Source organism: Actinia tenebrosa, unplaced genomic scaffold, assembly GCF_029948245.1.
Source record: "Actinia tenebrosa isolate PJP-AT-01 unplaced genomic scaffold, QUT_ActTen_1.0 PGA_scaffold12__29_contigs__length_12842862, whole genome shotgun sequence".
NCBI classification, from domain to species: Eukaryota; Metazoa; Cnidaria; class Anthozoa; order Actiniaria; family Actiniidae; genus Actinia; species Actinia tenebrosa.
The window spans coordinates 1,863,063-1,935,151 of record NW_028292572.1 but is presented as its reverse complement, the minus strand read 5'-3'; the positions used below and the strand labels follow the sequence as shown (position 1 = coordinate 1,935,151).

Sequence of the window (72,089 nt, the reverse complement as noted above, 5' to 3'; positions counted from 1 at the left end):
TAACTCTCTTGGAGAAATGCTTGCATCCCATCAATTGTCATAGCTTAATAGAACTGGCCGATGGTCGTTCAAAATAGAGGCGTAGAATACTTGCTCTAAATCAGATCTAACCAAGTCTGACAGCATTCGAAATATCATCATCACTATTTGATTAAGAAAATCAGCGGTTAAAAAGATTGAATTTCGTTTATCCCTATTGATTAGATCACATTGGTAACCTTGGAAACGCCGTGTATGAAATTGGAGGTGGAAATGCATTATGGGTTGGAAATTAAACTTGACTCGCTGTTGGGACTGAATGTTATTATAACGCCACGTGGTGGAAAACAATTTAGTTATTAGTATAGGAAATCGCACGATCTCGAGTACGATTCGGAATTTATAGGTACGAGTGATGTTTTGAAAGTTTCCAAAATTGGACTAGCCTTTAGGCGAACTTTCAAAACACCACGAGTATCTCAAAATTCAGAATTGTACGTGAAGTTTGTGCGCTTTGGGTAATGAGACCTCTTCGGCTTGGGGTAATGTTTTTCCCATTTCATACCACGTATCATTCCCTTGAGAATAAGATTCTTTGTTTGAGCTGTATCCATATTCATGTGTCTTCTCGTGTGCAACCGACCGCAAACCTCAAACAAAGAAATGATACTCTAGGGAATGACACGTGGTCTGAAATGGGAAAACATTACGTCAGAGTCGAAGAGGTCTATTGGGACTCTACAGAGTACAATTTGGGATTTAATTGTACTCCTCTTGTCCAATCAGAATCGAGTATTTTTGTTGAGTGTATTATAATCTTGAAAATATTCGCATTGGTTCATAGAAAATCTCTGTAGAAAAAGCTGCTTTAGAAAGGCACCGCCCGATACAAAATAGCTTAATTCAGTTCCCTCGAGCTCTTATTTTTCTTCTCTTTTTTGAAATATTTTAAAATATACATGAAACGTATACAGATTTTAAGAGCAATTTTTCCTGAGCCAAAATGCCAGACTGAGTCTCTTATTTTAGCCAGGAAGTTTATTGCTATCTGGAAATGAGGAGAGAAGGTTTAACAGCCGATCGACTATTAATGATAAGTGTTTGCTAGATTAAGGTCCAGACGGCTGGCCTGGAAGGATAAGTGCTTATCTTCAAAAAACGTGATCTTGACATACAATACTAAAATATGACTGAATTAGTCCTTAGCTTTATTACGAAATATAAGACAAGCTGAATATACTGAATAAACTCTTATTTTCGTATTTCAGACTCTGAAAAATATTTTGTGCAACTGATATTGATTGATTTTGCAACCACACCCTTTTAATGCAGTGAATTATTCCAATTATAATGGAATTAAGGCGAGTATGAAGTAAGAATGCATTCAACCGGGTTAGTATTCTAAAGAGCGCGTACTTGTTTGATTTTCACGGCCTCAGTGTCGGTAATAGAAGACTCAGTGACGAATATAATCTCGCTGTGGGAAATACAGCAACCCTTTAGCCCTATGCCAAAATACCACAACCGAACAACTAATTTTTAGTTCTCATTTAGAGGAAATGGGATAGCAGTTATTTCTTTCCTTTTTCCCTCTATTACTTATAAAGAAATAAAATGAGGATTAAAAAAGACAGGAAATAAGTGGATAAAAAGACGGAACAGATTAAGAGGGAAAAAGGGAAAGAGGGGAAGAGAAGAGAAGAGAAGAGAAGAGAAGAGAAGAGAAGAGAAGAGAAGAGAAGAGAAGAGAAGAGAAGAGAAGAGAAGAGCAGAGCAGAGCAGAGCAGAGCAGAGCAGAGCAGAGCAGAGCAGAGCAGAGCAGAGCAGAGCAGAGCAGAGCAGAGCAGAGCAGAGCAGAGAAGCCTAAAAGGTAAAATTAAAGTTGATTAAAAAAAATAAAATTTCATTCTAAACCTGTACAAAATACTCATCATTAATTGGATTCAATAATTTGATTTAATCAATACTCTACGTAAATAGAATTTATTACTGTCCTCATATGAAACTAATTTAATATAAAAGTTTATAAATATCCTGAGTAAAGAGTGGGTGTAGTTTTAAAAGTAATAATCACGACGTACAATATTAATCGTTAATAATCGTTGAATAAATAGACATAATAACACTTGGAAATTGCACGTGTCAGTCTTACTCCAGCAGTTATTAATTTATCATTAAAAGCTAATACGATAGATAATTATTATCTAACATAAGACTTTTCCTTGTTAGTAATAATACTTAACATCAGTAACTGCTTTGGAAGGACTTAAGACAGATTTTTTAAAGATTTTTTTTAGTTGCATATTCATATTTATGAATATATATTTTTAATCATCACGTGATAGTTTCTTTCATATTTATTAAGGCATAATTATCTTACTGTTGTCGACAAAGATGAAATTTTTACATCATTATTATCAAGATTGTTCGCTCGATTTTAAATTTTTGTTAAATCTACCAGTGCGCCTGCGTCGTAGCTACAATTTTCATTAAGGTAATGCCATGTTGTTGTTGTTGTTGTTGTTGTTGTTGTTGTTTTTTGTTTTTTTGTTGTTGTTTTTGTTTTTTTGTGGAAATAAAACAAGCGAGAACAAGAGCAAAATCAAAAAACAATATCATTAGAATGTTTAAACCAGGAAAGAAAAAAAAAAAGAGGAAAATTTTGACGTTTAAACAAATATTTAATCGATTATTACGGCAAACATCTGTAACAATGGCACGTTTAAAGGTTTTCAAGTCAATAATTTTATTTTTTTACGATGCTGGTTTCCTTTGCTCTTTCTTTTTTTTATTTTATTTTATTTTTTTATTTTTTGAGGGGGGGAGGGGGTGGCTTATACAAATCATCTATCAACAAGGAAAAAAACAAGTTGGTACTTTAGTATACTATATAAAAAGTGGGTACTCCATACACCTTACTGCTCGAAAAACACAGTCTCATTTTTGTTACTGTCCAAGTTGAAGCTTAACAGTAATGGAAAAAAAGAATCCATCAGAAGATCTGTCTGATTCGACATCCTTTTTTGTTTCCTTTGTATAATTTTAATCTAGTCAATTCAGACTATGGCGGCAAGATCAAAGTCTCCTTACTTCAACGTAAAGGTTCTATTTATATAGACTTATCAAAGGAACTAATATTGTTTAAATATTGAATCTGTCGTAAGTGGATTAGTTGAGGACAACAAAGAGGTTTTAGTACTTCTGGGTGCTCAAGTCAAGGTGGTTTAATAGTGAAACTTTAAGATGTCGACCAGCATCCAGCGTTTTGGGAAGGAACGCTCTGTAAATCACTTTGTGACGTCGGTAGCCTCGATATATATAAGATTATTATTATTATTAGCATCCAGCTACCAGAATATACTTGCATAAATGAACATTGTTGCAGAACTGACTTATCTGCAAATATATACAATACTCGATAGGAATATTTTCAAGTATTTAGACAAAAAGCATATATGAAATTTATCTAATTTTTAAGTCAATAATGATGTAATTTTCATGCCAGACTAATCGACCCTACATGTGCTATTTTCGAAGCAGCTAAAGGAAAGTACTTATTTAGAACTTTAAAGCACGTTTGAACTACTTGCAGATTTTTTAAGGTTTGTGAGCCGGCTTGTCTGTGAAACTAAAATGTGAGATATAAATAAAGGTTAAAACGCTAGGGCGTTTCTTGACATTGAAATTCAAGACCGAGCGTCGCAGGCTTAAGAACCAACCACGCCCTATTTCTTTTGTTTGATGTAGATAGAGTCGAAAACGCCAAATATTTGTATTTTTCTTATTATTAAAAAAGAAAAGAAAATAGGATTGAGCATTTTGATGGTGTTGGATTCATGAACAAAAATGAAGCCTTGCAGTAGCGAAACATTGGTCGAAAGAAAAAATAATATACAGTATACCTGGTATACAAAAAGTGGTCGCTGGTCGCTATACAAGAAGGTAGAACTAAACGACCAAATATACAAAAAGTGGTCGAAAGAATCGCTGGTCGGTGTACAAGAGGTTAGAAGTTAGATGTGGTTTACTGCTGTGATTGCTGTAAAACTAACATATGTTAGAGTCATTACTTGCGCTTAATTAATTCTGTTCTAAATGCAATCGTGAATTGTTTTTGCGAATTGACTCAGTAACGAACATGGCGTCTTACTGTCATTGGCGGATCTTTGGGATATAATATGATAGTTGAGCCACCGCCGATAAATATCTACAACAAAGAAACGACTATGTCGGCAGATAGACATTCTTTAATAAACAGGAAAATTGTTGTCAGCCTTCTAGTTTGGAAATGACTTTTAGTGACACTGATTTGAGAAAGGAAACGTGCTGCATATTTCGATGAAGACTTCATCAATCGAGTTGCCATTTTTTTGTGTTTTTGGAATTAATCTACTGGTACAAAAAAAAAAGATGCTCTAAAACGAAGATGAATTGATGCAACGACAACTGTTTATATCCTTTTATTGTATATTGTCAAAAATATGGTTTTAAGTAAATAATATACCACTTCATTGTATGATAATGTGCGATAGACACACAGTAGTATAAGAAGTACAAGTAACCCCCAGTACGATGGCTAATTTGTTATTCTAATTAGACGATACGAGGAGGATACAGCTGTTACGATACTGAGGAGCGGCAGTAATGAATATCACATTTATATTTACCAAACTTCGCACACGAGACATGCAAACGCCATTTAAAAAAATCTATATATATATATATAGTTAATTTACGAAGAGTACAATTCTTCTCGACATTCGTGGTACGATGCAATACTGTTTGACTTCCTTGTCCAATATTTAGGTAAGTAACCATAGATAATTTTAGATGCAGAACCATTTTTTTTCTCTTATTATTGCTCTCCAAAACATTCAATATTTTATCAAAACATTCCTTTTTATATATATATATTCTTTGAAATGAATTTCAACTGATAGATCGATTCAACTATAATGATGTTACTGAACTTAATGGTCCACTACGAGCTGATTATCAACCTTACATGAAGTACTTACTGTTAAAAATGGGCGATCAGAAAATCGCTTAAGATCAATATTAAAGGCCCTTTTATCCATTCTAAAATTTGCCCCATTTTTAAACTTTTGATATTTCATTTTCCTTTTCGTAAAATAAGAAATTATGGATTTCGTCCCATTCTAATTCGTTTACATGTAGTTAAGCTCGTCTTGTAAGTATAGGCCAGTTCCCAATTCCCAGGGCCGCTCAACTCAGATGACAAAAGTTCAGTCCAGTCCTCATGCGAGTAAGATTCTATTGTTTTGTCCTCTGAATTGGGCTACATTGGCAATATCCTGCAACGGGTCTATAGCCATCTATGGCCCTCGTTCCATGATCGGAGAATTTAGAAGTTGAGTTTTGCAGAGTAATAAATAAGTAAAGATTTTGATTTTGCGAAAATGAGAGAGAGAGAGAGAGAGAGAGTAACAAGGAATAAATTTTCTATTATATTTGCCTTGAGAAGTTACAGATTAAAAATCTTTGTTGTCATAGGAAACAACCATATCTGGTTCATTTATAAGGAAGCTTCTAGAAAAAGATATTAAATCAATTAAGAAAGGAAATTAATCTAATAGAGAATTCGCACCATCTCGTTATAGCGGCCATGACATGAGGCAGGAACCTGGTCTAATCTGATTTGGACAAGAAAGAATTCAGTTTCCCAGGGGAAAAAGAATATTTTTCCATCCATCCACCCACCCACCCACCCATCCATCCATCCATCCATCCATCCATCCATCCATCCATCCATCCATCCATCCATCCATCCACCCACCCACCCATCCATCCATCCATCCATCCATCCATCCATCCATCCATCCATCCCATCATTCATTCATCCATCCATTCATTCATTCATTCATTCATTCGTCCATTCTTACTTCCTCTATTCGTCCATTCGTTCGTTCGTTCGTTCGTTCGTTCGTTCGTTCGTTCGTTCGTTCGTTCGTTCGTTTATTTATTTCTTTAGGTATATTTATCATCCAGACAAAATTTTCAGTTAACATATCTATGAACTGGGTGTAATCTTAATTACATCTTTGAACTATGCATGAAAAATTTTAGATCTTTATATAACTTTTTTATAACATTTTATAATTAATCACTTATTGCTTATCGCTTAATGCTTCTCGTATCTAAAAAAATTTGTTCTATAATTTCTACTATTTCTCATTTCTTTCCATAATCTTTTTTCCCATCTAGTCTATACATACACGCTGTCGTCGTCTAGATCTTTGTATGATTTATGTCCATTTATCGTCTTACAATCTAAAAAAAGAAACTTGAACTTGGCATGCTTTGGCAGATGATATCGACGATTGGATATCTTAACTTATTTGATCGATTTTTTTAATTTACAAATGCGAAATTGATTCTTAAGCCATTAAAATTAAAATAAAAAATACGTATTTTGCAAAGAAACGGTTCCCCCCATAAATGTGTTTTTGTTGTTTTTTGTTATTATTGTTGCTCTTGCTGCTATTTTTGTTGTTGCTATTGTTGATGCTGCTGTTGTTGTTGTTGTTGTTGTTGTTGTCGTGGTTGCTGTTGTACGTTGTTGTGGTTGTTATTGCTACTGCTGCTATTGCTATTCGTTCTGTTGTGGCTGTTGCTGCTGCTACTTACTGTTGCTGTATTTGATGTTGCAGCTTTTGATCATTATAACTAACTGCGATTTTGAGCCAACAATAAAGGTTTATATTGACGGCTATTGGCGGCGAAGCGGCGAAGGCAAATACACAATATATTTTCTTTCAACGCCGCCAATATAAACCCGTATTGTCGGCTCAAAATAGCAATAAGTTTTGTATCGCGATCCTCCTATTCTTAAATCTTGAAATGAAGAAAAAAGCGATAAACAAGCCTGATTCGTTTGAAATTCTCACTACCTAACAGTGGTCACCCTAGCAACGGTTTCTTGAAAATTGCCGAGGACATTTTCGAGTTTTCACACACACAAAAAATTCGTAAGTTTTACCTGTTTTGATTGTAATACTTTCGACACTAGAATTAATTTTATTACTCTACTTGTAAAACAAATAGTTAATAAGAGAATTTATCATATGATCCATATCTGCCCGGGCGCGCGCTCATAAAAAGCCTTCGGGAAAATGGCGTGAGCAGGGCCGTACATATTATCTGATTTTACAACTATTTTTGTCATGGAATAACTTCTAAAAGTCGAGTTTTCTTCGAAAGTTTAGTTTGATTAATGAAAACAAATATTTGGCGTTGTTTTTCACTCACCTGTAGCAGAAAGCGAAGGACACAGCATATCATGTTCTTATCCTTGTGTATCACAAGTCAGGAAATAAGTTATGAAGATTAAAGCTGTAAAAAAAGGATGTAAAACATGAAAAAAATTAATTTTCTGCCATCGATGTTGAGATTAGTTCCAATGTGAACTGTTGCATTCAGAAACCAGACTGAGATACCAAAAAAGTGCGGTTTTCGCCGTCAATCAAATCTCATGAGCCAATCACGCGCGGTAATTCTGAGCCGACAATACGGGTTTATATTGGCGGCTCTCTTTTGAGCAAACTTATAAGAGGATCGCGATACTTACTGATATCGTAGTGAATATGTTAGTGTTGTTGGTACTTGTGCTGTTGTCTTCACGTCAAGCCAGTTCCTGAATCCGCACCTTCATTTTGCTTTACTGTTTTTGTGGCTAACACCTCTGCGGGTGCAATTTTCTACAATCAAATTAGAACTATGATTATCAAAACTCATTGTATATATTATAGATTTATCTCGCTTTGTTTCAATATTTAGTACAACTCAACAGCACTCCATTTCAAAGCAACTCAGTAATTACTTTGATAATTTCAACTAAATCTTTCCTTCTTCCACTAATTACACTGCAAACTGTCGATTCAAAAAACAACAACAACAACAAAAAAAAAAAAACAGTGCTAACATCACGTTTATCGTTTTTTAATGGAAGTAACAGGTAATTGTAGATTTGAATGAAGACATTATAACTAGTACACTTAACCCACCTATCGATGATCAAGAGCGTGCAGCAGATATATGATCAATGTATTATGGGTTTTACCGGGTTCATAATTGCTTTCCTTCCGCGCCAATTTTATCCTCCCTTATCTATTATTTTACTTCTATTAAGATAAATAAATAGATAGTAATTGTAAAAGGAGTCCGCATACATTTTAGTTAGCACAGATCAAAGACCATTCAGTAAGGCAAAGTAATCAATAGAAGTCAAGGTAAATAAATAGATAGTGATTGTAAAAGGAGGCCGAATACATTTTAGTTATCACAGATCAAAGACCATTCAGCAAGGCAAAGTAATCAATAGAAGTCAAAGTATTTATCAGACACCACCTCCAAGCAAATAAGGTTTGAATCAAATACTAACTATACCTTATCTCTTAAGATCGGATCTTATTTGAAACAGGATTAGTTTTGGCGGCCTCAGTTTGTTATTGAATGTTAACTGCTTTCAAATGATATAAATAGTGATTAAAGCAACAGAGAGTAATATATATATTGGTTAGAAAATGAAGTTTTGTTAGCCGAAATATGACGAATTTATTTTGTTGACCTGCTAGCTTCACCGAGACTGGCGTTTCGGTAGTCTTCTGGGGTCTCGGATTTGATTCCTTGACATGACATCACATGTGAGTAGAGTTGAGGACTCTTCCTTGATTGGAGGGTTTTTTCGGATTCTCCGCTTTTCTCCCTCGGCAAAGCCCTGACTTTGATCAGCCCAGAGGTTGTTTCAGGGTTTGATCTGTGAGTTAGCCATGCCCTGACTTAGATCAGACCATGGGTTGTTTCAGGGTTTGATCTGTGAGTTAGCCATGCCCTGACTTAGATCAGACCATGGGTTGTTTCAGGGTTTGATCTGTGAGTTAGTCATGACAGTCTAAACGCTGTTTCAGTGTGTCGATAAAATTTGTGGGTATTTGACACGATGTATTTGAAGGCTTTAAAGTGAAACTTTACTTAAAGGGGTTGTTGATTTAGTCTACTATATAACTCGCCTAAACCAAGGAAACTTGATAGTTTTGATCATGCGTATCTCTTGCTATGTACGTGTTACGGAAAGTAGAGCTTGAAGAAAAATACATGAAAATATAACAAGCGTCACCGCGACGTATACTATACCAAGTACTATTATAAAAGTGTTTAACTATGTATTTACTAACAAATAATCACAGTTTTCGTTTTCAAATTGTTGTATTGATTGTCCAGGCGACAATCTTTAGACAAAAATATTTAATATTTAATCGATAAAAAAACGCAAACCAAAAATACCAGATCTAGAATGATCGGGCACGACTTCTTTCGCGTCAAATTTCCAGCTAACAAAACAAAAAAAACACAGATAAGCTAATCTATCTAAGTTGCTTTCATTCACGACCACGACTAGCAGACTTTACGAGTGTTTCATGCAACCCCGTCCTTCATCGCTAAAAAAAATTGATTTTAATCTGAAACAATGTCGAAATGTGCTGACAAGCAATCGTTCAAAGGTAAAGTAGATTCGTCATTCTACTATAGCTTGTCGACACGTATCTGTTTTATTGATATAGAACTAGTGATTTAAATATCCGTCCCAATTATATCGGTCAAGAACTGTAGGTTTGTAAATATAGCATGTTTGATTTGATTTAGTCCTTTGCTGTCAGCGGTAGCTTGCTGAAAATACTCTATTGAAGTGAATAAGGTAGTGATTTCGTTTTAAAAAAATGCTTTATTTCAATCTTAGTATCCATAGCCATAGCTATTTAAGCAGTAGATATATGTGAGAAGTTGGAGGGATCAGAGCTGCGTATATATCTCGCGCAATAGTAAAGGAAGTTCAGAAGTCTTTCTTTTTCTTTTTCTTTTTTTTTTTTTTTTTTTTTTTTTCATTGTTCTTGAACTGTCTAAGAATTCTCTCTATTACATGATCATTTTTCACCAAATAAGTTTATAGTTATGAAATATACCTTAAATGACACATTTTCAGTCAATAAGCTCCAAATTGAAGGGTTTTTTTATCATATCAAAAAAAGAAAAGAAAAAAAGAAGAAAAAGAAAATAATTGAATCTTCTCAGCTTTTTAAGGACATAAAGTTCGATTAATTTTGCCTTGTATTACGTCATTAATCGTGTGAAGATCGTATTAGAATAGCGCTAGCTGCAATTGGAAAATAATAAGATTGACGACAGTAGTGCCTAAAGATATGTGTACCCATGAATACACGACAGTCCCTTCTTGTTCCAATTCATGTATATCTCATTTATATGTCACTATATTTTCACTTCTAAAAGTTTGATCATTGTGAATCACAACAACCATGCACCACCATCGTCACCGTCATTATCGTTATCATCGTCATCATCACCATCACCATCATCATCACCGTCATCACCGTTATCATCGTCATCATCGCCATCACCATCATCATCACCGTCATCACCGTTATCATCGTCATCATCGCCATCACCATCATCATCACCGTCATCACCGTTATCATCGTCATCATCGCCATTACCATCATCATCACCGTTATCATCGTCATCATCGCCATCACCATCATCATCACCGTTATCATCGTCATCATCGCCATCACCATCATCATCACCGTTATCATCGTCATCATCGCCATCACCATCATCATCACCGTCTTCACCGTTATCATCGTCATCATCGCCATCACCATCACCATCATTATGATCGTCATGATCATTATCATCAATGTCATCATCATCATCATGTATTTATCAAACACTCATGCTCAACGGTGAACGTTGTGTTAAATGATTGGCGACTTACAATAAATTATATGCACCTAGCTATAACTCATCAGTATCGTCTTACTATAGCATGAATAATTAATAAGAAAGAAAGAAAGGAAGGAAGGAAGGAAGGAAGAAAAAAACAAACAAACAAACAAACAAACAAAGGAAGGAAGGAAGAAAGAAAGAAACAAACAAACAAACAAACAAACAAACAAATAAACAAACAAAGGAAGGAAGGAAGAAACAAACAAACAAATAAACAAACAAAGGAAGGAAGAAACAAACAAACAAACAAATAAATAAACAAACAAAGGAAGGAAGAAACAAACAAACAAACAAACAAAGGAAGGAAGGAAGAAACAAACAAACAAATAAACAAACAAAGGAAGGAAGGAAGAAACAAATAAACAAACAAAGGAAGGAAGGAAGAAACAAACAAACAAATAAACAAACAAAGGAAGGAACAAACAAACAAGCAAGCAAACAAACAAATAATCGAACGAAGGAAGGAAGGAAGAAACAAGCAAACAAACAAATAAACAAACAAAGGAAGGAAGGAAGAAACAAGCAAACAAACAAATAAACAAACAAAGGAAGGAAGGAAGAAACAAACAAACAAACAAACAAAGGAAGGAAGGAAGGAAGGAAGAAGAAAGAAAGAAGCAAGCAAGCAAGCAAACAAACAAACAAACAAACAAACAAACAAAGGAAGGAAGGAAGGAAGGAAAGAAGAAAAATTGGAAAACTACATCGTTTTTTAGAATTATCATTTATCAGTCATCAAAAGTTATTTATTGTTAGAAAAGTAGTCGTTATTTCAGTATTCCATTTGGAATGCACACGTCAGCTAGCAGATTTTATACTTGAACCGCATCTATACTTGGCTTGCTTTATAATGTTATCTTTATCATCAATAGTTGCCTTAAGCTATAACTTGCTAGAAGGAATAGATTAGCAATTTAAAAACCTATTAAAGTTAGAGAAAAAGATGTACATTACCGATTAGATAAAAACTAGAAAACTCGACTAACTGAAACCACTTAAACAAACCTGTTTGATCCTACGAGAAAAAGACTCTGAGGAAATAAGTATTATTTAAAGAAGTAGTGTTAGCACAGATATTAACAGTGTAAACCAATTTTGAAAAGGTAATTAGCATTAAAAAAGCAATTTGATAAATTAGTAATGCAGAAGAAATAGGAAATTCGCGCGCGTGCTGTGTGCAGTTATAAAGTACACGGGGTTTGGTGGAACACGAGAGAAGTCATAGGAAAAGGACGACGCGTGGCGGAGTGCTTGTCGACACTTCTCGAGTGTTCTACCAATCCCCAAGTGCTGTGCACACAGCACAGCAATCAAGGTTTTCTTATAAAATAAAAGTTACAATAACCGTTATTTTAGATAGGAATGACGCAACTGAAAGTGTGCGCGCGTGTTGTGTGCTCTCATTAAGCACGCGCTCCCTACCAACCAACCAGAACACGATATTTATAACAGATATTTCATAATTATTAATAGAGATAGATAGACCGTCGCTTATTAGAATTAAGGTCGATAAAAATTCGGATACGAAATGTTCTCCGTCCACACTAATACGGTTACCCGACGTTTTCAAATTGTTCCACTCTGGAGACCGTATTCGAAAAAAAAATCGTTTTCGGTGAAGAATTGTTCCGGATTCGCCCGGACTAGTGTGGACGGTAGGCCTAACCGAATAAATAAAAATTCGGATTCAAATTTATCCGGTATAGTGTGGACGGGGTCTTAATTGATACGATCAATCAAACCAAAGTAGGCTTTGATAATTCCAACACGCTATAGATCGAGCTCTTTCAAATGCTTAAAAGGCATGAACAACATCATTTAATACAAGCGAATTTGAAAGCCTACCATTAAGGTGTTATATAAAGAAATGACGTCATCTACTATTATTCAATGATAATGGAAAACTGTAAGAACATCTGTATCCCCGGGGTATCTTATCCCTCTTAGCGATTAATCAGACCGACTGGAGTTTGATTAGGAAAAAGATGTAGAAGCTTCTAGTCATCACGGGCACCAGAGACTGACAAAACAATCCAAACCAGTCTCTCGGGCTTCTTTTTTTTTTTACTAGAATCATCAATCAACGAATCATTAATTTAACCATGACGTTTTCTTAGTGATCGTTCGAGGTATAGTCATTATGTCCGCAGTCAACACGCTGCCAAGACACGTAGCGATATATTTGCAAACCACATTTCCGTTCAAACCAGTTCAAGTCAAACTGGCAATCTTCAAAGTCTGTGACAAAGCCGACATTTACTACTCGCCCTCCCCTCCCTGCCTAAAAGTGTCAATGCTATAAGTCACTCTTGGTACAATATGATTAAGACCCATGAAAACCCTGCAACGAGCAGCTGGTACACGACATTAGCGTTTGATTAGCTGGCCTTAAGAACTAAACACTATATTATAAAAAAAAAAGGTTTGCCTTTAGATATATGCACTTTGAGTTAGTCAACTGACTAACTGCGAGGCTCGTCAAACTTGAAAGCCGGAATGTTCATCATTTAAACTCCCTAAAAGGTTAGTATTTAAAAAACATCATTACTTTAAGTTTCACATTTAGACTTTTGTTCATATTGATTTTTAAGATTCCTGTAGCAATAATGCGATTAATTGGAAAACATAAAATCGTCTGTATATTGTTACTTATTTTTTCAAACAATTAATATCTTAATTTATGTTTTAAGTCTAAGAAGGTGAGATTCTGCTGCTAAGAACAGCAACGAATATTAAGCCATTAAACTTTTACTGGATCACGTTATCAAGCAAAATCTTGTTTGTAGTTTAAATCATTTCTCCGCCCTGGTTCGAACTGATCAAAGATCAGTTGGCAAAAGTAAGTAATCGAAACGTGGTTGGAACTAGAAAAAAAAGAAGATAAAGAAAGAATGTATCTTGGGTTTTTTTGTTTTTTTTTTTTTTTTTTTGATTTTATTTATTTGTTTATTTATTCTTATTCGGATTTCAAATTTTATCTTGATCGAGCTGAAAAGACTGACGTCGAAAGTTGTTAAGAATGAATTTTTCATTATGAACTTGATTTTGGTATCGCGTTGGCGAGGCCTAAATATAGCTTGGCCGCGGAAAAGATTGTGGTGTTCATATGCTCATCCGTTGGGAAGCGGCCGTGATAAAGTTGGATTTTTTTATTGTGCCTTCGTATCTAATCTTGTTTCGGGATGATTTAGAATGATGGTTCAATAACCTAATAGCAGATCTTTAATTTTTATGAGAAACAAATACGAAAATATCGGCCTCTTTCGTTTCTGTAATCAATATGAAAAATTATAAATCGAGAATTAATGACAACTAGCTTGAAGATAATAACTCATGAATAATGCATCGAAACGATTTCATGATAAGGCTGTGGTTGCTATAACTAGTTCAGAGTTTGTTAGCTATATTCATAATTACAAGTATGGATGAGAGCTTGATATTTGGTTGGTGTTTTGATCACGGAGTTTCTCACTTGGCGAATCCGATTAGGGGAGACCACATGTTTGCCACATTTATCTCATTTACCACATGTGACCTAACACGGATCTCTCGTCTGCTAAAACTGATTTTTACGAAATCCTCTTCCTATATTAGTATTCGTATTTTCACTATATTAACATCCAAGCCTGTCTTGCAATAGCCTTGTTTTTCTATGTATCATTGTTTGTCATCTTTTTGCGCAATTATTAAGATCAAAGTCAAAAGATAAGACACTTCACGAGGATATGAGCACTCAGCTTATATATTTGAAATTAAAGGGTTTGATATCGAGCATGTTATTGTATGTCAGTACTGACAGGATGACTGGTCATCTATGATCGCAATATTATAAAAGAAAACAGATTGATCGATATGAAGATGAATTATTTGATCTTTAAAACGATACAATAATCTTGTTTTATCGTTTGTGCGATTGGCACCGTCGCTGGTTTGTGTTTGTGTCAATGTCAAAATCACCTTCAAAGTCGCTGTAACGCATGCGCAATACATGAAAGTCGCCATAGTGGACATATAGTTAAAACCGATTAAAAAAACACGATAGGAGGTCAGTGAAAACATGATTGGCGTGAATAAATATGACAAAAGGGCAAAAAGAAAAAAAAAAAGGAGAAAAAAAGTCAATAATCAAGGTGCGACTAAGACTTGATTTTATAATATGGCGAATAACAAGATACAAAATTTCTATTTTTACTCTATTTTATAAATTGTTTTATTTCAAAGCGTTCAGCACAGAATTAATGAAAAGCGTTATATACGTCAACTGCATAATAATTTGACATTCACATTAATTGATATATTAAGGGATTTCTAAACACAATTAGAGAATAACGTAGTTAAAATGTTTACGGTCTTCGGCAGACTTACGCAATTGTGTAGGTATTGTGCGAAGGAAAGTTCATATCTTAATCCGTTGCCTTTCGAGAATGATGCGTCAATCCCATTTTTTATGCAACGCCAAAAAAACCGTATCGGTAAGTGTCTCATGAGATGAAGAGGAAATTTTTTAAAAACATAGAAAAGGAAAATGTGTATAAAGAAAATAAAACAAAAAGGAGAGAAGAGAAGAGGAGAGAAGAGGAAATGGAATGGAATGGAATAGAATGGAAAGGAAAGGAATGGTGAGGAGAGGAGAGGAATGGAATGGATTGGAAAGGAAAGGAATGGTGAGGAGAGGAGAGGAATGGAATGGATTGGAATGGAATAGAATGGAAAGGAATGGAGAGGAGAGGAGAGGAAGGGAAGGGAATGGAATGGAAAGGAAGGGAAGGGAAGGGAAAGGAATGGAATGGAGTGGAGTGGAGTGGAGTGGAGTGGAAACGGAACGAAACGAAGCGAAGCGAAACGAAAGCAAACGAAACCTAAAGTAAGGAATTAAAAAATGGGAAATAAATGGGAAAAATGGAAGGAAAAGGAAACGGACAAGAAACCTGAGAGAATCTGATGAAATTTGTCGGTGAAATCTTTGTCTTTTTATCTAATACAATTTGTCTAATTATCTGAGTATATCGCAACATTACGGGGCATTCCTTTTGATTCCATTGTTTACTGGCAATCTGGTTATTGTGGTTCAAGGCCCTCCACAAATCTATATTTATGGTTATCATTCTAATCGCTTTTTCTTTTCTTTTTTTTAAATCTTGGGATTAACAAAGAAAGGGGAAATATTTTGAAGCGATAATGACCAGGGAATGACCATAAAGCGAATTGTCTAATTGACAACAGAATTAGTAATTTAAAGAGCAATGGTTGCTTTGCCTAATGAATAATGCTTTGAGCATTTTATCACTGCCAGTCTTCTTCTTTAGCTTTATACAGCGAATTGTCTAATCGACAACAGAATTAGTAATTTAAAGAGCAATGGTTGCTTTGCCTAATGAATAATGCTTTGAGCATTTTATCACTGCCAGTCTTCTTCTTTAGCTTATACTTGATACTATCAAATGGAAATGATATTTTGAGTGCTTTTTAAAACTCGTTGCCAAAAGGGGTTGTTTTTTAAATCTATTTTTGAATATGTTTTAGTCACGATCGTTTCAAAGAGGTGTATTTTGTCCGAATTCTTATTATGTCTGATAAGGATGAGTAATAAATGATTCAAACCATTTCCATCAAATACCTGCCGAGCTCACCTAAGTACTTTCGGCTCATCCTCTTTCATAATCGGGATTATTCTGTACGAAATTCAATAAGGGTCTGTTTTGATAAATATCTGATCTCACAGATCGTAATTGAAAACTAAAAGACGTTTTTAATCAAGTCCTTGAGTCCATAAAGCGAAAGCATGTCAGGAGAAAGAAGAAAAGGCCAACGGCTAATCTTTTTAGCGGATCCTTTGTGCGTTCTCCTTGTAATGTTTGTCTTCGAATTCGTTAATTTTTTCTTCTTCAGTTTCCTTTGTTCGTTCTGTGTTGTGTAGGAACAACAGTGTTAATTATTTTGGTAGGATTTCCTTCAAGTGTGGCCACCTTGGAATATTATATTTATATAGCAGCAGCAGCAGCATATTTCATCTCTTCTACCAAGGACTTAAGACCAACTGGGCAGAATTGAGGTAAAAGAAAAAGGCTTTTTTTTTTTTAATTTTTTTTTATAACACAAATCCTAAATATTTTGAAGCATGTTCTATTTAGTCTAGTCCACTAACCTGATTTCGTTCTTATTATGAAAATATAACATCATATCTTTTCAATCAGCATATGCAAAAAGAAAATTGCAAACAGCTTTGGATCAAAAAATTATGGGTAGTCAGTTGTTCTTTCAATTTCACCGTAGTATACCTTAAAATTTCTTAAATAAATAATATAGGTTTCCTCAATATTCTTAAATATCTCCGAGATTCTTTTGTGAGAAAAAATTCAATCAAGGGTCTCTCATCAAAGCACTTTACGAATGTCAAATAAATTCATTGCAATGCAAGCTACTTTATGTTTGATATCATGTATATATTTTGTTGATAATATTTATAAATATTAAGTAATTACTAATTTGTAGCTCTCTGGTAAACTTATAGGAAAGATAATGGGCTGCCGACTGCGGGGAACTAGAATTTTTTTCGGAGCTCATCGTTTCCTTCGCTTTTTGTTTTGGCATGAAAAATACTTTATGATGTTTTTCAAATTAGTTATCTAGAGGTTAGTAACATATTTAGAAGGTCAACCTCTTTACCGAGGCAGCCTAGCGTTAGACACGTGACCCTCCTTACAGCTTTTTTTCATAAGAAGGTTTATTTGATACCCTACACATGAACACATAGCAGCAGTAATATGATTGAATACTACTTTACATGGACTACAACTCTTTTTCTTAGAAGGTTTATTTGATACCCTACACATGAACACATAGCAGCAGTAATATGATTGAATACTACTTTACATGGACTACAACTCTTTTTCTTAAGAAGGTTTATTTGATACCCTACACATGAACACATAGCAGCAGTAATATGATTGAATACTACTTTACATGGACTACAACTCTTTTTCTTAGAAGGTTTATTTGATACCCTACACATGAACACATAGCAGCAGTAATATGATTGAATACTACTTTGCATGGACTACAACTCTTTTTCTTAAGAAGGTTTATTTGATACCCTACACATGAACACATAGCAGCAGTAATATGATTGAATACTACTTTACATGGACTACAACTCTTTTTCTTAAGAAGGTTTATTTGATACCCTACACATGAACACATAGCAGCAGTAATATGATTGAATACTACTTTACATGGACTTATATATTAATGAGGATATTTCAGCATCGTTGTCATGGCATTGTAGAGAATATTTCCTTATAAAGGTGAACAAACGAATAAAGGGAAATTAAATAAAAAATGGATGATGGAGCTTATAAAGGTTATTTATTTTTGCACTTCCAATTCGTGACTTTTCGATACTTAATTTGTTCAAGATAAAATTCCGATAAGGCGGCATTTTGTTAATGGATATAACTTACTTTATCAGTCGGTTTTTCTTCAATTCTGTGACACACCCAGCATTAATTGCATTAGAAATCCTCATTTTTCTTCCTGCGTCTCTTAAAATACAAAAATTAAGTCTAATTCAATGTGTGATTAAAGGCATTTGTTTGTGCTGATCATTAATTGTCCTTTACTGAGGATAACATGACATATAGTGTATTGTTCGTGGACAAGTTCGAGGAATTTTCCGTTTCTTTCAACAATAACCATCAGCAATAAGAATAACCATCTAATCCCAGAATAAACGCATGAATCATAAATAAGAAAAGTAAGGGAATATCGGATGGAGCCAAAGGTATGTCGAGATGGCTGAGACGACCTGCCTGATCTGAATGAATGTTCATTACCTAACATTTCCAATAAAATCTCCAATGGAGAAGCTGTAGAAGGACTAAAGTAATCACTTTAGAGTCAGGCCATAAGATATTTCCATAATACAGTGCAAAACATCCGCTGTTTTGATTACTTAGGCTGTTTTTAGCTCAAAACAACGACCTCCCAAGGCGAAGTTATATTGCAAATCGTTTCCACACTTTTTCAGTCTCTTTATTCAGAACAAAGTAACTTTATCCAAAAAATCTTTGGTTTCAAATTTCATAGAAACTTTCTCAACGGGAGTACGAGACGTCTTTGTTTAATATAATGCTCATGTTTTTTTAAAAAATTTAAAGTTTCTACAATGGTCTAGGAAATTATCAATACTTCCGATGTCAAGAGAAAGTCCATCTCCTGCATATCCGTCCTTGAAAATTGACTTTCATTGTTGAGGTTTGTTGACCTTGTAATCCGTTTTAAGTAATTTCAATAGAACTCATAAGTTCATCGTAACACTTCTTGATCATCTTCCCAAAAGCGGAAGGTTAATTCTTTATATTTTACTCCAGCGTGAACACTTCGCGTGTTCACCGTAGGTCGTCTCGAAGGTGGTCTCATTAATTACTGTTGTTCGTGTTTTTTCTCGTATGATCAAATTATCTTGATCCAGAACTATTATATCAGCTTTAAGAAATAATGTGAAATAACTGCACACCGAGTTATAGGATTATTAACTATTTCCTCGTAATTGCTACTAAAAGGAGTCAGGTTAATCTCGTTGTAGTGCGCATGTGCTGTGGGATTGTAAGAGATAGAGGAGAAGAAGTAAGGTCACTCCATGGAATAACTTCTAGTAAGTATCATAACGGAAATTCTTAAATGTGCCTCAAATCTTATGCTTCTAGTCGTATATTTCGAATATACTACAAATTCGTACCGATTCAGTCGGTTTATCGAATCAATCTACAGATTCATAGCGATTTTTTTTTAATCATTCTACGAATTCACGGCCATATTTTCATTCTAAAAAATAGTTTTCCCTTATATTCGTTCCTTACTTTTTGTTTTCCTTTCTCAATTTTTACACTTAGGTTTAGATTTAGGTTTAGGTTTCAAGAATTCAGTGCAATGCTAATTCCTCTTTTATCTATCGCTTGTTCTTTGTCTATATAAGCGCTCTTGAATATTTTATAGTACGAGCGCTATATGAATTTTAGCAATTATTGTTATTATTATTTATTCCTAGTGGCTTTGCCATTAAAATGTGCATTTTAGAAGGGCATTGAAAACACGGAGTTTGTGAGTGAGAGACATAGAGACAGAGAGTGAAAGAGAAAGAGAGAAAGAGAGAGTTGTAAGGTAATCATATAGCAAAGAATAATTGACAAATAATCTATACGAAAATAATAATGACAACACTATCAACAACGATAACTAGAACATTGTTGTTGGCGGAACAAGAACAAAAGTAGGAAATGTTCCCGGAGAAAAGATTTTGATTAGATAAAACTGATTACGAGAGAAGAAAAAAAAAAAAAAATAGAATTCTGGGGGGAAATTGGTATTTTTAGTTCCCAACATGTAACGTAAGTTGGAAACTGCTAGAAATCTTACATAGATGAAAGACTCGCATTGAAAAAGATATATAATAAAAGTTTTGATAATGATACATGCCCGTGGGGGGGGGGGGACTCCCTTTGTTCAGGTGGTAAAGGTGATCGGCAGTCGATTTTTAAAATGCCCCTGAAAGGTACGCATAAATGAAAAAGGCTCTTAAAACCAACCTGATTTCAAACCCTAAAAGGTACAGCTTTATTTCAGTAATTTACTATTAACCCCGGCTATCAACGCCGGTTTAACGAATGACAGGACAGCGTATAATAAGATTTCAGCGATGATCATATTAAAGAAATATTTAGTGCATCATTGTAAAGTAAACAGCGGCATAGCTTGGATAACGCCCATAATAAATGACCCCAAAAGGTACGGAGTTATGTTACGTAATTGACTTTTGAGCCGGAACCCCTAAAAGGTCCACACAGGGAACATTTTCAACCCTAAAAGGAGCACCGATCACCCCTACAACCTGAACAAAGGGAGTACCCCCCCCCCCCCCCCCCCCCCCCCATATAATGGCGAGAAAATGTATTCGAGACGTCGTAACTAATTCTATTTTTAAATTTAGCCTCATAAGATCTAGAAGTTATATATTAATATTGGATATTATTTTCAGTAAATGGGAAATCAGTTTCTCCCTTTTACTATCCGTCACTATTGCAATTGGTTTTTGTCTTTAGACCTTTTTCGAATTCGTAAGACACCACTTGTCTAAATATTCTATTCTATTCTAGTGTTCAAGTTCAAGTTCAAGTTCAAATTCAAGTTTATTTTTACAAAAGAATGTCTATATTTACACAATTTATCACCCTCTCGCAAATAGCACTAAGCTAATCTAGGTGGGAGGCGATATATTACATTATATTACAGTGTATTCGTATAAATCATTTTGTTAAACTTAAACCTAAGTTCTCACAGCTGCTCCAATGGTTTTGAGTTGTTTTGAGTTTTGGCGGCGATGATGAAGATGATAACGATGACGATGGATTTTGTTTGATGATTTTTACAATAACTTACAAATTTCTCGCGCGCTGATTGGTTATTTTTTATCATTAATAAGAGGACAGACAGATAAAACTGACGTTAACGAGCGCGCGCTCTTTCCGTTGGTTGTTTTGATCACTAAGAATGAGAAGTTTTTATCGTTTTTGTTATTGTGAAAAACAAATAGACATCAGTTTTTTATGTGTCTGTCCTCTTATTGACAATAAAAACGGATGTCTATTTGTTAAGTTAACTATGTTGATGATGACTGTGCTAGTCAGTGCAGAACAATAACTATTCCAATTGGTCGCCATGTTTTTATTCGGCGTAAAGTCGAGACAGTTTTCCTCCATGGTCAGGGCCACACACTCAGGCTACGCCCTCGTGGCTGACGTTATATCTAATGCATTGATCCTCAAATACGCTTAATTACATGCTCTAACACTTAGGTATTTCTTACACTCATTAGACCCGGAGGAAACTAAGACTTCTAGCGTCAGAAAGACAAACCACAAAATCTAGGTCTATTTTCGTTGCGTTTCAAATACATTCAAGTCTAGTATCGACGGGTTTTGTCAAGTGCTTTCGTGATGGCATACCAAAACGCAGTCAGTGAAAATGAAAGCTTTCTGAATAAGACTAATTGTGTGCTTGCCACATAAACCGTAATACTGGTTGTGGTTGTCATACTTATTCAACCACTATCCAAGAACCGGCTATATATAGACAAGAGCGGATCCAGAGAAGATCCCTGGAGTCCAACGAGTTGTTTTCTTCTTTCAATTACTATATATTACATAGAATCTTAAATCTGATATCGTAAACCTTCTTTATTGAAAGTCATGACTCTAATGTAGGTTTATGGCTGGGATGTTAATGTGTTACGACTGGAACAGTGTATGTATGACGTCAAACATGACGTCACTTATTGAGTATAGGCTTTAAAAAAAACCTGGATCCGCCCTTAATAGATCCGCCCTTAGAATATGAACTAAGAGAAGAAATCCTACCTATATAGCCTTGTAAGTATCCTGTGCACAGTTTGATGCTATTTTTAGTTTGGAGATATTTTGAGCGAAGAACCTGATTGGTTGATTTCTTGAGGGTAGACGGCTTCCAGTCTTGCAGCAAACAAAGCCTGTGTTTTTGTCGTGGACGTAGCGAAATATGGCGCTTTTCGTGTCCTAAAACGAGGTATTAAAGGGAAGCATGATTATCGCGCGGGTATGGTAACGAGTTAAAAATAGCATCAAAGTGTGCACATGATGGGGCACGGGGATTCCTTCTCTTAGTTCATTTTCTCTTGAACCAAGTCTATGCTTTATCAATAGTCGTCGTTTGAACTAACTTATTCTGTTTGTTTGTTACTTTACAGCTGGATCATTATTGAGTATTATATATCTAACTACTTTGGTAAACCATCTTGCAAGACATAAATGATAACAGATAACTGCTAAACCAGCTTGGACTACACTAAAAAAAAAACAACAAATAAATGCAGAAAGACTGAAGTAATTTATCCCAAAGACAACCAAAGAAATAAAGTCAAAAAATATACTGCAAGCCACAAGGCCATCAAGCTCAACATTCCCAAGCAAATAATTGACATCGAAAAAAATTCATAGAATTGACTATGTTGAAGAGCAACCAATCAATGTCTAATAGCAGCCGAGCTTCTAACATATCAAACAATACTACAAACTCCAAAGACTCCGAATACAATCGATACATTGGAGTGATGTCATTCACCTTTCTCATTCTAATTCTCATTATATCTCTAGTGGGGAACATGCTGGTTATTTTGTCATTCAGAGCAGTTCAAAAACTTCGAACAGTGACAAACTTCTTCGTGGTTTCCCTGGCTGTAGCTGATCTTCTTATAGCGGTATTTTCCATGCCCATATGGGCCGCTCACCTCTTAACGGGACCAGATTGGAAATACAGTATCATGCTAATGAAGTTGTGGACCTGCGTCGATATTATGTGTGGCGTTGCCTCGATAATAAACCTAACAGCAATCAGCATTGAACGGTATATTTGTATTACATATCCATTGAGTTATCATCAGACAATGACACCTCACAAGGCCATGGCAATCATCATTGGTGTGTGGGGGTTTGCTTTTGCTATGGCGTCTGTAAAATTCATATTATGGAAGTATCCTCCACCATTGTACGAACTCATCATCGTCATCAGTTGTTTTATTTTACCATTTTTTATCATGTGTATTAGCTACAAAATGATCTTCCAGACAGCACGGTACCAAGCAAGGCAAATAGCACTTATGGTTAATGGCGGTGTCAAGAAGTTTTTCTTGTCTTCTGAGGTTCGCGCAGCGAAGACACTCGCAGTCGTGATGGGAGCATTCATCATCAGTTGGGGACCATTCTTTATCATGAATCTTATCTATGGATTTTGTAACCATTGTCTTTCCGCTGAAGCAGTTATGGTCGCCAAGTGGATGCATTATAGCAATTCAGTCTTTAACCCGTTTGTCTATGCATGCATGAATAAGGATTTTCGGGCCTCCTTCATCTCCATTCTGCTCAGCTGGAAAGTTTTCTTTCGTAAGAAGAAAAAAAGGCTTTCATTTCCACCGACCACAGACCCTTCAGAGCTCAGTCTCAACAACTCAGCCTAACACTATTCACTGCTTGCTGCATCATGGTGTGATACAAAAGACATGCCAACCATGTTGGCTAACATAACCATAACCATATCTAAAGCAAACTAATTAAGATGGCGGGTCTGGCGTCACATCACACACAACTTTGAAGGAATTCAAATGAAAGTCTATATTCCTTCAAAACTCTGTTTAAAACAAACTGATAATTTTAGATATTTTTAAAATGCTTAAAAACCTATATAAGATACAATGGAATTTGATAAAGAGAAAATAACAAGGGAGCAAACTAAACTACAGTGAATTTGATAATCTCAAATATTTTTTATTTATGAGACAATAGAGACAAACGAGAACAATAATAGGAACTTGGGGGGTGGGGAGGGGTTATACCGACCCCTCCCCCCTCTTACAGTTATTTGCACTGAAATCCTTAGTCGCGTCTGGGATCCACAGATAATATTTCGCGTTAGAGATAAAAGTCAATCTAATTGGAATTGTTCGTTTATTATTATCGCAAAAAAAAGGAGCCAGTTAACGTTGTAGTTGACAAGCATATAACAATTTCGTTTTTGCTAGGACGCGCAGCGCGGTAACCATCACGATATAGTGTGAGTTTAGTCGATAGCGTGTCTCATTAATAGGATGTCGTCATTCCCTTATTGTGATATATATTGCTGTTTCAGTCAAGCAAAAACTTTACTCCGATGACGAATTCGAGTCTTGCATACGTTAATTTGATACGTCATATATATATTAACGGTATCTTGTAACGACAACAAAGCAACCTGTTAAATAGCTTCAAAAATATAGCTGTTTTACAACAAAAGCCTTATGTAATCATAATAATAAAGCGATCTAAAGGGAAACTGAATTGTATTAACAGACCATGTTACAAGACAACCTAAGGATGGAGAATAGAGTAGAAGAGGGTAGTGTAGGGTAAGGTAAGGTTGAATAGGGTAGGGTAGGATGGAGAAGGGTAGGGTAGAGTAGAATAGGTTAGAATGGGGTAGGTATAGGGTAGAATAGGTTTGGGTAGAGTGTGGTAGAGTGTGGTAGCTGAGGGTAGAGTAGGGTAGAACAGCGTAGTAGAGTACTAGGGTAGGGTAGAGAAGGGTGGGGGCGAAAAGTAAAAATCACATACTGATAACATCATTTAATCAATTAATGGCTTAGCGACGGAAACGCGTTGCGCATGCTCAATAAGTATGGAACGTTGCAATCTCGTACCCAGAGCCTGCGTTTCTTCTGGCCAGGAGACCAGGATTTCTTGGACTTCCGGTTCAAAAGCGCATGCGTTCAAAGACTTACCAAAGATTAAATACATTTTCCAGATTTCTAATTTTTCCTATGATCTTTACTTTGATTTTTACCTTGATTATTTTGATCGGTTATATATATCTCTTTTTCGAAAATTGCGCATGCGCCAAAAAATGGATTATGCCAGAGCCCTCGTTCTTCCCTGCAGGCCAGAAGAAACGCAGGCTCTGGATACGAGATTGGGAACGTTGGGTTTGTATGCTGACAATGAAAATAAAATCCAAATGAAACTTATATTTTAGTTATAAATTTATTTCATTTTTATTTATTCTTTCGTTGCTTCGAATGTTTGTTCATTATCCATCTTATAATTCATTACTCAAGTAAATTTTTTATACAATCAAAGAAACAGTCTTTATATCCTTCTTAATCTTATTGCTTTCAACTCAGTCGTGGGTATGTGCAAGAGTTGAATGGTATAGCTATTACGAGCCCAGAGGGTGTGTCTAGGGGGTCAGCCCCCCTCGTGTTAATCGTAGTATGGACAAATTATCTGGAGTATCACCTTCCTCTTTCGTTCAATATAAAACAATGATTCTCCTCTTTGATTAATAATATTGTCTTTCAGTTCAGTTGTTCTATGTTAATCTATGATATAACTATGACAGATCAATGCTGTGCCTATCATATTGAGTGCACGTCTTTTGGAAGGCATAATACAGTTTATTAAAACTGCAGTAGAATGGCTTTCGTATGAGTGGAAGAACTACAGCAAGTGTACCATAGTCCTAACTATGTTGTGATTGGATGATTTAAAAGAATATAGCAGGAAGCCATTTAAATGCTAGGTACCGTAAGTTTTCCATCGTAAGATTCTTATCAGAAGCCTCTTAAATATTACAGCATGTTAACGTTGTACCGTGTGCTGTAAGTCAATGCCGTATGTTTCCAACTCATAGGAAAAACATTCTTATGGAAAGCCATTTCGATGTTAAGGTCTGTCGTATACGAGCTGTAAGTCAGTACCGTACGTTTCCTACTATACTATTCTTATGGGAAGCCATTTCAATGTTACAACATGTTGTACCGCGCACGTGCTGTAAGTCAGTTCTGTAAGTTTCCCACTCATACGATAACCATTCCTATGGGAAGCCATTTCAATGTTACGGCATGTCCCACCGTGCACATGCTATAAGTCAGTACCGTACGTTTCCTACTCATACGCGATAACCATGAGAAACCTTTTGAGTGTTACATCATGTTGTAACGTATACATGCTTCTCTTTTAAAACAAGTTTCAGAAAATGTAGCCTTTAAAAAATAGGTTTCAAAACAGTCATAAACAGTTAACATTCTCATTTGGGGAACGAATATAATTTCTTACATGCAAAACCATTGCATTGGTCGTAGACATGTATGGCTGCCAAGAAACCCATCTATAGACCTATATATTAGTATGTATTATAAATATCAGCTCGTGTTATTTGACATCAAGAATACTATTGAGAAGGGGAGGGCCAAAACTATAAAACTTTTTGTTGGTTTGGACAACTCAGTCTACAGGAAATTTAGACATCATCATTAACTAATCACTGGTTAGTTTTAGAACATCATCTATTTTTAGTAACTAATTTTCATAATTTACAGAATAATATCAACCATAGCGAATGTTTCAATGCAAGCAAGAAAATCATTAACGTTAACACAAACACCAATGTTTGTTGTAACGATTTGATCATAGTTAATATGGTTTGATCTGGCTATTTCTTTAAATACGTTAATATAACTATTAAACAAGGTAAATTATTTCCTCAGAAAGAATCTTTTATACCCATATTTATAAAAAAAAAGGTGGTAACGTTTCGTTGCATACGATAGCCGAATGCCGCTATGGGCCGATGCTAATGCAATCAGCAAAAGGTGACAACGATTTGAATTTTTTTCAAGGTTTGTCTTGCGTTTTTCCAGCATATTTTTTTCTGTGCTAACATTATTTACATATGATCATAGTATGATATGTTCCACAATGCATTTTAAGCTTGGTATGCAACATTTATTACCAAGCAAGCAACAAACCTTCATCAACCATTTTTATAGCTGTGATGAATAAGAAACATAAAAGTATTCTACACTAAGATCGACACAGCGGGATTTTAAAAAACCTAATCACGATATTGTTTGTTTCCCAAAAGAGATAGGAAAATAAGTGATGAAAATGAGAGAGAAAGAAAGAAAATAAGAAAGAAAGAAGAAGACGAAGAAAGAAAAAAAAAAAAAGAAGAAAGAAAGAAGAAGAAAGAAAGAAGAAGGAACAGCAAGAAGGAAAAAGAAGGACAGACGCAAGAAGAAAGAAAGAAAGAAAGAAAGAAAGAAAGAAAAAAGAGCGAAAGAAAGAAAAAATGAATGAATGAATGAATGAAAGAAAGAAGACGATAAAAAAAGAAAGAAGAAAAAGGATAGAAGGATGAAAAAAAGGGAACAGTAAATATAGCAGAACAATACTTCTAATCGATCTAATATTAAGTCGTAATTCAAATCAAGCCCAATTATTCTTTATCGAACAATTATTATGACACATTATTACGCATACTACAAATCGAATTATCGAAGATCGACAGAACAAACATGCACATATAAGTAGCATCTAATTATTATTGGTCGTCCCATCTAATATTGATATTTAGTATCGAGTTGATAGTTCATAGTAGATGTGTCTTCCAATACGGAAAAACAGACATGGACATCTTTTATCCCAATGTCTCATTCATCGGTTGTGTCCATTTAAATTCGGTTTTTTTTTTTTTGTTTGTTTGTTTTTTTTTGTTTTTTTTTTTTTTTTGTTTTGTTTGTTTGTTGTTGTTTTTTGCTTAATCTTTTAGCTACCTTTGAGGACGGTTTTGACTGGCCACTTTTGTCATTTACGTACTACGGTCGATGACATGATTCCATAGACGATCCATTAGCATTACCATGAAAGTACGTTAGATTACATTCAGTAAGAGTTCCTCTTCTGCAAGACGGTCCATTTTTGCTGCATGCTCTTCCACGGAACAATATATTGGCAAAAGCAGATCGGAATTCCTTATTCATGCAGGCATACACGATAGGATTATAAAAGGAATTGCTGTAGTGCATCCATTTGGCAACCATCACTGCTTCAAAACTTAAGCAGTTTTCTCCCTTAGGACAAAAACCGTAGACTAAGTTCATAACAAAGAAAGGTCCCCAGCTGATAATGAATGCTCCCATTACCACCCCTAGAGTCTTGGCAGCGCGAACTTCAGTCGATAGCAGAAAATTCCTGACACCACCCTTGACAACAAGCGCAATCTGCCTTGCTTGGTACCTCGCAGCTTTGAATATCAAATGATAGCAGAGACACATGATTGTCAACGGTAAAAAGAAGCAGGAAATAGAGATGAGAAGTTCATATTTTGGCGGTTCCCAATTGTATAAAGCGAATTTTAAGGAAGACATAATAAACGCTAGGAACCAGTTGAAAAGTATGATGCATACAGCTCTTCTTGAAGTCATCATGGTATGGTAGGTTAACGGACGTGTAATACAAATGCACCGTTCTATACTTATTGCTGCAAGGTTGATGATTGAGGCAACACCACACAAGATATCGATACTGGTCCACACTTTCATAAGCGTATCTGATATAACTGAATTAGGGCCAGTCAATAGATAGACACCCCAAAAAGGCATTGAAGTAGAGGCGACGAAAATGTCTGCACAGGCAAGAGAAATGACAAAATAGTTTGTTTTTGTTCGAAGCTTGCGGTAGATTCTGAAAGCCAGGATTACTAAGATGTTGCCTGACAATGACATGACCAGGATAAATAGAAGGAAGATGAAGGATGGGATGCTTAGAGACTTGCTGAAAGATGCCATAACCGTTGGAGTACTCAGGGAACTATTGGAAGTGATGTTACTACTAGTGTTAGCCATGAGATCCTGAAAGATAAATGGAAAAAGGGATAGAAATAAATGAGTAAAGAAAGGCAAGATATATAGAATGGTAAATCGTCTAAAATATCAGTGTATTGAATGTTATCTACCTTTCTAATCAATCAAATGGTATTTAAACCTATATAAAGTGACATGCAATATCAATTATTCCTAAATAATAATCTACCAAGTAATACCTAAGTTGCTATCTACTTTCCTTTGTGGTAATTTATTCAGTCTTATCTAAGGTTCCTTTTTAACACTATATATTTGTATCGTCCATATAATGATAGCACATTTACTTGACTTTTTAACCCAATATCTTAGAACATATTCTTGAATAAGTATACTTCATAAATGATTATTATATATGGTCATGTTAGATTAATCAGTGTTTAAGGAAAGGAAAAGAAAGGAAAGAAAAAAGAAAGAAAAGGAAAGGAAACGAAAGGAAACGAAAGGAATGAATGGAATACTGAAAAGGATATTAGAAAATGATGACAATCATACAAGCTTGGCCATTTTCATAAAGAAACAAACATCAATATTTGTTTGAAAATGAGGTTTTTTTGGGTAAAGATAAATCTATTTTGTGTGTGTGAATCACTAATAGTTTAACTACTTACTTTGTTGTTGATAACACAGCAGGGTGAAATACAAAATCCTTTAAACTCTTTTTCCTTGTCAAGTAAAAATTCTGGATTCCAAAGAGCCGGTGGACTCAATAATTAAGGACTTGTGGAAAGCTTTTGAAGTCCATGACTGACATGCTAAGTACTGTTATGTGGACTTTTCAGAAGAAGGCGCCATCGCTACAATTATTCATTACAGCCGTCGATAGCCTGAAAAGACATCAAATGCTTTAGTTAAAGGTCTTAAGTATTTTGCTCCAAACAGGAAACAAAAGAGTGTAATAATTATGAAAGGTTGTAAAATAAGACCCCGAACATACATTCAACAAATGTTTGATCGATGGATCTGCCGAATGCATTGGACTATAAATAAGCCCGGCTGGATCTAATCATGGCCTAATTGCTCTTTTTGTTGATCGCCTCTCTAATTAGGTTTTAATTCAGTTGACGCGGGAGGTTATAACAAATGGTTCATCTAATCGGCCTTTTCTAATTGAACTGTTATGATCATTGGAAAGCATTGCTAAATGGATTTTAATGAAGTAAACGGTGCCTGCACGCAAACATGGAAAATAGAAATCTAAAACGTGATCTAAATTGATGAAAAGTAAATAAGATATGCGGTGTTCGTATCGCAAGATCCTCATATAGTTATCTAACCTTGTGGGAGTTAAACAGGAACTACATATTTAGGTTAGAAGAATAAGAAAAGTGAAAAATATAGCGTCAAATGAGACTATGAATGATGTGCCTCCATGGTGAATATGCATGGGAAGGACGCATATTATGACAAGGATGTTTCAAGTACTTCACCTACCATTACCTAATGCTAGCCTCGAACATAATGAAAAGCGTTGTAAAATACCATAAATTCGATTTAAAGCCGTGTATTTGGTAAATCGTTTAAAGGATTTTGAAGGATTCACTTATAGGGTGTGAAAGGTCTGATTATTGAAATTAATGGCAAATCTTAAATCTGTAAAAGTTTAAGTGTATATATGTATTGTTAGTTTCTTTAAGTGGTTTGAATTTAAATTTTGTTATTGAGAGAGAGAGAAAGGGTGAGACAGAGAGAGAAGAAGAATTAGAAGAAAGGAGACGAAGAGAGAGATGGATTTGGAAAAATCATCACTAGCTTGTACAGTAAGATTCAAGACTAAAGAACCACAAATCGCCAGCTATGTGCCAAAAATCAAAGACCCACTCAAATTTCGGATCGTTCACACTTTGTTATAGAGCAATAGTTTTATCTCATATTAAGAGAGGATTCTTTTCGTAGTGAGCGCCAAAAACTATTCTCTTGAAGAAAGGCTGTTGTACAAGGCTAAAATCTGGTTATTCAGAAAGTTTAACTTGTTTGGAAGTGGAGATGACCGATGAAAGTGGAATCAAAGTGTTAACCCAAAGCAAAAATTTGAATCGAATTTAGGCCTTCATTTGCTTATTTCCCATATATTTTCTATAAAAAAGCAACATTCTAACACAAATGCAACAAAACATCTTTGTACGATTGAAAATACCGCTTCAAACAGCCATTTTATCATAGTACATCAGTTTCTAACTGCTTAAAAAAGGTTTTCAGTGTTAACCCAAAACGAAAATTGGGATCAAAGCTCATACGAAAGTCTAGTTTTTGTCCCTTTTTGCCATTATTGCTCATTATTGAAAAACATTTCCTCTAAATAATTTTTGTTTGAGTCGTGATTACTATTACTTCATAAGCTCAAAGCTTCGTTGTCGCAACCCTTTGGGGCATAGTTTAGCGACAACATCCAGCGTATTTTAGATAGCCGATAGAGTTCGTATTACTATTAATATAATGTCTCCTCATCGTAATCAAAAGGATTAAATGATTTTCAAGCCTCGGGATTAATCGTAGTCTATGTGTTTTAGAATTGTGTCTGTATGAGCTTAGATGGAAAATCACCTTAAAATGTAAAGTGTATTTTAATTTGGGTTCAAAATGACTCATCGTCATTTAAGAAAATTATGTGTCTTCACTGATGTCACCAGTGCTTTTTAAATTTTTTTTGTTTTTCTTTTTTTTTTTTTTTTTTTTTTTTTTTTTTTGTTTTTTTTTTTTTTTTACTGATATTGCTGATGTAAAAGCGTAGTTATCTATGCGCAAAAGGCACCTGATTTGCTCAATAAAAAAGTAGAGAAGATATATTAACACGTATTTTTGTTGAGGTATGAACTTTTATTAATAGATAAACTATCTATTTTTAAAAGGGCGAGCTCTCCTACACGTAGGAGAAACAATCCGACAACTTCATCTTCGGTTCTATTCCTATCTGATGTCAGACATTTCCTCTACAGGGTGAAATGTCGTCAATTTGCGTCGAATGGAGCTCGATTTAGGATGTCAGTCAAAAATTGAGCAGTTTAAGTTTCCGCTTTTGCTCTAATTTACCAAGATGACATCTGCCACGCATGTCAATGGAAGCACGCCTGACTAACACCAACACGTCTGACTTTAATGCGCAAGTTTCATTGACGGAAAAAGCTTCTCGTTCGGTGAAATCTTCTTTGCAATTCGTTATAACATTATGTCAATTGGGATAAGAAGCTTCAATACTGGTGAATGTTCACGTTAATGAGTAAAAAAAATCTTAATTCGCTGGTATTAATTATTTTAATGAATTTCGAGGGTAATAAACAGTATAATTGCTGGAAATGTGAAAATGAAATGATTAATATCAACTGAGGAAGCAGCTATAGTGAAATATTGATAATTTGGTGATAAAAATATCCTTATTCCTGTTCTCAATATAATGTGTGTGTTTTTGCTATTGTTTTATGATAATAATCACGATGATTTCATACTTTTATCCGAATAAATCAGAAATTCAATTAAATCAATAAGGATTTCGATTTCAATTTGGAGAAAATGGCCCAACGGCACTAGGTCGCGTTTCCGTCATTCTATAATTTATTTTTTCCTCTTCCATTTAAAACCAATTTCAAACAGAAACCACTATAGTTTATCTTATTTTAATTCCCGATACAAATAAATGTCAATTTGGAAATATGTAGGAACGAAACGGGCTATAAACAAATATCGGACAAATGGTTCGGATCTTGATTACTACTATAGCATATAGCCCCGAGAGAGAATCTGTATTCTATTCAGAGTAAAATCGACTTTTTATCGTTGAAAAACTAGAAATTTATCTCTTATTTTCATAGTTTTGTTATTTTTGAATGGAACAATTGAACTTCTTTTGTACTCAAAATATTTTTTTAAATCCCTCCCTCTCTCTCTCTCTCTCTCTCTCTCTCTCTCTCTCTCTCTCTCTCTACTCTCCTTTTAAATTAGATCTTTGTCAATAGAAAGGGAGTGATAGCTTTTCTCCCAAACCCAGAAGCCCATGTTTTTTTGAACTTTCGACCGCAGATCAAAATGGAAGTTTAGCCTTTTAACCTTTTTTCGGTTCTTATCTTTCACAGAAAGAAAACTAAGCCAAGATTCCAAGTTTTTCAAACAACACCCTTCCATACGTAAGTAGATATTCACAGTATATGTGTTCATTGATCTTGTCAGCACCAACTGCAACACTAATCCATTGAACGCATAATCAATTAAAGCTCTTACTTACTTCAGACCTGGGGTCTACAGATCATGTTTTGACTGCCCCATGTCATTCAATATTAAGAGCTTTAGCTTGCAATTTTTATTTTGAGTAAAAGCAAATTCCTAAATCAAGAAATGCATAGGTTCCATTAATTTAGATCTGTTTTCACAGCTGATTAGAAGTGTATTTTGAGTGCAAAAACTATGAGTTATTTGTGGCCATGGTACGTCCATTTTGGCTCTGCAATTTAGAAGCGTTCACATAAAACTTGCTCCAATCCATATATCATTTTCCATTAATGTTTGTTACGCGTACAGTAAAAAGATGAAAACTTATCGAAATTCAAGAACCTTCAATGGCGCCTTTGGCAAAATGTCCTGTAGTCTTCCAGTAGGAACTAAAAAGATAATCAGAGTTGCCAAAGCAGTTCTTTACATTTGTCATAACTTCAATTTCCCTGTATCCTTCAGGCTACCAGTCAAATAGACGCGCATGAAATTAAGAGCTTTAAGGAATCGCAAAGTAAATTAAGAACCAATGATGCTCAACTTCCATTACTCGTAGGAGAATTTGCTCGGCCTGCGTTTGTTAAAACAAGTACAAAAACGTACTGAAGAGAAACACATCAAAGGGCTTCAATTCTATTTCTGTATTATTGATTCTTAAGATTTTTGGATGGAAGAAAACAAATAAGCGATGTATGATAAAACATAATATGCAGTTCGAGATTCATTTTGCTCAACTAACTTTGCCTCAGGGAAAGTAGCTCGATTTGTGTGTAGGCGTTCCAAAAATCTCAGATTTTTCTAGCTGTGAAGAATTAAAACCGTAATGTAAAAAAAAAAAAAAAAATCCACAATTTCTTTTGAAGCGCATTTGGAATTTTATAGTTTGTCTCATACAAGTAAAGCTTGTATCAGTGTGGGCGTGGAATTTTCCTAATCGTCGCAGCTTTTTAAACATGCGCAATCCATTTTCATTTGTGAGAAGATCGATATACTCTGACCTTTGAGCTAGAAACGTGATTTTTTTTGTTGTTTTTTTGTTGTTTTTTTGTTTTGTTTTTTGTATTTTAACTACTACCAAACAGCTCTACGAGAAACCTACAACATTGACGGATGACTGAAATAGACTGTCTGCATCAAATGGGGGGGGGACGCGAGCGCTCATTAGCAAAAAAAATTTTCTCCTCTAATTAAGTTAATTTTCAATAATTTAATGTCATTTCATTAAGGGACCGTCGTAATTGGGGAAACCTGTGACGGTATCCCTTACCTTTCATCTGCTCATAATTTGTTTATATTTTTCATTTTTTTAAACTATGATTTGATGTGAGGTAAATGCTAAATTAAATAAAATAAAGATAAAATAAAATACTAAAAGGCGCTGTATAGTTTCAAACATGATTATGATGATTATGATTATAATGATGATTATTATTATTATCAATATTTTTGATTGTATTTTTCTTGCTTGACTGAAAGAAAAGCATTCTAGATGATAATTTTTGTTCTTGGTCGTATTTAATACTTAATATTCAATTTGCTACAAAAATCCATTATCCGGAACTAATCTTCGAATTATTGCTTTGATTGAAAATAATTTTTATTGATGAATTATTGCTGCCGTCACCTCTTAGTGATCACTTCTGAAAATGTTTAAATTCTAAGATAGGAAATAGATTGATTTAATTCGAATATTTAAAAAATAAAATAAAATAATAGAAGTATATTTACTGAAAGAACAAACCACAAAGATATCTGTTAAGATTTGCTGATAACTGAAGTTTAAGTGTAGTTTTAATTACAGCATATAACCCTTAAAGGTCTAATAATCACTGGTTAAAGTTTTTTCCTGATATTCGGATGGGAAGTATTGCATTTTAACGAATTTTTGTAGGAGTCTTTGACGTCATACACCCAACATTAAACTCGCTCCATACATTTCTTCGTATTTCGTAATGAAAATATCCGCTAGTTTTATACTCAGAAAAGATACCATAAAATGATTCTAACCACAAGTTATGTACGTTAAGTCTCTAAGGAGACCTTTGCATTGGGCGTAATGGAAATAAAGTAAAACATGAAGTTATTACAAAGAAATGTATGGAGTGATGTTAAGTGTTGAGTGTATAACGTCACAGACGTCTTTAAGTTTCCCTTAAAGGTTGTCCGTCAAAGACACACCTTGCATTGAAAATTCTTGCGAAATTAGAAAGAAAAAATAAGAGACGAATACTGGCTGGTCCAAAGTAATTATCTAGTCAAACAGAATCCCGTGTAAGGCGCATGTCTCACGGAAGAGACGTGATGCTATGGAAACGCTGACAACCATGTAGTACAACCAAACATTCATAACGAAAAAGACAGCAGTATATTAGTATGATATATAATAGCATGAACTTAAGCACATCATATTCTAAGGAGAAAAAGGGGAAAAGTTGAAAAAATAAAAGCGATGAAAAAATATTGAATTATAAAAATGGAAACTTAAAAATATATATAAAAGTTGGCAGCAAAAAATATCAAGGAAAAGTGCATAATGAAATGTTGACATTCTAGGATTCAAAAACCCTTTCACTGTCTTAAGGGACATATTTGATTAGACAAAATTTAGGCCCAATTTATCTTATCCATTTGCTCTAAGCATATCAATTGGATATAAATATATGTCGATTTGTCAGCTTACTATACATTGGTGGCTTAGTGACAGTTCATGAGAAAAAGTCAGATCTATACTGTCTGAAAATACACTAAGTCATTAGGAGTTCGTTTTTAAAAAAAAGTTAGATCTAAACTGTCTGAAAAATGCACTAAAAGAAAAGTTAGGAACTAAACTGTCTGCAAAATGCATATGTATGTCTGTCTATATATAGTGTTGGTAAAAGGTAACAACGATTCGTTGTTCAATGATTTACACACATAATCTTGTGACAATGAAACCCAAAAAAAGATTTATTCATAAACGAGCAAAAGTCGTATAATAGCATGTTATATATGACCACACTTGCCTTGAACACAAGCAACAAAACTAATAAATAATGTTTTGACTGGAAGATGATGAGTTGCACCTGAACATCCGGGATATGAGTGAACAGACCCCATTTTCTTTACTTCCCAAACATTAAACGAATTCCCTCCCACAATTATTATTTTTTGCAATAACTAAACGCCTTTTGTTTAAGTATTGTATATCTAAAGATAAATGTACGTGTAAGAACACTTTGTATTTTACAATAAATAAGAACATAGTCAGAGATACGGCCACAAAGGAGAAGCGCTCCAATAAAAGCTTATCACCACACTTGCCAAACTGTTGCCCTCGGCACATATAACGTTTCTTGGTATAAATCATATTATTATATTATGCTTCTATGCCTTTTTCACTTTTCTTTTAATCCACTAGATTCAATTACACGCATCTTAAATACCATGGTTGCTAGAGAAATTAGCAAGGCTTCTTTACTTCGTTAATTCATTTGTATTTTGGTTCATATTTAGTCTTATTCCGCCTCTTTATCTTCAACAAACAAACTGAATGGACTTACGCTCCTAAAGAAAGCTTTCAACTCCTTCAATATTGAATTGAACAGTTTGAAAAGTCTTTTGTTTTCTCCTCAGTCATGATACCATGCAAGTATCAGGGGAAAAAACAAGCCTTTGTACGATGTAACGTTTAGTGGATAAGTTATATATTTATTTTTAGAACCTGGATCTCCAGCGCTTTTTAACGTAAACATTAAACATTAAATATCGGAAAGTTGTAAAAAAAAATGGAATTCGGGTACACCAAAAAGATCAATAGTTTTCTCATATCTACGGTGGATACAAGCCGACTTTTTCGTAAGGACAAGTTTAAGTGAAAGCCATTAATAATGTTGAGAATGTTTTCTTGCGCTAAATTCAATTTGAGTTGAGAGCTCTTGCATTAGCTAAGTTGTTTCAGATGTTAAAAAGCTTACCCTTTCTTGTCTGGTTTGTTAGCAAGATTATGTCTTCTTCAAGGTCAGTTATGGAACGGTTGAATTTTCAAACTGCTTTTTCCAGGCTTAAATATATTTTCATAGAGTATCCTTAGGCCGCGCGGAAATATCGCAAATGAATATGTATTCCAATATTTTATTTTTTATCTATGACAGCTGGTGTACGATAATGGCACCTATCACCTAGGGCGATGGCATCTAATGAGCTGTGCAAAAGAAACCAATCGACAAAAATGCTCTCCTCCTAAAAGCATTCTCAGTGGTATTAAATTTTGCACGAGGATGAAAAGCAAAAATCACAGGAATTTTAAAACTGAACAATTATGAACTAACTTTTTCTATCAAAAACAGACAATAGACAATAACTCAGCAATTTAACAAAATGAGAAGGTTAAAAATTGGAACGGAATATAAAAATGTATACTTGTTCTTCGACAGTTTTTTATCTTCTTAAAGCTACCGCTTTAAATTAGAGCAGTTAAGTGCAGTTTAATGTTTAGTGACCGCGATGTTACAATAGTGAAGTCTTTTCATCCATCATGAAAATTACGTTGCATGATGGTTAGTTAGTAATACATCTGTAAAGGCTTGTCAAATGTTTAATATTTTGAATGAACATGAAGACTTATAAAGAGAGTCTTTCGGGGTATCTATTTGAAAAATATTAACCGAAATGACCTTTGTTATAGCTTAAAAAGAACTCGAGTTCAGAGAAATAGCTTATGTATGGGGTACCTATGTTAGTCGTGCTGAGCCAATAGCATGGAAGATGTCTATGACGTCAGTCATTACGTAAACTCTTAAATGGCACAAAGATCTACTTTGCGGTTTTCCTGCTGCGCACGAGTGCATTCAGAAAATAACAAAGCTATTTGCTTGGGCAGATACATTAAACACTTTTGATGAAATAAATAAATAATGAATGTGTAACTTGAATCGAGCATCTGCAATGATATGGCTTCCCCATACCTGGCTGATGCTATAAAAATTTGCGCACTCTCAGATCTACAACCATGGAGTATCTAGAAGAACAAAGATCTCGTCTGGTGACCTATGGTGACAGATCTTTTTACGTTGCTGGCCCTAAACTGTGGAATGACCTCCCACTTCAAATTAGGAAAACTTCTTCATCCAATTATTCAAAAATGAACTGAAAACTCATTTGTTCAAGAACTTTGTCTCCTCTGGTTCAAAGTGAACATCAATGAACTATGACATTTCATTAATATTGTAACATACGTCTGGTATTTATTTTATTTCTTATTGTGAAGCGCCATGAATTTTGATATGTGCGCTATATAAGTTCCATTATTATCATTATTAATTAATGAAGGTGGGATATGTATGCGAGTGCCGGTGTGTGGATGAGTGCATACTCCTTCCTTATTAGAACACCAACTGATTTTATGATCTTATTATATATTTTTTATATTCTCAAAGGAAATTATTATATATATTTTATATTCTCAACGGAAAAATCCGTTTGTAACAGAATTAAGGATCTCTGTTTTTTAAAGAAGGCAACTATTATTGTAGAATGAAATATTCTTCAGTCTTGATATTCTTCAAAAAACTAATTAGGAACCGTTTTCTTCCGCATTTAAATAACGACCTAAGTTTAACTTATATATTCATTCACTAAGTTGTGCAAGATTTTTTTTTTCAAGTACTTCTATCCAATAGGTTCGTTATATGGCGCAAAACCAGTACAAACAAACAAACAAACAACCCTTTTTTAATGAACTGCTTACTGAGGAGGCATACTTGCAGTTCGTAATGAAAGTATCAGCTCAAGTGGTTAGCAAGCCTTTCTGTGATCTTGAAACAAATATTGCAATGAAAGTATTAGAAAATTTAAAATCTATTTTGGCAATTTTTTTTTTTAATCAAGAGAAACAAAATGAAAATACTTTGATGTGAAAATTGAGAATTTCATAAATTTCTATAAAAATTAGTCCAAAAAATGGAATGATATATATGATAGTCATCAAAAGAGCCGAGGCAAATGCGCTAGCTATACCCTTATCTCTCAGGAAAAACTAGCTTAGCCAAAGCCTGGATTTTAAAGAAACGAGATAAATAAAATAAGGTGAATAGTCTTCCATTTGAGCTTATTAAAAGTGCTGTTCAGCTAATGCCTTTCGACAGACTAAAACCATAACTAGCGATAGATAACTTATCAACATCACACCGACAAAGCAGCGAGGACTAATTATCTTATAGTTCCTGCTATTTGTGCAACATTACGAGCCTAAAAGCAAAAGCAAATGCTACGTTGCCTTTTCTCTCATGAAGCAATTAGAAAAAGAGGTTATCTTACAAAGGTTATCTTACTCATCGCTAGGGTCAATATATTTTACCGAAAAGTCCTATAGGATCCAATACTTTTGCCTCGTACACACTCACGGTACATTAGTGCTAAAACAATCTACTAAAACAAAGTCGTATTTTTTGTCTATGAAGAAAGGCGCTATCATAACTAGATAACCTTGAAGTGTGGCTATTTCTACGTCTCACTACTACCAAACATGAGAGTAATACCTTTCTCGTATTCTAGATTAACCGATATTAGGCTTGTGGGATGCTTTTTTCTTTTCTTTTTTCTTTTTTTCTTTTTTTTTTTTGTCGGAAGGTGAGAATGTTGAACTTTTTCCAAATAATTACAAAAGGTTATATGTTTGTGCTAGAGGTACAAATTGATCAAGTGTCTTTGACATAGTCCTAAGAAATTCATGGGATCGATCAGTGACATATGCAACAAACAGTCGTACTACTGAGAAATAGCAGTGTGCGAACTCGTCGAGTAAAATGTAAAAGAAATCGCTTCTGATCGTGTTAGATAAAAGAATAAACGAATCTTACCTTTGAATAAGACTGCTTGATGTAGCAACTAGCTTATCTCTCTTGATAGTATAAATCTTTATCCGCGTTTTGCGTGTCTTTAATATGATGCTAGCGTGTTAGGCTAACCTCGGTCTTTTCTTGCTAGTTACATTAAGTCACCAAACGCCACTGATTGTTATCTACGATTAAGAAGAAACAAATCTACAGTCATTTCTACTTCCACATGCATATAAAGTGCCGCCGGTATTGCAGGATTCACTTTGTAGGTTGCAGCATGAACTGTATTTGACTGATTCAGGAGCCTTGGAAGCAGCAGTAACTCGGTGGGGGATCACATTTCGTTTGCATCGGTATTAGGTATTTGACTGTTCATGCATTGACGATAATCCGCGGAAATAATCTTTCGTGTCAAAAATAGAATGAAGTCTGCAATTGGGCTGAAAATAGGAGATTTTTATAGACAGAGTAATGTGCCTCTAGGGGAACCCGAATATAGGAAGCAGTCTCTTATGATAACATCTTTAAATTGAGAATAACATCACCTTGAAAACTAAGGTTGAATACGAGACTAGAACATAAGTGCATCAGTCGATATAATTGCATGTGACAATGACAACTGAAATAACGTTGAGCGATCTGTGTACACAACGAGCTCATTAATACAAGATCACGACTCTCGGGGCTTGATATAATAAACAAGGTCGATTCAAATATGTCATGGCGTATCAATGCCTGTTTGAGCATCATTCATGCAAAGTCAATTATATACTGATGTACAATTACTCCTGGCTTGCTTTGGCCAGTTCCTCGTTATGTTCCCATCTTGAAGGCGCTTTTTGCATACTCAAAATTATAATGTAACAAATTTTGCCTCAAGACTGGAATTATGATAGAAGCAAAATATCTGCCTTACGACTGAAGCCTGTGGTAATCGCTATCAGAATCTAGTTCTTATTCAAAAAACAAGATAGGATGATAAACTTTTCCCCCTCTTGGTACTATTGGCTGCTCTGCACTGACGTGAAGTACTTTCCAAATTCTAAATTTAGGGGGAAAAAAATATATATATATATATACATACATTTCAAACTGATACTTAGACAGTATCACTCACAATTAATTTCATCTTCAATTTGCAACACTGACCTCCAGGTCCATTTTACTTGACTCAATTTTTAATAAAAAGATTTGGAACAAAGACCTGGTAAAAAGATGTGTCTTAATGTGTACCTTGGATTGCGTGTTGGCTGACAATAAAATAACCAAACCTCTCTCAGGGATTTATAATCGAGTGTTCCCTTGTATACCGTGGTATACGTGATGTGGTCTTGACCATTAAGTGACGTTAAACGTAGTCTAACGAGTATCCAAATAGAACAAAGCTTCAGAGTATTTTGTGATGGTACTGACAGATAGAGTGCTGACAATAATGAGTAGTAATTTGCACATCAAACTAATAAATGCTAACTTCTACATAGTAATTATAGTGCGATTTATTTGACACGTTGTTAACAGATGAGTTACTTTCTAGTGTCAATTGACTCAAGATCGCTTCATGTGACTTTCTCATAAAAACATGAACATCTCACTACAGTCACAAAAGCGTTTTTAGTTCATTGACCTTGTTACACTCGATATCATTGTGGTTAAGTCAAGAGGCACGTAAACTTGAAACGGCCATCAGATGTAATTAATCCAGCACTCATCTCTCTTAATTGAATCTGCCATTGCCAATGTCAATATTTATGCATATTGTTTCTATTGGTTCCCTTGGTAACTAAACTAAGGAATGTGCTTGAATATTTGTAGAACAAAGGAAAGAAAAAAAACCCAAAATCTTAACTTCAATTTGGTGTTCACCGCATATGGATGGTGCATTTAGGACAGTATTTATTGTAGATGATGCAGTGTTCACTTTCGAGTGCTGTCTTTTTAATTGTAGCCTTATTTATCTTCATCGCAAAGCTTTATCTTTCCTCTTTTCAAATTTAGATTTATCAAAAAATTCATATGTTTACTAATGGCCAACCATACCCCTGTATGTAATGCGTATGACCAGCTTTGAGTCGGAAGATGCATAGAATATGGAATCCACAAAGACCAATCAGCTGCTTGCCAGTTGTCTGAAGCAATTTTTGGCTAATTCACTTGAGGCATTCAATAACCCTTGGTAAAGACAAGGAGGGTGGGGTTGGGCACTTATTTGTCATACGAGAACTGGGCAACGCTATAGTTAGATTGTAGCCACATGTCATCTCACTAGCCAATATACTAGTATTATAGCCACATATCATCCCACGAGCCAATAGCTAGTATTATAGCCACATATCATCTCACTAGCCAATATACTAGTATTATAGCCACATATCATCCCACGAGCCAATAGCTAGTGTTATAGCCACATATCATCCCACGAGCCAATAGCTAGTATTATAGCCACATATCATCTCACGAGCCAATAGCTAGTATTATAGCCACATATCATCTCACGAGCCAATAGCTAGTATTATAGCTACATGTCATCTCACGAGCCAATAGCTAGTATTATAGCTGGAGCGAGAAAACGGTGATAAAGTAAACCGAGTGGAGTACAACCTCTCTTTAGAAGTTGTTCACAAGCAACATATCAACGCACAGCTCGAGTTTTCGGTAATACTCAGTGAACAGAGTGAGTACCATATGTCCGTGAAAAACTTTGCAAGAAATTGCACAAAATTTACACAAATTAGTAAGTTCATTAGACCTCAGTAAACCGTAAACCTAAAAACTTTGCATTAATTTGGACAATTTTGCTATTTAACTTTTTCGCTCTATCTGAAAATAGATGTGCCATAACCTCGGGACATTCGCAGGGCTGAATCGTCTTACGGCGGGACTTCACACCTGACGGAAATCAGAGCCGATCTGGCCTTGTGCGTACGAATCTGACAGGCATTAGGGGAGAGACTAGCCGGCCCCAAGACCATATCTACAGCTCATGCTTTGTATCTCTGCCACGCACGGAATCGATTGAAAATTTGGTGTTGAAAAGTCTATATATATAGTCAATAATGTGGTGCATTGGCTGCAATGGCCTAAATATTAGACCTGCTTAACTACCTAATAGGACATTTGTATGATCGCGTCTTTTGATTCCCACTACCATAATGCTTCGCGAATTTTCTTATTTAAATTTGTATTCATTCATGAAAACAGTAAGATAAAACGCCAAATGTCCTCGATTAGGTCGTAATAGATAAAAACAAAAATAAAACCTAAGGCTCCGCGCGGTTTTTTTTGATCACATGCCACGTGATAATAGATTGACCAATAGGTGGAATGACTGATATTAGAATAGACACTGTGCCGCTCTCAATAAATACGCGTACAGTAAATTAGCGGGGAAAATCTCTCTCGAACCCAGGGTAGTGGAAGTAGCATAGGAAATTATTTGTGAAGCTAGTATCAAGTCGCGAATTCTTAGTCTTCTTTAACTAAGGAAAAATGTTATATTTGATTCAATAAATCTTTACATCTCCTAAAAGACTGCAATTTTTGGTGTTATTGTCTAGGGAATAAGTTATTTGCATTTCGAAGCGAAGTACCAAACAAAACGTTGATAAATAGTATAGCAGGTTTCTTTTTCTGTTTCTGTTTTTCTCGATTAATTTTGACCTTATTGTTTGTCTGTTGATTAACACCAATAGTGCGTCATTCGAGGAAATCAATAATAAGATGAACACAATACCGAATTCGGCTTCTTTAACCAAGAACAGTTGATATATTTGATTATGTCTGAGGTGCAGTTATATCATTTCCTGAACTATATTTACTATGAAGAATGCAGTGTGATTTTTGGGACTAAAATTAAAGCTCGAAAATTGGAAATTGAAATAATAATCGTATTGCTATATAGAAAAAAAATGTACTTTTATTGGAACCGCGACTTAATTAATCAGTTGGGTTTACACAAACTCATTAGCAGCAAGATGAGATAGAAGAACGAGACTTTGAACGAAAGATACTATTTTCTGAATATTGATTTTTTTCATATTATTAATGTCACAGAAACTGTGGGCATATGCAGAGTAGGTACATATGTTGAGTGCTCTTACATATGATGGAATCATTGCGTAACTGAACCTGTTTAACGAGACGATCTAAGCAAATCTATTCAACGCAGTTTCTTATATTAATAATGGAACTCATTTTTGAACGTCTATTCGAATTCAAAGTCGATAATATTAAACAGGTATCTAAATAAGTGGAAGTTGTGCAACAGACGTATGAAAGAATATCAAAATGTTATTTAAAAATAATAATAAGTAAATAAATCTCATATATAGATATGTATATATTTATAACTTAATTCAAAACAAGCTTGCGTGCAGATGGCAAAGATGCGTGGGTTAATAGTAAGGCATCTGATTGGTTGATTTAATTCCAGACCGTCCTGTATACCAGACAAAATGGTATTGTCCAGGAATCAAGGTAACAATTTACTTAAATTGAAACTGCAATTGCAATTGAAACATTTGTTTTTTTAATAAACGAATTGTAACACGAAAGCCGGTAAAATACCAGTGTATATCATAAATTCTATATATATTTCCACTAGCAGATGCAGCTTATTGGTGAAATATCCAGTAAACTATGTTTCAAGATCTTCATATCATTTATAATCAAACCGTATGCCTATACAGATACAAATTTACATATAAGATTAAGGAAAGTACTTAGCAACCCTGGCTGCTATAATTGTTCAAAGAAATGTGACCTTTGCAAAACTTTTTTTTTTTTTGGAATCTAAGTGTACGTTTTACCAAAATTTGGACGAGTTGGCATTAGATTGCATTGTTCGACTGTTCTAAGGGACGAAATAGACGCCACCTTGGAAATACGCAGTAAATTATTACGAGAATATGATTAAGAACAATTTAAATTTTACTTTATAAAGTGTTATTTTTCATCGTCTTGTTACATGCACCAAGTTGAGTTGAGTTTTTCAAGTTTCTTTTTCTTAAATTCCCAAAATTTGCTTTACAAAATAACAGATATTCTTAATGAAGTTTTATTCTTATAAATATTTCATTATTGTCTTTACACTGCCATTAATTTAAACTTTTCTTTATACTTTCCTACAAACAAGATAAATTCATCATTATTACCTGTTCAAATATGTCTTCGGTGATAGAATTCAAAGTGTCCAAAATTTTGTTCAACTTTTTTTTCTTCAATCTTTAAATTCCCAATTTTTTTTTATCTTTGCTATTCCAGTGTGTTTGGATATGAATTCGATTTTCGTTGTTTATATTTCTCGAGTTCTTTTATTACTTTCTCAATTGAAGTCTCAATAAATTCCAATTTTCTTCGGTCTCCAAATCATTTCCAATTAAGACTGTTTTCAGAAGGCAAGCTGAGAGGAAAGGTTTTACAGGATAAATGATGCACTTATGAGCAAATATCGTAACTAACAATTATAGGCTGTAGCCGTAGAAGTCGTCTTATTCCATAAATCATATTGGATCTATGACATTAGAATATCAATACCAAAAGCTGATTCCAAGAGAAAAACCCGGTTACTAACCAGACTACAAAACGTTGTTTTGAATAATTATTTAGTTATTATAAGCAATTTTCTGATGGTAAAGAAGAAAAAAATATATATATATATATATATGCGGTCAAGTTATATTGAATAGGTTTTAGTTCCCACTATGAGAAAGTTCAAATCTGTATTGATAACGTATTCCTAACACGCTAAACATAAACAACATCACAGTCTTGAGCAAGGCACAAGCTAAGTCTCTAAAATCTATCCCATTTTTCATTTGTTGACCTACCTTACCACTGAACACGAAGACTACAATCCCTAATGAGATTCTCTGGAGCCTCTGCGTTTCCGATTCGATGCCTTGACTTTGAAGATACTCTCTCGGTTGGCAATCTGTAAAACAAATTTCTTAGTTTAGATACACACCTGAAAATGAATCTTGTCGGATATTATCCATATTAGCGTTAGCATTAGTATTTGATTCTGCGCGGGATACTTGATTCTGATTGGCTTAAACCTCATAGCATTCGGTCAATATTGATTTTCTGTTCCATAGGAGCCCCTACTATTACTAAAATGTGATATCGAAGAAGCTGTGTTATATCCTACGTGATAATTAAGATCCTGATAAAAGCTCTGTTCAAGAACTCTGGTTTTTTTTCTTAGTGTACTATATTGAATTTGATGGAAACTTGATTTATCGAGATTATATTTTGAAGGTCTTGAAGCTGATGCCTCGACTATAAGATGAACAAGTCTTTTTCGTATTGCGCAGATTATTGGAATCAATTTCCATACTGTTGAGTACGTTATTAATTATTAAGGCGGAACCTTCACAACGGTATGCAACAGATAAACATTGCCAACTGACTTGACTTAATCAATCATGTAGTATTACGGTAGAAGTAGACCAGTGCCAATATTTTTAAGCCTGTCAAACTTGCAATTTTGGTTTTGTTTGGCTTTACAGGGTGACATGATAACTGCGCCATTTTCTTTGATTTACCCGCGTATTTGCAAACAAATATATTACTATTTTTTGTCTAGTATAATCGTCAGTGTTTACATTACGAGCATATCTTATGATGCTTGAGTCAACCCGAGTTTACTTCAAAAACACCGGAAAATATGAAGTATTTATTTTTATGATAAAAAATAGTCTATAAACAGAGATCTTCAACATGTACCGTGCTTGCACGAAATCCTTAGTCTTTAAAAGTATACTTCTCATTTGATATCTTGCATCTCATTAGGTATATATATAAATGTATACTACAACCTTTCTGCAATCAAGTGTGTGTGTGTATATATATATATATGCAGCATTCGCTAATTTAATAAGATCATAGATCTAATAGAGCGTTTTCAAGCTAATGAAGTAGTAGGGTGATTTTACTTGGATGGTCAGCGCCGTAGCGTTTAGATATGACTAAAGAAACGGCCATCTTCGTTAGGAACTCTTGACAGTTGAATTGAATCACAGATAGGAATAATTGTTAATCTTAAGTATTGTTAGTCTTAAGTACTAGATAAAGTAAGATTCATTTATGAAATTAGTCAGATTTGGTCTTACTACTTTATAATCGAAATCTGAATAAAGAGCCCTTGCTAATGTTTTCAACTGAGCGTTTTCTTTAGATAGATCCCTTTTGGCAATTTATATTACGTTAATGCGGTATTTCGAAATATGAAAGAGCCTTTTGAGTCCGTACGCCGGGCCAGTTAAGTTATCCTTAAATAGCTAATGGGTTGCCTATGCTTTTAAATAATATCATGGGTTACTATGGTTTCGTGAATGTCACTCCAAAATATTTGATTTAGAAAGCCTCTACAAATACTTTGTTATGGGATTAACCGAAATGAAACTGGTGATGAGTCGTAATATCAATGCTTGAGATCAAGATCATTGCCTTTCTAACTGCCTTTTTTATACACTTACTCCAACATAATTGCTCGCGAATTTTGCGATTTTTTTAACTCACTGGATACTGCTCGTATTGCTTCAAAAAGCTCAAACATTTAGGCTTTTGAAGGTGTGTTCGAAATCATAGTTTTGAGTGGTGTTTGCCGTTATGGACGGATTTTCTAGCAGTGTTTTTCACAATATTATGCAGATTAAGTTTCCCGTTTTTTCTTCCCGCAAACGGCAAACGTGACCACGTTTTCATCGTTTCCATACAATTCACTTAACCTTTTGCAAATCTTCCCGACAAAGACACATATTCTTATTTTTATCTACTACTTGGAGATTTTTGCGATTCCTTTTCACTTATTTTAAAGAATTTTTAATGGCCAACTGACGTTTTACGTTTGCCGTAAACGAGAAGCTTAACCTTGTCCTCCTGCTCCCCTAAAAGTCGATAATTTTTATGAAACTTCCAATTTTTGGTAAATAGATTGTCATAATTTTGTCTGCCGAGTTTGAAGAAATATTTGTTTGAGCAAACTTGAGTTCAAGACTTTCATTTTCATCGTGCAATATCTCCAAACCTCAAAAGGGACACCGCCAAAACTCAACAATTCTATCCTAATCTTAATATTTCTACGGCCTCTGATAATTGCTTTCGACAAAGAAAAACTAATCATTTTAAGGATTTTTTTTTCCTTCGCATTTTTATTAGAAATTGGATAAAATATCTGACCTTTTTAAAATTTATCTCACAATAATCAAATCACTGGGTCTTCGTATTTTTTATTAGCAATTGCGGCCAATACGAAACACTTCCTATACCAATAAATTATTAGTCAGGATCTCAGAGCGGCAGGATCGACCATCTTAATTCATGGCCCGCACATTAGTTAAAGATATGGCCACTATACTATTTGTAAGTTTACATCGGCATTCTTGAACGAGATCTGCCTTTCTGTAAAGGAAGTCTAGCATGTGAGGCTTTCATACAAACATTTCATATATTAGAAGACTTTTCGATGTATACTATAAAGCTTTTTGTTCAATCAAATAGTCATCAAAATTTACATGGAAAGTAATAAGATGTTTGTACCCACTCCAAATGATGCAACCAAGACTTCCAGCTGCTAAACATCTTTCCCTTTGATTGCTTATAACATTCTTAAGGCTCTCGTTTGGCCTCCAATTAATCCAATCAAACCATAGCGCACGAACTACACAGAATCTGTTTGAAGGAGAACTACAAGGATCACGAGGCAACTTTCTGTGAAACCATTTATAATAAATTTTCAGAGTTTTAAGTTCCAAGATATGCTCAATTTGTTGAGCTTGTGGGAAATAGCAACGGTAATTAGGAATCATGAATTAAGAAACCCTTGAACAAGCCGTCCTCATTACAATCGTTAATCTGCGGCAAGTGATCGAAACTTACAAAGGCTAGAAAGAACTTGATTTCAACGAACTATAGACAATCAACCTCGATAATAACACGATTCTTCAAGCCTAGAAAATTCGTTAGGAAGCCACTGAATACGATCTAACAATGAGGATTTTCAATTCTAGTGCACCTGTTCAAGACATCTCATCTCATCTTGTCCGTTTCTTTTTAACGTATCAATAGAACTACTTCTATAGAGATCTAGATCAAAGGAACCAACTACATCAAATCCTTTTAATTAAACTGCTATTATTTTGCAACATATTGGAGCTTCCGTTTTGTAGAATTTGGAAAGAAAATCGGAGCAGGAGCTTCTGGTTTGTTATAGTTATGACTCGTATATACTGGAGTTCTTCCTTTTAATGAATCATAATATAGGGTATTGTTAGATATGATCCATCTTTTGAATAACTAAATAGAAAGGAAACGAACCGAAAGGGGCAAAGAACTAATATTGAGAACCGATTTTAAATGAATATTAACTAGTACTTGCTTCATTCAATTCGTAAATTATTATCATTAAGTATTAAGGTGTTTTTTGCTGCTTGGAGAGTTCTTATAGATGTGATTAGTGTTTTTTCAAAGGTATTTTTCTCGAAAAAATTTTCCGGTAAGAATATAATTGAGGAAACATAAAATTCATCTTTATTATCATTGTTTTTTATTAACATTATTATTTTTTAATCTCGTTGTTCGTGTTTTTTTTTTTTTTTTTTTTTTTTTTTTTTTTTTTTTTTTTTTTTTTTTTTTAAAGTATACACCAAAAACCTAGAAAGCTGAGATCACTGAGCATCATGGGAAACTTTTCATATCAAAAAAGCATATATATATACAAAGCTTTATTAATACAAACTGCAGCTCGATGATGCTCAGAAGAGGTGAGACTGTAACCGGTAAAAGATTCGCAAGTCTATGTACGGTTATCAAGCGGTTGAACGTGTAAAATGAATCTACCCATAATCCTTGTCGGCCTCAGCTTTATAGCTTTTCAGGTGACTAAATTTATTGAAATAAGTGTATATTTATTTAATTTTAGTTGAGACCTCTCTGAAAATCGCATAGTCGTGAGCATACAGTATCCTCAATTATTCTTTTTTTTTTTTTTGAGACTCATGGCCTTGATAGAAATATATGAGGTCCTTTAATAAATGTTTATCTGCTCAGTATTATTAGTTTAGTAGTTTTAAGGCAAGTTAGCCTGAGGGCCGAAAAGATATCTTTATGCAAGTCGGTTTAAGAGCCGTTTTAATCGGCTTAGCGTCAAGATCCTTTATCATATGTTCTCCAAAATTATTTTAGTAAGATCGTTCAAGACATCTTTCTGCTGTGACAAGCATGCATAAGGGTGAGAATATCTTCATGGAAGCAATAAGTGTCTTGTTGATCTTACTGTCATAAGTGTTTTAAACCTCAGATTTGCACTTCAACGAATATAATATAAGAATAATCTGTCTTTCCTAATTAATTGTCTAAACTAAGATTTTTTCTAGCCCGCAGCTATACCAAATCAGTCTATAAACATGTGTTTTCACTGATCTCCCTTGCCATTATTGTCTCAACACCAGTCAACATGCTTGACCCAGTGGGCCGGATTGAATCATGATACGGTGGCTTAGTGTCAAAAGGATGCTAAAGTTTTGACAAACGCCCACGTTTAGTATTATCAGGTCCGTTCGTTCGGTTGCGACTATAGCAGTCCCTCAGCGCATGCGTACTAGCCTCAAAGAGGACCGAAACCTGATGGAATCCCACAACCTTGCTGTCAAGGTCATTTTATGCTTAACTGAAGTAATTCTTTGATCAATTTATTTTTCTAGATCACTTGGGAAAATATCAATTGTTATTCATTAGATTTCATATCCGTTAGGCTCATTACAATGGCGGAATTAAAAGCTTTGTTTACATCTGTTACTAAGGGATTCGCAGTATATTTATAACCATTTTCAATAATATTTGCCAAAAGGCAAAACAAGCACCATACGAGTAAGCTTTATGAAGAAAAAACTCGTGAAAATTATCCGAATAATGTAAATGACGCTTATTGAGGATTGAGAGGATTGAAATCTGCATGGTTATAGTGGCTGGTAGGGTATGCAATAATCTTTAAAATAAGGAAATAATTTGATATCCCGTGACCATTGGCAAAACAGAGGTTAATCATATTTCTGGGTGCTGTCAATGGAGGCATTATTTAGCTACTAATGAGCGAAAAGCTGTGTTTTCAAAAAAAAAAAACGTTCTTATTCTTCGTTTGCACGTTACGTCATCGCGGCCATATTGGTACCATTTAACAAAAGATTTCTCATTAGCATCCATTGATAACGGTACCACAATGGCCGCCATGTTTTTGTCTTTTAACTCTCTTGGGAATGCTTGCAACCCATCAATAGTATCAATCAGTAACAGTTGAAGTAGCTAGTGGTGGCATGTCGTCAAAAACATTACATACAAACCTGCCAACTTGGCTCTCGAATGGCTTGCAAAACGTCTTTTATCCAATTGTAGGTGCTGTATTAGTCTGTATAGGTAACATTTATAGCTTGTCTAAATCGATCTAATACGATTCGTCCGCACTATTATAAATACTATCTTAAGGGTAAAAGCAGAGGGGAACTGGGAAGAGTTACATACGTTTTTCGTCGCTTCATTAAAGGCATACCAATCCCATGACATATACCTATAGATTCTTACAACGAAGGAGCCTAGAGCTCAGTTATTATCAATTCTTTTACAAACATTATATGATGATACAGATTCAATATCCGTAATACGCCTATCAGGTATCATGGTATCACTCGTATTGATTCTATTTGGAGATAATGATAAAGAAAGAATAATGATAATTGGAAAGCTGTTTTATTACAAATCAGTGATTCGAGTGCCTCTTATAACGAGGGCCTTAAACGAGGTCAGTATCCATGGGGCCATCCAAATTATGCTAAGATCACTAAAAAGAGTAATCATGACTTTTTTGCAATGATAATTTCAAAACTTATTATTCACTTTTAAAACGTATGAGAGAGAAAATTTCAAAAGATGTTCATGAAAAGTGTAGATGTATTGCGAGAAATGCGAATAATGTTGTAGATTAGTAGACGGTCAAGTGAAGTCATTATTCTTGACCCGGTATCTCCTTGGTGAATAATACCACCAAGGTAGGGTATGTTTTATGTACCGCCCAATCTTGGTTGTATTATGAACCAAAGATAGGAGGGCATTAACTTAATTACTGATCAAATGATCATTAAGTGTATGTGAGCAGCTTATTGACCGCTAAAGAAAGAAAGAAAAAAAGGAAGGAAGGAAGGAAAAGAAAAGAAAAGAAAAGAAAAGAAAAGAAAAGAAAAGAAAAGAAAAGAAAAGAAAAGAAAAGAAAAGAAAAGAAAAGAAAAGAAAGGAAAGAAAGAAAAGAAAAGAAAAGAAAAGAAAAGGAAAGGAAAGGAAAGGAAAGGAAAGGAAAGGAAAGGAAAGAAACCATGGACAAATATACATTAGCAACCAAGAACAAGTTTAACCTTGCATTGGGTCCATCCAAACTGTGCAACTGAGCACAAAAGGTTGTCAACAAAAAATATCATAAAATCAATTTGCAAACATGACTGTGAAAATCTTTTTAAAAATACAACAAACTGTGTTGAGTAAAGCTCAGTTAAGCCTGTCTTAACCTCATTGAACTTGCGCAGCAGATAAAGTGTGTCATTAGTAAGATAGCATAAAATACGCATTGCGGATTCAATACCTAAAAATATATAGCTATATCTGATTATTATCAAGATATTTAGTATTATAGTAGGATATCGAAGCAATAATACCCACCCAGTCTGTATTTATATCAATTCATACGAGTGATATATCTCACGCCAGACATCATGACGCGGGCAGGGGTCCTGACCAGTCTGTCCAGTGTAGACTAGTGAGGAAGATCCAGCTTTATTACCGGTATTTTAGACTGTTCTAATCTACTGTACGGGTAAATTTTGTCGGTTTTTGATTTGCGGTCCAGGAACTTATAATAATGAATATTTACATTCAATGAGGATAAAGTAACGTCGCGGATATAAGCAAACACAAATACTTCAAGTTAAAGTATGAAAATGAATTAAACGGAAATGAAGTTTGCCAATGAAGCTTTTCATGTTGGAAGAAGAAGCTTTGGCATCAGAAATCATTAATTAAAGATAGTATAAACATGTCAAAGTGGGTGCCTTTTTATAAGCCTTAATACAAAAGATAGTAAGAAAATTAAGAGGAAAACCAGGCGGAAAACGATGGATTATTTTATACGAAGCTACCTTTTTAACAATGTTATCTTAAGAAAAGCTCAACGAAGAGCACCTGAATCTTAAGTATTTAAAAACATTTCAGTTCTTCCGACTTAAATATTACTCAGGGGACTACCACATAGTATAGTTTACCTCGCAGCAAGCAAGATCTATGTACCACAGGGTGCCCAATGAAGAACGAGCGCGTTGGTTTAGAGACCACAGGCAGCCCATCAGATAATAGACTTTTAAAACGTTCAGTATTCTTTCTTATGTTTTCGTAAAGTTTATACCCTTTAAACCTGCTTTATATAATTATGCGACCACAACTAAGTCTGACTACAAGTCTCGCATTTGGTTTGGTATTTTGAATGAATCTTATTTGAGCTGTCAAAGGTAAGAATTATTTTATTTGACTATCATAACCGAGACACGTTTTCCAGTAAAATGCCTCAGGCTTCTACCCTCGAAAGAATGAGAGCATGAAAACACTTACAATAATGAATTAATGTTGAATATAATAACTAGATAGTGGAATGTATAAACTTACTGGACAATAACATCATCTAAAGCGACTGTTTAGCTCGACTATCTCACAGAATAGCAATGTTTTAAATGCAGACCGAGTGAAGAATCGATGTGAAATGTCAACAAGAGCTGTAATACAACGACGAAAATATGTTGAATTAAGCTTATTATGGAAACAAATATATGTATTCGGTTGCTGTAGATTCCAAGAATTCAGGTTTAAGTTCTTCGTCGTTGGAAAAATATAGAAAGACTTACAAAGGGAAACAAAGTTGTAAAGTTGTCTAGTTAAAGTCAAACTCGCGTCAAGCTGGAAGTGCAAATGACTCTTTCCTTCATTTACAAGTCAAATTAATTAGTGATTACAAATTCTTGGAATAAAGTTGAACTTGAAAGTAAATTTTCATACAGTTTAAATACAATTTTTTACCTTGGTTTTCTAAACACTTGTTCTTCTTTTTGTTGTCGTTTAAAATTTTTACACAAGGTAGGACAAAGGTGCCAACTAAAGGTGCACGTTCATTCATTAAAATGGCGCGAAATCGTGAAGTATTTATTTTATTAAAATTGCTGAATAAATAAAAAAACACAGATAAATATATAATAACAATCGAAACGAATAAACTCATGAAGGAAGGAAGGAAGGAAAGAAAGAAAGATAGATAGATAGGAAGGAAGGAAGGCAATGGATATGCTGGAAGGAAGGATATGCTGGATTGGAAATCTCTTGGTGAGGGCGGACATAACTGTTTAAAAAATAGAATATGAAATAGCACCAGATTCATTAATTAGAATTCCTCTTGTTTTTGAATGTCACGAATATAATACTAGAGGTTGTCATGTGAATTCTAGGGCAAGGAATATGCAAGTAAATATCTAAATTTAAAAAAATTCTTGCTGATAATTAATTTCATTTTTATTGTAATTAGTAATTTAACTACGTTTGTAATATTTTTATTTACGGCTCTCTGGAAGAGAATTATTAATGAAAGAAACTAAGTTACCTACCTACCCAGTGGCGGATCCAGGGGAGGGGTGCAAGGGAGGGGTGCAGGGGGTGCACACCCCTCCCTGGTTACACTTTGTGCTCCTACTTCGAAGATAACCAATTTTGTTTTTTGGCTTTGATTCTAAGGGGTGCACCCCTCCCTGGGTTAACATTGTGCGCAGCACCCCTCACGTAACAAACTAGAAAGAATGAAAGAATGAACATTGAAAGCTATTACCATCTTGTATTACTCCATTTAATAGCACTGAAATGAATATCAATTTATTGGGGCAAAATATTAACAAAAAAAATCAAAGAAATTAGTGAAGATGTTTGGTTTTGTCAGTTACTTCATATGATGTCCTTAATATTTTCTTATTTACTTCTTTTGGGTATTTTTGTTTGTTATAGTCTGTCCATCTGTCCACCTTTCAGTCCTTCTTTTCGTTTTTCTGTCTGTCTTTCCGTCATTTGATCTGTCCTTCGGTCCGTCTGTCCACCTTTCAGTCCTTCTTTACGTTCTTCTGTCTGTCTTTCCGTCATTTGATCTATCCTTCGATCCGTCTGTCCACCTTTCAGTCCTTCTTTACGTTCTTCTGTCTGTCTTTCCGTCATTTGATCTATCCTTCGCTCCGTCTGTCCACCTTTCAGTCCTTCTTTACGTTCTTCTGTCTGTCTTTCCGTCATTTGATCTGTCCTTCGGTACGTCTGTCCACCTTTCAGTCCTTCTTTACGTTCTTCTGTCTGTCTTTCCGTCATTTGATCTATCCTTCGATCCGTCTGTCCACCTTTCAGTCCTTCTTTACGTTCTTCTGTCTGTCTTTCCGTCATTTGATCTATCCTTCGATCCGTCTGTCCACCTTTCAGTCCTTCTTTACGTTCTTCTGTCTGTCTTTCCGTCATTTGATCTATCCTTCGATCCGTCTGTCCACCTTTCAGTCCTTCTTTACGTTCTTCTGTCTGTCTTTCCGTCAGTTTGATCTATCCTTCGATCCGTCTGTCCACCTTTCAGTCCTTCTTTACGTTCTTCTGTCTGTCTTTCCGTCATTTGATCTATCCTTCGATCCGTCTGTCCACCTTTCAGTCCTTCTTTACGTTCTTCTGTCTGTCTTTCCGTCATTTGATCTATCCTTCGATCCGTCTGTCCACCTTTCAGTCCTTCTTTACGTTCTTCTGTCTGTCTTTCCGTCATTTGATCTATCCTTCGATCCGTCTGTCCACCTTTCAGTCCTTCTTTACGTTCTTCTGTCTGTCTTTCCGTCATTTGATCTATCCTTCGATCCGTCTGTCCACCTTTCAGTCCTTCTTTACGTTCTTCTGTCTGTCTTTCCGTCATTTGATCTATCCTTCGATCCGTCTGTCCACCTTTCAGTCCTTCTTTACGTTCTTCTGTCTGTCTTTCCGTCAGTTTGATCTGTCCTTCGATCCGTCTGTCCACCTTTCAGTCCTTCTTTACGTTCTTCTGTCTGTCTTTCCGTCGTTTGATCTGTCCTTCGGTACGTCTGTCCATCTTTTCGTCCTTCGATATTTTCTTCTGTTTGTCCTTCTGCCTTGCTGCAGTCCGTCCTTCTAACCGTCTGTCCATCGTTCCGTACCTATGTCCACCCATTCATCCATTCATCTGTTCGTTAATTTAATAGCGTTCCCTAGCGTTTCTTTGCTCACTCATTTGTTCGTTTTTCCACTTAATTGCTTATTAGATATATATTTTTCTAGCATCTTGATTACTATTTTACAAAAATGAGGCAATTTAATTTTAATTTTTCTCTTTGTGCATTTTCCATGGCGAATCACAATCGACTTATCAATAATGGAAGTATATTTGTCAAGTATTTGTCAGTTGTCAGACGTAACCAGTGCATGATAGGCTGTGATACTAACAGCTGCTCTATAGCGATATATTTCACTTTTTCGTTACAGGAAATCAATGACAATAATGGCGATCATCTACAAAGCTGTCAATCAAGCTCGCTCTGCAAAGCACTCTGGGATATTTAAAAAACAGGGTAAATTGTTTTCGCGCCTTCTGTTATTATTTTTTCTTTGCATAGTTTATATTCATACATTACACAGTGCGCTTACGTACACACTCTAGGATTCCCCGACAGCCAAAAATAAAATATCACTAGTCTTATACTATTGTAGGGCCAGTGACTTACATTGTCTTAAAGCTATTTTTTTACTTGGGTGGTTTTTTTTTTATACTCACTAAGCTATGCACTTTCATTTCTTAATAAAAGGGATTATATTTGCTTAAGAATCATTAAACGATCCCTTCATTTTCATTAGATCTCCAATCAGGCCGGATAAGAAACTAAATTTGATGTTTATAAACCCAAGCAGGTGGGAAGTCAAGTATTATTCTTTCGCTGAACTTACATTAGCTTAATTCATTGAAGTCTCGCTGCTTGCTGACCATGTTCAAGGAGGTGGATACACGGAATATCTTAATTTGCCTGATGATATCTTCCTTATGATTGCATAACGCCGCCTGGTAAAGCCTACTCGTAAGTGAATCAAGGACAGTTGCTAAACCTACATTTTTTATTTCCCGAATAGCCACAAGATCTGTCTGGTTGGTCAATATAGGGTTGGTTGGATCGCCACTTTTTCCAAGGAATTCCTCTTGGTGTAAAATGGATGTAGAATTCAAGTACCTTCGTGTCTTCAACTGAAACTAACGAGGTAGATATATTTCTTGCTTCTTAAAAATCTATATTGTATACTTTTTCTCGATAACTTCACATAAGGGTGTAATTCAGAAGATATAGACAGCGCAGCACGTATTTAGAGCACGAGAAAAAGGTGTTGCTAAACAAAAACAAAAGAAAAAACGAGGGAAGGAAAAAAAGATATTAAGTCACTGTACAAAAATAGGAATTGAAAACATTAGTGCAATTTATTATTTCAAGATGAATAGTTTGAATTATGGACTCAAAGATTGAAGAGAAAGGTGAAGTTGAAAATACATAACAGAACAGACTGAGCATAGCTTTCCGCTTTCCAAGGTTTATTCTTTTAAGCTGTAATAATTTATTCCAAACCAAACAACATGTTTTTACCATTTATCCTCCATTTTTTCGCCGGTTTTTATTTTTCTTCCTAATTTAATAAAGTTTCGAAACATATCATAACATTGAAAGCACTAGTTTAAAAACGACACTCAAAATCGATTAGGCATTTTTAAAGAGAATAACTGATCAGAACTATATTTATATGTTATATATTTACATATAATATATACAATAAATATATTCAGTTACAGTACCATTTAAGATAAAAACTGCTTAACTTTTTTGAGTAAAAATGTTTTGAAATAGCCATGTGCTGATACGTACTCTATCAACAGCTATTTTGCTCTCAGCTTACTTTGCAACTATAATGCTCTTCAAAAGACTTCACATCTATAAGTAGCATTTCGAGAGAAAGGTAGTGCTTCTTTAACGAGGAAATCTAAGACTCCTGTAGAATGCTTCGTGGGGGGCAGAAAGTGATACATTGACCGGAGCGGTTCTTTTGACGTCGGCAGTTTTCGAACAAAGCACTTGAACGAATCAGTGACTGCGACTCGAAAAGTTCTAGCAAAGGATATATATTGATCAGGGTGGTAGGTTAGCTACATGAGATTCACGCAAACGCATAAACACGAAGTCTTTTGGCTACAAGCAAGCCTTTCGTATTGTCCTTGAGAGAGTCTTTACATGAAGTATTTTTGATATTTGGCATTCTTAACCAATTAGATTCAATGTTTATCGACGTCAATTCCTGTCAAGTTGCTCATGTTTGGAATTTTTGTTGTTGAGTGCCTTAGAGTAAGAGGAAATGAAACAGATTCTTTTTGACACAAAATGCTAAATAATACTTATTACATTAGACACTTTAATCACGGGAACTCTATATATCTAGCAACCTAGAAAAAAAGATAACATACCATCTCTAAATTTTTGGTATTACAAGCTCACAAAAAGCAATTTTCTTTTTAATCTTCCTTTTAATGCCTTTTTCTTTGTTGTACTTCAAACTTGATTTGGATTTTCTTTCTTTTATCCATTTTTGCACAAGTTTTTGGTTTAATTTTAAATGAGTGAATTTACGACAATTAGCTGGTCGTCTATAAGGTTGTTTATTCTAAATATTTAGACATGAATCCATCTAATCTTGTTCAAAACATTCTTCGAAATTCCCTTTTTCCTGCAAAAATATCAATAAATATCAATTATATTTCATGCCTAAAGCAAACAAACAAGAATGATGGCACGTCCGAGAAAGAGAAATAATTTGAGAATGAATAGCATACATACTAGCACGATGATTCGTGACTTGAATTTTTTTATTCCGTACAATTATCTTAAGATATATTTCTATTTTTGCGATTTCATTTGTAAGGGAAGCCAAAATAACCTTGTATTTGTATTTTTAGAGTAGCTGCTAAAAAAATGGCCACCTTTATGACGTGTACCTGCATCAATATATATATATATATATATATTTTTTTTTTTTTTTTTTTTTTTTGAACGATTACCTATCAATGCAATTTAAGTATGTTCTTGTGTTAGCGTAGATGGGGGGAAATGCCGCCTTACTTAAAAAAAGACAACCGAGTGAGTGGTTTTGTTCGTAATAAATTATTTTTATTTCCTTTATTTCGTAGTTTCTGCCAAGATTTTCGAATAGTTAATTCTAACCATATATATTTCTAAACAATCGAAAAAAGTTTTTTCCAAGCAAAAAAGAATCATATATGATTCAATGATTTCGATAAAGTTAGTCACCGAAATCCTACAAATTTGAGATTACTGAGGATCGTTTCATAGTCACAAAGTATAAAAACTGAAGCTTGAGGATGCGCATGCTCGCAGGAGGTGAAACTGTAACGTATAAAAGATCTCAATAGTCCCCTTCACAGTTCCCTGCGCCATCTTGAAAGGTAACCGTGCCTTTGAATCGCAGCGAGACGAACGGTGAGCTTGCAATGATAGAGACATGCGAATAATTGTCCAACGTGTTAAAAAAGGTCTCTATCATTGCAAGATCACCGTTCGTCTCGCTTCGATGCAAAGGCACGGCTACCTTTCAAGCTGGCGCAGGGAACTGTTAAGAGGACTATTCCATCAATATAGGGTTTGCACCACCACGTGACGGCAGCCATGTTAGATGGCAGCAACAATACAGTCGTTTTACATGAGAAAGAATAAAATTCCCAAGATCAGAGGGATTTTGTTATTCTGCCATCTAACCACAGGAAGCCCGAGCAGCATTATAGGCGTGGGCACGTGATGGTGCAAAACCTCTATTGATGGGTTGCAAGCATTCCCAAGCGAGTTAAAAGACAAAAACATGGCGGCCATTGTGGTACCGTTAACAATGGATGCTAATGAGAAATCTTTTGTTAAATGGTACCATCATGGCCGCGATGACGTAACGTGCAAACGATGCATAGGTTTACTGAGGTTAATTGTTTCTACCCATAACCTTGACGGTCTCAGCTTCGTACGAATTTCAGGCGACTAACTTTATTAAAAAAGCGTTCTCGTATGTGTTAGAAGATTAATATTAATATTTTTATTAATTATCACTTTGCAAACCGAAATTTGAAAGACTCGATATTACAAGGGTAAGATATATGTCTACAAGACAAATAGATGCACGCAATATATACACAATATAAACATTACAGCAATTGGACAACATGGTTATACCATGGCATTGAATTAGATAAATTTTGAATTTTGTATACTTTCTTTAACCACATAGCTTAATTGGAAAATTATCACCTTGGGAAGGCTCTCGACATCAACAAATTCAAGAAGCTTGCTTATCATAATAGGATGTTGAATAACTACAGTTAAAAATCGATGGCGCCACTGGGATTCCTTTATATCGTATCTGTAGGAAATTAATCGTCAATCTCGTACCCAGAGCCTGCGTTTCTTCTTGCCTGTGGCGAAGAACGAGGGCTCTGGCATAATCCATATTTTGGCGCATGCGCAATTTTCGGAAAGTGAGATATCAACGCTCAAAATGAGCAAAGTAAGAGTTAAATCGAACTCAAAATCAAAGTAAAAATCATAGTACGAATTAAAAGTCGGGGGGGAAAATATTTTTAATTTTTAGCAAGTCTTTGAACGCGTGCGCTGTTATACCGGAAGTCCAAGAAATCCTGGTCTCAAAAAATGGATTATGTCAGAGTCCTTGTTCTTTGCCGCAGGCCAGAAGAAACGCAGGCTCTGGGTACGAGATTGATTGTGAAAAAAATGGAACTTTGCGCATGCGTGAATATTTTGCCGATTTACATTCAGACGAATTTTCTACTTTCGTATGCCCCATGATGCTTTGCGCCTTGGGGTAACCAATCACAGCACTGTCCCTAAATGAAACTTTAATCTTCAATTCAATGTACACTATACCTGCTTATATCTGTACAATATTGATTATCAATTTATTCTGAGTTTATTTTGAGTGATCAGAACGGATTGGTTTTACAGAAAATGTATTAATTTACAAAGAAATATTTGAGCAAAATGAGAGCAAAAGAAAAGTTCGGCTGGTTGTCGTCATATTAATAAGAGAACAGATGTATTGACGCAGAGTCCTTGGCGAGTCTGACTCTCTGTTATCCATTTTGAAGGGGGAAAATACTGGTCGAATTGCCATTACAGTGTATTGTTGGACTGTTTTAAAAGACAAAATAGACGCCATCTTAAAAAACACGTCCAAGAAAACAATGCCAAACTCGACCCAGTCCCCGTTTCTTTTGCTGTTGCTTTCGTTTTCATGTTTTCTATTTCTATCTGTCTGTTTGTTTGTTTGTTTGTTTGTGGTTTTTTGTTTTTGTGTGTGTGTGTATGTGGACCATCACGTGACAACGCCAATAACACAGCTTGGGCTGCCTGTGGCAAGATGGTGGAACAATTGTATTGTTTTTCCATTTAACATGGATACCGCCACGTGATGGTGCAAAACCTCTATTTCTGTTTGTCTAAATGTGTCGGGGCTTTTGCTGTTGTTGTTTGTTGTTGTCGTTTTTTTAATGCCTTAGCTATCAAAATGCTTCTGTTTCCTGGTTGGTCGACAAGGGTGGTTGATCATTGCACGTGTATAAATCTCATATCTTCATATCACCGCTTGATCGTTATCACCTACCTCTTACACATGAATTATTAACACATTTCAAAGATTGACTGTAATTTTTTCGGTTGGCATCTTCTTAGGTTACGCCAAGATATTAAGCTTTCTACGATTAGATACTAAGCTTTCAAGGATTAGACTTGCTAAGTGATACCATATTGGTCACAGCACCCCCACGTTCTCTCCTTTCCTTCCCACTTATACCTGTCGATCTATGTTTTTTTATTGCCATGCATAAGTATTTTTTTTCTTTCATTCATTTTAGTTCAGCGACAACCCTAGCGTTAATAACCTTGACTAATATGCAAGATTAAGAAGAGACGACGGTAATGAAATCACTTTTAAAGACACATCATTGAGGGAGAACTCTCTCCACCATTGGTACAAATTATTCTGGATTAGTCTCAGGTGAGGTCGGCTATCAATTATCCTTTTCATTTATTCTTATAATTTTTGGGGGGGCTTTTCAGGATTTTGATCTCAGTTTTAATGAAACAAACATTAAAATTAGCAGTGTGCAATCTTGAGTAAATTAACACTTTTGAATAGGTTTTGCAAGCTATTTTAACCAAATTTATATTATAGTATTTATTCTTTTTTTTAATGCCTAAGAATAGGATTTATATCAGGCGTGTTCTATCAAGCGCTCTAAGAGCGCTAAGTATTTGTAGCATTTATATAGAACTAAATGTGATAAGGACATGCTCTGAAAACTAAAGTTAACGTAACTGAAATACAGCCGAAATTTTAAGGAAAGGCAGATGAAATTCGCAAATACATTCAACTCTCGTTACAGCGGACACCCTCGGGACCGTCATTTCATGTCCGTAATAGCGAGAGTTTTTTACAGTCATTTCTTTGTCAGTATTTTTGTCGGGGATTTTTCTCCTGTCCGTAATAGCAAGGTGTCCGTAAAATTGGGGTGTCCGCAAGACGAGACTTCACTGTATGCTGTACCTGTTGAAAGCGATGGTTTCACCACAGCCAAACAGTCACATTTAAGAATCCTGTTAAACCGACCAACTAGTGACTGATAGGTTGAAATTCGGACTATTTTTCTGCCCTCCGGCCGGTCTTCTTAAACCTGTACAATTCGACAAGTGAATACTGATATTCAACCTGTTATAACCGACCATATTTATAAAGACTAGCGAAATAGGTGTGTTTGAGAGCCCTATTAATACAATTTTCTTTCCGATGTATCCGACCACTTAAGCATGTCTGATTTATTTTTGGCTGCCAAGAAGAGGTCCTTTCGTAATCTTCAACAAATCTTTTTTGGCAGCTGATAACGATCCTCCTCTCAATAACAAGGGTCTAACAACAAAAGCAATAAAACAGGGCAAACAGACAAAATCCTATATTAATATAAATGTACTCTTGAACGTGGTTGGAGATGGTTAGTGCTGATTACAACACAAAACATCTCACGAATTTTCTCCGTTGTCAACTGAGATCATAATTCAAGGAAATGACATTAAAACAAAGCATCAACTTGGCTGTTCTTTCTCTCTCTTGTTAGACATAGTATAATCATGTCAAAGCCATTTTCTTTTTCGTTTCTTTTCCGTTTCTTAATCCTCTGTGACATTAGATTAAAAGCTCTATGCATAAGTTTAGAAATGTTGGTCGGTCTGGTGAATTGATATGATAAATGTGGTTAAATGTAATTTAGGCTAAGTTAGACTCGAGGTCAATGACATCTCGCAGTAGCGTTGTCCGGACGCATACCGCTATCTCCGCTGTCAACGCATTTATTACCTCACGCGATCGTTGATCGACTCAGCTAGCAAGTTGTTTATAGCATGTCGCAATTTATTCTAGTCGATCTCTGTGGCCTGTATGAGATATGGATCATAGCTATCATTACGAAATTCGATAAGACGCTACACACGTGATCACGCTAGCTTAATGCCAACCACGCGAACCTTTATTCGCCATCGCTATCTATCGCTAGCACTTGCTATTACGCCATAACGCCATAATCTACGCTCTGGGCTGATGTTTATTTACTCTTACTTCGCGGCTAATCGGCTTTGTAATGTTCACATTAATTGTATAATTCATTCAAAGTCTTTGTACCATCTGTTGTGTGACTTTGCGTATTCATTTCAGCGTTGTGTGGCCTCCCTTCTGTCTCCGAGGTTACCCCTCTCCGTGTGGATTGCTTTGCAAGGGAGTTAAAATTACACCCTGACCCCGTCAAGGTGGCATACGTTTTAGATGGCATCCATGATGGCTTCCACATCGGCTTTCAGCACTCGATGAAGCTCAAATTGGCCAAAAACAACAAACAATCCGCCATGCAAAACCCAGTGGTGATTGATTGCTATCTTCAAAATGAAATCCTTCGGGGTAGGGTTGCAGGGCCCTTCGTTCATCCTCCATTGCCTAACTTGCAGATCAGCAGTTTTGGAGTAATTCCCAAGCGCGGGCAGCCGGGTAAATGGAGGCTGATAGTCGATTTATCATCGCCCAGGGGGTATAGCGTTAACGATGGGATCAACCGTGAGGAATTTACGTTGCAGTACGTCACAGTCGACGAAATAGTCAAAATGGTGTCCAAATTAGGCGTCGGTGCAATGATGGCTAAGTTTGATGTCGAATCAGCATATCGTAATATCCCCATCCATCCATCCGACAGACATTTATTAGGCATGCGGTGGAAAGACAAATACTTTGTAGATCTTGCGCTACCTTTGGCCTTCGCTCAGCTCCATTTATATTCAATTCGGTGGCCGCTATGGTGGAATGGATTCTAGCTAACAATTATGCAGTTTCACACTTAGTCCATTATTTAGATGATTTTGTCATGGCGGGGCCCCCATGCTCGGACGCATGCGCACACAATCTCACCACATCGGTACGGTTGTGCGAAGACCTTGGCCTCCCCCTACATCCGGACAAATGTATCGGACCTGCTTCGACTCTAGTAGTCTTAGGAATCGAATTAGATTCAATTAATCAAATTGCTCGTTTGCCTGCAGACAAACTCTCGAACCTGCAGCAGCTGATAACCAGGTGGCGGTCGCGCTGACACTGCAACAAGCGCGAGCTTGAGTCGCTAATAGGCCACCTTCACCACGCTGCCAAAGTGGTGTGGCCCGGACGCACCTTCATCAGACGCCTAATTGATCTGCTTCGCTGCTTTCGCAACCCGGCGCATCCCATCCGACTCAACGTGGAGTTCCGTCGCGATCTGGAATGGTGGTACCAGTTTCTCTACTCCTGGAACGGGGTAAGCTTCTGGCTTTACCCCGGCATCCCAGTCGTACATGACATAGAGGTGATATCTGATGCCTCGGGAGCAATAGGCTATGGGGCGTTCTACAATCAGGCGTGGTTCAACGGTCGGTGGCGTGCGACACAGAAAACAGAATCCATTGCGTACAAAGAACTCTTTCCTATTGTACTAGCGGCCCATGTGTGGGGGCACGAATGGTCGAGACGACTCGTGCTCTTCCGCTCAGACAATGAAGCAGTAGTGGCCATCCTGAACCAAAGAACATCAAAAGTTCCAGCTCTTATGCGGCTCCTCCGAAGCCTTCTGTACGCAGCAGCTCGGTTTAGCTTTACATTCTCATCCGAGCATATCCCCGGAATCGATAATTCGATTGCTGATGCATTGTCTCGCTTTAATTGGCAGGAATTCAGACGGGCAGCACCTTCAGCGCAGCTACAAGCTACGCCACTGCCAACACATCTCATCGCACAATTAACCGGTCCCTACTAGACAGCTAATGCCAGGAACTTCTACTCAACGGCCTCGCACCAACTACACGTCGTACGTACGCGTCAGCCCAAAGGAGGTTCGTCGACTTTTGCAATCAGCTTGGCTCAGTGACGTGCCCCACGGACGAAAGCACTCTTTGCCTTTTTATCACACATTTGTCACAGTCTATACAGCACAGATCCATTAAAGTCTATTCGTCTGCCATTCGATCCCTCCACATTGAACAGGGTTTCGCCGATCCACTGACGAACTGCCACAGGCTTCAGCAGGTCTTCCGCGGAATAAAACGCGCACAGGGTTCGGCATCCTCGCAACGCCTGCCCATCACCGACTCGCTCATGCTTCACATACACAATGCCCTCGACCTGGCAACTTTTGACCACATCATGTTTTGGGCTGCCTGCACACTGGCCTACTTCGGTTTTTTGAGATCCGCCGAATTTACAGTTCCCCTTATTTCAAAGTTCGACTCTGCCATCCATTTACAAGTTTCTGATTTGGCCTTCGACAAGTTAGACCGACCCTCCTGTCTCCGAATATGGATAAAAGCATCTAAGACGGATCCCTTCCGAGAAGGCTGTCACGTGCACATCGGCTTAGGCACTTGGCCACTATGTGCGGTCTCAGCGATGAGTGCCTATCTGCACAAGAGAGGTAATTGCCAAGGTCCTCTGTTCATGCTTCAAAATGGCCAATCCTTATCGCGCGAGCTGCTGTCCTCCTGGCTAAAACGCATATTTGCAGCAGCCGGTATACCAGGCAATTGCTCTAGCCACAGCTTTCGAATCGGTGCGGCTACAGTCGCTGCTCGCAATGGCGTCCCCGACCATCTCATCCAAGCACTAGGCCGCTGGACCAGTACCGCCTATTTGTCTTACATCAGAACTCCTGCCGAAGCGCTAGCCAAAGTAACGCAACAGTTGTCATAAACTTCTATACGACAGCAATGATAGATGAGATTAACAATTAAAAGAAAACTGTTTAACCTGCTGCTTATGTGTCTTGTTCGTTGTTGCGCTCTCTCCTGTTTGTTGCCAGTTCCTGAGCTTGGTGCTTGGTGCACTTCGGTGGGGAGGTCCTGGTTCCCTGTCCCTCTCCTCCAAGCACCTTGGAGAATCCATTGGGTGGTGACAGGGTGACCATGGTTACCGCTAATTTGTGCCTGGCTCCGCCCATCCCACCGAATATGCACCTAACGCCAAGCTCATCATTAACGATGAGTTTAAATGTGGTTAAATGTAATTTAGGCTAAGTTAGACTCGAGGTCAATGACATCTCGCAGTAGCGTTGTCCGGACGCATACCGCTATCTCCGCTGTCAACGCATTTATTACCTCACGCGATCGTTGATCGACTCAGCTAGCAAGTTGTTTATAGCATGTCGCAATTTATTCTAGTCGATCTCTGTGGCCTGTATGAGATATGGATCATAGCTATCATTACGAAATTCGATAAGACGCTACACACGTGATCACGCTAGCTTAATGCCAACCACGCGAACCTTTATTCGCCATCGCTATCTATCGCTAGCACTTGCTATACGACGCTATTACGCTATTACGCTACAACACGAGTTTAATTTCCCGCCCGCCATCCCTACCACTGGTACAGGTAAGTAGAGGTAAGTATTCCATTGACTGATCGCGGTCAATGTGACAGGTGTTCGGTGGGTGGTGACAGGGTGACCATGGTTACCGCTAATTTGTGCCTGGCTCCGCCCATCCCACCGAATATGCACCTAACGCCAAGCTCATCATTAACGATGAGTTTAATCGAAATATAAAAGCTATTTTTGATTTACTGAGAGCACACACACACATACAAGACAAGGGTTTTTAACGACCAACAATCATAGCAAATCCAAATGACAACAGCTTTTTTCTTAATGGAAAATCTACACAAAATGTTTTGCATCCGAAGTTCACTTATTAAAAACAAACTTTTCATCATTTTTGACGCAAGGTTTGTGTGAAATATTCCTTCGTTCGTTTTCTTTTCATAGAATACAAACCTAAATATGCGGATATGGATGACAGCAGTGAATGCAGTGTCCTATCAGATTTAAGTTTTTAGGTGTGAGTGTTTGTTCCAATTAACACTCGTATGGAGATATCTAGTCGCTTTGTCTGCCTGGGTTAGTCGCCCTGTGTCCTTATATACGAAAGCAAAGAATACCAAGTTGCTCTCTCAAGTGAGTACCACTTCGTAATGTCAAAAAGGGAAAATTGATTGAATAAGCGTGGAGGTTAGAGGATAAAGAACCATTTTGACTGGCTTGAAGAACTACGGAAACTACTTATATAATCAAGGTTTGATTCAACCCGTTTTTTGATGTTATTGCTGTACATTTAACGATCTTTTTGATATGGTTCATAGGCGATGTTTTAACGAGGATTTAAACTTCTCTCTTCTCTTCTCTTTCCTTCCCTTCTCTTCTCTTCTCATCTCTTCTCTTCTCTTCTCTTCTCTTCTCTTCTCTTCTCTTCTCTTCTCTTCTCTTCTCTTCTCTTCTCTTCTCTTCTCTTCTCTTCTCTTCTCTTCTCTTCTCTTCTCTTCTCTTCTCTTCTCAGAGGAAAAACGTTACAAAAAAATACAAAAGTATTCTGACGCATCCACAAGGACCATTGCAAAGTCTAGCACAAATGTGGTTTTACATTAGCGTGAATTTTCTCACGCAATATTGCGTGCAAGTTATTGCATGGAGACACTAGATAAACTAACACTCACTCAAGCTCTGATGTTTCTTTTACTATTTCTGTCATTATTTCACTCTATAGTTTCTTATTTGTTGTGGGTGTTGCGTGTGTGGGTTTGTTTATTTAGGGAGTTGCGAAGAAGGGAGGAAGAGAGGGAGGAGGAAGGGGGGGGGGGGGGAGGGAGGGAGGTGAGGGAGGAAGGAGGGGATGAGGAGGGAGGCGGAAGAGAGGGGGGGTGGAAGGGAGTGAGGGGGGGAGGTGAGGAAGGAAGGGAGGACGGGAGGAAGTTATCGTTTATTCTTTCTTTTTCTTTCTGTTTTTTTCTTTTCTTTCTTTTCTTTCTTTCTTTCTTTCTTTCTTTCTTTCTTTCTTTCTTTCTTTCTTTCTTTCTTTCTTTCTTTCTTTCTTTCTTTCTTTGTCTGTGCTCTACAGAATATTATATTCACTTGGTTTAAAGAAATGATTATCAGCAAATGATTTATAAATTGTAAAGTATAATACATAAGAATTACAAATTTCTTAATTCAGTATAATGACATTTCTAAATGCCGTCTTAATTTTTCTTAAAGCTTGTTCTTAGGGTGGGGTGGACGAACAAGGTGACATTAAGTTATCATAACATCGTGCAACTGCTTGACAGCAGTCAACGATCATCTTTGATAGGAAATTGCTGATTCTATCTATTCGTAAGTGATTTAGAAATATGTTTTTTCCTTAAAGCGATGACGGTTTTCAACATAAAACCAGTTTTAATTTATTATTTGAGGATATTTACTGCATTAAGTTAACTTTAAGTTCAACTCCAATACTCTAGCCATAATGAAAACATTCCTTTTTTTTTTTCGGCCTACTTGCTTTTTATTCTTATTTCTTGATATTTTTGTCTTAAAATTTTCGCCTTTACTTCATACATCGTAAAAGTACCTAAAACCAATATTAACGTTCTTTTTTAAATTTTCTTTTTTTTTTTTTTTTTCCCTTTAGTAGTGTAAAGTATCTCTCCCCTGCATAACATAAAGAATGCTATTACGTCTTCACGCCCGAGATAGATGAATATGAATAAGATAGTAAGCAATTCCTTCAGAACATAACAAATTTAGTATGTACTAACCTTGTTCACATTGAGGTGGTAGTAACGAATGAAATAGAAGCGTTGATTCCTGCTAGCTTGCGCTACAAAACGAAGAGCTTCAGCTAAGTCTTTAGGCTGTTATCTTACTCAAAAATCATTTCGCTTCCACGATATATATATATTGCATTGATGCCCCTCTAGGCTTTCCAGCCATTCATTATAACTTGTTATTGAACCAACCGAGGTTGGACACTAAAGAAAAATCGACGATTTGTCAGACTATAGATTTAAGCAATTACTAACCTAAAAGACGAAATACTCGTTATGTATCTTTAATTAAAAACACAGGAAAGGCTTCTTTCAGAAAATAATACAATTGGAAACATTTGACAGTATTTTCCGCTAAAAACTGACAATTTCGAGCCTGAAATTTAGAAAACTTCATTTCCGGATCGTGAAGAGATGAGTGTTTTTAATCCCTCATCATCGATAAATACTTCCTAAGAAGTGCTTTAGGATAGGATAAATAACGTTCCCTAATTTACACTACCGTAATTAATATTAAGAAAGAAAGAAATAAAAACCTCTTACTAAGATTTAGAGTGGGGTTTCAAAGCCTTTGTCAAACAGCAACGACTATTTGGAGTTTAAATAACAGGTTGAACATTTGTTTTATAATTATTCAGCGGTAAGATTAAGATTGTGGTACTTTTTTCTTCAAAATATATGGGACGTTCATTCCTTTAGTGCTAAAAGACGATGTTTAAAATTGAAAGGGATTCTAGGAAAATGTGCGGAAATATTTTCATCTAGAGTGAACTGACTTCCTAAGATACATTCCATAACACTATTTGACCAATATGAAAATACAAAGAAAGAAAAAAAGCAACGATTTTAACTTCATGCTTTTCATTTGCTTTTTCATTCTTAATACGCAAAGTACAGGTGTTATATTATATTAATTAAATATTTATTAGCTTATTCACATTTATCAATTTCACATCCTTATTTTTTTGTCATTTCAATAAGCATCCTCTCTTTGATCATTTGTATGAACTTCCAATACATCCAGTTAATAAATTCAAAGTTTTAATTAGAAAAAGTAGATACTTGGTTCAATGGATTAACGAAACTCATTACAAGGAAAAAACCTCAAAAGATTGATTTGAAGTAGTGATAATGAGTATGAGGAGTAAGTGTGGAATTGATCAAGTGAAATGATAAAGCAATTGGATTCTATTTATAGCGTCAGTAATCAATATGAGTTAGGAAAATGAAGGAACTGATAGCAATGATGATGATCGTTTTCTTTCTGTTGCATAACACCGAAAGATTGTTGATTTGATGCTATCCATCCATCCATCCATCTATCCATCCATCCATCCATCCATCCATCCATCCCATCCATCCATCCATCCATCCATCCATCCATCCATCCATCCATCCATCCATCCATCCATCAATCAATCAATCAATTCACTCATTCATTCATTGAAGAAGAAATCTAATGATCTTTTCATCTGCAATATATTTATCCATTCGATTATTATTTTAATCATTCATTCTTATTCATTTATTTATCGGTTCATTGATCAATTCAATCATTTATTCACTTTTATTCAGCTATTCATTCACTTTCATTTAATTTTTACATTGGATATTTCATTTGGGCTGCCTGTGGTTAGATGGCAGAACAATAAAATCCCTTTGCTCTTGGGAATTGAATTCTTTCTTATGTAAAACGATTGTATTGTTCCTGCCATCTAACATGGCTGCCTTCACGTGATGTTGCAAAGCCTCTATCCAAGATTTTTTGATCTCTTGTTTGTAAGCCATCCACAGCAAAGATGTCTGATTAACTCAAACATACAGCCCAACCACAAACCACGTGCAAAGCCCGCTTACTCTGATTTATATCCCCTACCCATTCGCGATAGATCTCACGCAATGAGCAATATTTCCTTTAATTATTCATCCAATAACAAAGTTTTAATAGGAATCCAAACTCCTGAAACACAATTAAGTGTAACTTTCTGGATATTTTCTTTCAAACCCGCACTTTTGTAAATCCTATCAGGCAAACATTACGTAAATAACTAGCTGCTTTGGTTAAACATTACGAGTGTATGTCATGCTGGAATCATTGCATGCATTGTAGGATGTTTGATAATTCTGCTTCTGTCAAAGCTTTACTTTCTTGTCGTGTAAGTTTGAACTTCTTTCTTTGAGCTCTATTTTATTTTATTATTTCTAGCTTAGTATTTTCATTCAGCAGTTTTGATAATTTGATGATTATGATATTCATATAGTGCTCTTTTTCATATGGATTCGTTCAAAGGCGCTTTACAATGAGTTTGTGAACGTGAAGTGGTTAGTATGAGGTGTAGACACTGAGGGTGGTCACTGCCAGGGTTTCTTTACCTCCTCAGTCGGTATTCTTTACGTCTTATCCGGTTGGTTAGTAAGTGTGGAGAGACAGACGCCATTTTTAAAGTGGTCATCCGAGCCACTTGGGGAAAGTCAACCATGTTGCAGATGTAATACAAACAGGCCCCAAGACTTTCTCCTCAGGTTCATTTTAAGACCTGGCCAGCGAGTGTTGGTTCCGGCCGAGGCTGAAACACAATAACTCACGCACACGCAGCGCCGAATGTCACCCGCTTGCTGTGTCCTTAATATTATTACTAATCCTTACGGTTAAAACCAAATGATATTAGATATAATTTAAG

The 72,089-nt window shown here is 35.7% G+C and overlaps 2 protein-coding genes and 1 long non-coding RNA gene across 3 annotated transcripts; 2 read left to right on the top strand and 1 right to left on the bottom strand.

Annotated features, from left to right (window-relative positions):
- Window positions 1-22,581: 22,581 nt before the first annotated feature.
- On the top strand, window positions 22,582-25,381 carry LOC116301885 (beta-1 adrenergic receptor-like). The gene has a single exon (XM_031711051.2). The coding sequence runs from the start codon at window positions 22,835-22,837 to the stop codon at window positions 23,840-23,842; it is 1,008 nt and encodes a 335-aa protein (XP_031566911.1). The 5' UTR covers window positions 22,582-22,834; the 3' UTR covers window positions 23,843-25,381.
- A 2,152-nt stretch (window positions 25,382-27,533) lies between these two features.
- LOC116301883 (histamine H2 receptor) lies at window positions 27,534-40,565 on the bottom strand. The gene is made up of 3 exons (XM_031711049.2): window positions 40,093-40,565; window positions 29,668-29,883; window positions 27,534-29,047 (listed from the first exon to the last, which is right to left on the bottom strand). Exon 3 carries the CDS (start codon window positions 29,039-29,041, stop codon window positions 28,013-28,015), a length of 1,029 nt encoding a protein of 342 aa, XP_031566909.1. The 5' UTR covers window positions 29,042-29,047; window positions 29,668-29,883; window positions 40,093-40,565; the 3' UTR covers window positions 27,534-28,012.
- On the top strand, window positions 33,016-62,262 carry LOC116301882 (uncharacterized). The gene is made up of 4 exons (XR_016119443.1): window positions 33,016-33,174; window positions 56,653-56,738; window positions 57,292-57,417; window positions 62,126-62,262. It is a non-coding gene; the product is annotated as an uncharacterized LOC116301882 (long non-coding RNA).
- The last annotated feature ends 9,827 nt before the right edge of the window (window positions 62,263-72,089 follow it).

Bases quoted from the DNA above. Each gene is read 5' to 3' on its own strand.
- LOC116301885 (XM_031711051.2), top strand. From the start codon at position 22,835: ATGTTGAAGAGCAACCAATCAATGTCTAATAGCAGCCGAGCTTCTAAC.
- LOC116301883 (XM_031711049.2), bottom strand. From the start codon at position 29,041: ATGGCTAACACTAGTAGTAACATCACTTCCAATAGTTCCCTGAGTACT.